This window comes from Glycine soja, chromosome 19 (assembly GCF_004193775.1).
Source record: "Glycine soja cultivar W05 chromosome 19, ASM419377v2, whole genome shotgun sequence".
NCBI classification, from domain to species: domain Eukaryota; kingdom Viridiplantae; phylum Streptophyta; class Magnoliopsida; order Fabales; family Fabaceae; genus Glycine; species Glycine soja.
The window spans coordinates 36,272,999-36,345,087 of NC_041020.1; the positions used below are offsets into that span (position 1 = coordinate 36,272,999).

The window sequence follows — 72,089 nt, forward strand, 5'->3', positions numbered from 1 at the left end:
GATGAAAATGATAACATAAAGACTTTCAGGAATTTTTTTGGAATTCTATTACTTGGGATCAAAATCGAAGATGTCGCACATTTCTATGAAAAAAGTTGGTCATCTACTTTTAAACTTCTAACATTTTATCGATTTCTAAACCATGCCTTATCATCATGTAAGAGCATGCATGTTTTGGTTTGAAGTTGCAAAATTATATTTGGGACAAAAGTAATTTTGCCAACCGATAGGAATCTTTGCTTTTGGGTTCATTTTGCTTTCATCCATTGAATTTCTTTAAAACGTGTGTTGTAACATTTCTCACTACAAACTAAACATGCATTAGGCGGTCTATATAATAATGTCACGTGAACAGTCTATGTCAAGATTTTTTCAACATCAATAATTTGTGTAGTGTCACATATATTAGAATCAACATTTAATAATAAATAATAGATAATAAACTAGTAGTATGAGAGATTAATTTTTAAAATTAGAAAATTATGTACACACAATAAAAAAGAGAATTATAAAATATTAAGAGAGTTTAACTCAATTCATTAACAAAGTGTGTGAGATGTTATACATCTTATGTTTTGTTACCTATCTTCAATGCCTATAAATAAAAAAATTAAAATATCATTGCTTTGAAATCAACAAAAAAGTTTTATTAGAGGAAAATGATTCTACTAATTTAAAGTTTGACCAATAAATAAATAAAATCTAGTTAAAAATTGTATTCCTCCAACATCCTATATTCAACTGAAAGTAAAATTGTTTTAGTAAAAATACTTTTTTTACGAAAAGTCAAAAAATACTTGTAGTTAAAGAGGAAAATTGATAAGATGCCGTTAATTTTTTTTTTAGAAAAAAAATAGCAATTAATTCCATACATCATTTATAAAATTTCGTTTGACAAATCCAAAGCAACTTAAATTCGGGCGGTGATGCTGTGTCAAACTAAATCAAGTAATTTACAAATTTAAATACAGTCAATTCACCAAAAAAATTCAAATATTTGTGAATATATGTATTGAAACTAATCAAATTAGTCCATACGATGACAATGAATCTTTTTATATTAATTATTAACGTAATTATATTATGTAAATTTTTATGTATATCTTTCTTTTATATAAACATATAAAAAATTTAATATAATCCACCTCATTTAATTTTTACAAAATAATAAAGATTAAAATGTAATTTTTATCCTCCTATTTTTTTTAAATTTTTAATTTTAGTTCCTTCAATTCTTACTTGAAATATTATGTCTCCAACTTTTAAAACATTCACAATATTAATCCTTATATGGTCAATTTCATGATCGGATCAGACTAAAAATACAAATATTTAATTTGGGCTGAAAAATTTAAACTTAAATCTTACATTTCATGGGTTGTATTTAGAGTGACCCAACTAAATCCTCATTTTGTCACCTCTGATTAAGACCAATGACAAAAGATCCATTCACCTTAAATATATTCCATGTCAGATCGTTTTATGAAAAAAGGATTAAATTAACATTTTAGTCATCTAATTTATTATTTAGGTTTAATTTCATACTTTAATTTTTTAAATTAATTTAATTTGATTTTTTGGTTTAAATTATAAAACATTGCACTTTGTGTCCGTTCAAAACGATCGCTAGGTGATTTTAAACCCCCCAAAATACATATTTTTTTAAAATATTATTTAATTTTAAAAATTAAAAAATTAAATTAAACCAAAAAAACTAAATTAAATCAATTTTAAAAATTAAATGATCAAAATATTAATTTAACCTTAAAAATAATTCCATGCTGGATGCTTATGCCGTCTCCCTCTCATTCAAATACGTAAAATTCTGGACAAAAGGAAACAACTCAAACTTTAAGAAGAAAAAAAATCTTAATTATCAATTTGCTCTCCAATTTTTTTATATAATTTAATCTGATCGTAAATTTTTTTTAAAATATAATTTAATCTTTAAAATTTTAAAAATAAATTAATTTATTCTCAAAATTATTTTAAATAGTTTAATTTAGTCTTAAGAAAAATCAAATTAATTCATTATTAAAAATTTAATAATCAAATTTAATATTTTAAAAATTTGAAGATCAAATTAGTTTATTTCAAAAAATTTAAGGATCAAATTTAATCTTTCTAAAATTTAAAAACCAAATCCAACCATTTAACATAATTTAAGCAGCAAATTGATGATTTAACCTTTTAGTTTTTTTTTTTTATCAAATCATTTAAACGACGATGATGTTTTAGGAAGAAAAAAGAAGTGGCTGAGGCCTAAGGGGCCCCTTTATCCAAAACCATTGATCAAATCACACCAAAACGCAACGCATACGTGTCGTTACAACCTGCGAACTCCACCGCACGTGCGGGTCCCACCACCTACGTTAAACGTCCCTTATCCAACTCGATTATCACGCAACCACAACTATTCGCCGCGTGTCTCCACATGATCACTCTCTCACCGTCCGATCCCACGCCGCTCCATCACAGCCGTCCACGGAACGTTTTACCTTTATCTTTTTTTTTTTCTTTTGACGTTTAATTCAACTTTATTAAATTTCTATTTATTTTTCAGTTTCCACTTCAAACCCGCAGCTTTACACGTCGATCTGGCATCACCTTGACACTTCTTGTGGATAAAGCTCTTTTTTTTCTGTACTCTAAAAAAAAAAGCGTTTCTCTCTCATTTTCTTTCTGTCGAGAAAATTTAGTGAACCCAAAAGGAGAGAACTTTCTTTGGTTTGTGTTTCATTTTGTTGTGGTTTTCTGTAAGATTAAATGGCTGAGGTTTTGACCAAGGCGAGTTTGGTTTCCTCTTCTTCTTCTTCATGGCATGGGGTTGGTCAACGGCATCATCGAAGGGTTTCAACGGTTTCCAACACTTGTAGCTTCGGTTCTGGCGTGGGAAAGTTCTCTTCTTTGAAGATGAAGTCTCAGGTTCTCAGATCTTGGTCCTCTTCTTCTGAGTTTCAGGGTAAAAAGCTTGTCTTTCATGTAAATAGAGGATTACCCAATAGGGTCAATTCGCGCTTGAGAGCTTCAACTGGGGCTCAGGTTTGTAAATATTTGTACCCCTTATGGGTTTTACCCCCAAAATTATTTTATTTTATTTTATGATTCTTGGGTTCTCTTTGTATTTTTTTTTTTATCGATTTAAGACCCCTTTTGGTTGTTGGGAGTTGTGTTAACTTTTCTGAAATTTTCCGAATTGGTATGGTTCTATATTATTGTATCTTGGGAAGATTTTGTGTGTTGCTCATGATCCTTATAATTTTTTATTTTTATGATTCTATGGTAATTAAGACCCTTTTGTTGTTGGAAATTTTGTCAATTTTCCGGAAATCCTAGTTGCTTCTATTTTATTTTATTTTAGCAAGATTTTGTGTTTCTCCCATGGGGTTTCTGGAAATCTGTTATGGAATATTGCAGATGACCCTTAGAATTTATTTATTTTATATTTTTTTAAGTAATTAAGACCTGTTTGATTGTTTGAAGTTTTGTGATTTTTCCTGAGAAATTTTCAAATTGCTTGTATTTCATTTAATTTTGGGAAGGTTTTGTGTTTTTCTCATGGGGTTTCTGGAACTTTCTTGTGGAATTTTGCAGATGAGCTTTAGACTAGGGAAAGTTCAGAAATGGTGGGAAAAGGGGCTTCAACCCAACATGAAGGAGGTGACTTCGGCACAAGACTTTGTGGATTCACTGTTAAGCGCAGGGGACAAGTTGGTGGTGGTTGATTTCTTCTCTCCCGGTTGTGGTGGCTGCAAAGCCCTTCATCCTAAGGTATCCTTCCACCCCTTGGTCTTGATCTAATTCATAGATCAAACTACATGACATTTTCGGATTTCTTATTGGCTAATTTGTGTTGTTGTTCTGATGTTTATTTGTTTATGGTATGGCAGATATGTCAATTTGCAGAGATGAATCCTGATGTTCAGTTCCTTCAGGTGAACTATGAGGAGCATAAGTCCATGTGTTATAGCCTTAATGTCCATGTTCTTCCCTTCTTCCGATTCTATAGAGGTGCTCATGGTCGATTATGTAGCTTTAGCTGCACCAATGCCACGGTTAGTGTACATCCTATGTCAATTTGATTCACATCTGGCTTAATATTATGCCTACTTTGGTTAATTTATATTATGCATGTTTGAAATCTGGGTGGCACAGCTATGTGCTTTGTTCTGTTAAGGAGATTTGACCTTCCCTTTCTCATTAATTATTAACTCTGTAGCTATCCATTATTGGCATTTAATAATTGTTCATTATTACAATATTACTTTATGCCTGTTTCAACTCTTTTGGATAAAAGTAAGATTGTTTATTTGAGGAAATCTGTCAACCTGAGATCAAAGATTAACATTTGTTGCACATACTTGAATAGTAGATGTTGAAATGCATGTTTGCTGTAGGATTGTTCATGTATTATGTTGCTTCATGGTAATATGATAGAGTCGTTATTAATAACAATATTTGGTTTGATTTAATTACAGATCAAGAAGTTTAAAGATGCATTGGCCAAACACACCCCAGATAGATGCAGCTTGGGCCCAACCAAAGGGTTAGAAGAGAAAGAGCTTCTAGCTCTTGCTGCCAACAAAGATCTTTCCTTCACCTACTCACCAGAACCTTTACAACCTGCACATGCAGATGAAGAGTTGGGAACCGAACCTGCTCCTGCTCCTGGTTCAAAATCTCTTCCTTCACCTTCAATGATTCTCAATTCTGAGGTCTCTAAAAAGAGAACCTTAACCACTTCTGGGAGATGATGTGGTCAGTTTGTAAGCAAAACCCATCTTCTGACCCCATCCCTTGTACAGTGTAGATCTGGTTTGGTGTAATATCTTCACATAATATACTTGTGAGAATGAAGATATCATTGCAGATTAACTCACATAGTATGATAGTGTGTATTCCTCAAAGGCATGTTTTTTTGAATCCATGCATTGCTGAGGTTAGGGAAATTAGAAGCTGTAGAATTACTAGTTAATAGTTACTTTTTTGCGTGTATGAGGAATCGCTTCTTATCCTATTGTTGTAAAATGAATGCCATTTTATTCACCAATGGATAATTTGTTTCTTGTTCTGAGCCAGTTATTTCTTGTAATAGTTTAATTTATTTCCCTAGTTTTGTATTTTTCTAGTTGCTGAAGTATTGCCAGGTGCATGTTAAGATATGAGGTATTGTCATATCGGAAAAAAAGATATGTAAGAGGTATTGTGGTTCTGAGATCCCGTTTTGGTTTGAGGGACTTGTGGATGAGTTTCTCTTACCTTTTGAGGGAAGGAAATGGGATGGGCTATTTCTGTTCTCATGATTGGTTGGTAGTTTTTTTGGGTGATAAATTGGTTGGTAATTGAAAAAGGGGATAATATAATTATTTTAAAGGGAATGAGGGTTCACATTATATATATATATAATTGTATTGTTAGAATATACTTTTTCATTACAAAAATTTTGGGATTCTCATTCTGTATCTCAGCCCAAACCACATTTGGTCTTTCTGTTTTAAAATTTATGGCTGTTGCTTCCTACACTTATTATTGCTTCTTGTGTCCCAATTGCATCATGGAATGCAAATTTTACATTACGGTTCTGGCTATCCAAAATATAATGGGGTGCAGGAAGCAATTATTGGAGGTGCAAGAAATTTTAGCCAAATTTGTTTGGGGTTAAGAAGTTTTTAAGTATTACGATGACCAAAAGAATTAGCTATGCCAGTTTGAGCTTGGTCGATTTCAAAATAGGCTAGCTCAAATATAATTGGAATTGAGTTAGGCCTATTATAAATATTAGAAAAATTATAGAATAATAAGTATAAGATGTACCCATAAAAAGTTCAATAAGTAAAAGATCTTATTTTTTATACTTCTAATAAATTATATCATATAAAAACCATCATTTATTTCTTTTTAGAATCCGTTTGTTTATGTTTTTATATACAAAATGTTAAACATAATTTATTTAACAAAATACAATAAAATGGGTAAATTTTATATAAAAAAATCTAAAACGTAGAAATTTTAGTTCTTTTAAATTAACAGAATAACTTAGAAAAATAAGACTATGTACATAAAATATTTAAAAAAATGTTTATCTAAATATATTTTATTATAGAGAGAGATCTAGAACCTTTTACAAAAGTAGGACCCTAGGCAGGGGCCGGCATGACTTTTCTTGTGAATTTTTAGATGATGCCATTGCCACTAAATTTTTTTTTTAATTATAGAATTTTTTATGTTAAAATATTTTTTAGATTATCGAGTCCAGAATAGGGCGTGTTTGGATTACGCTGAACAAGAAAATCAAAGTTTCCAAACCAAAATTTTTAAAATAATTATATTGTAACTTTCATATGAAAGTTTGTTGGCGTTAGATTTAACTGTTTCCTAAACACTGCATATTTAGGAAAAGTTTCAAGAGTTCTTTTTAACAAAATTTATTTAGCTTTATAAATGTAACTTATAATTTTTCAAAAAAAAGACATTTTAGTTTATCTTAATAAATTTCTTAATCAAACTTAATTTCTCAAAAAAAAAAACTTATTTTCATAATGAAATTGATTAAATCGTACTTGATAAGAAATTATAAAATAAACATTTAATTAAAATATTTATTAAAACGCACCCTTACTATATCCTAAATGTAAGTAAAGATCGCATAATATCTCCATGAGGAAAGAGACAGTTATATATGAAAATGGTAATTCAGAGGAGAAGAAAATTTTTGTGGAGTCACATTAGCAAACATCATAAAGATATGCTTGATTTCCTTCGTATAGGAACAAACTTCTCTTGTCCTATCGATCCATTACTTTATGAGAGGAAAACCTATTTGGTACAATTTCATGGGGTTAAAGACAATGGAAGCTCCGAGAAAAAAACGAGGTGTGTGTGGGTCGCTTTGGAGTGTTGTGAAATATTTAGGCAAATGGAAACAAGTTGGTGGTTGGAGATTAGGATACTTGACGTGAAAATATAACGAAGAAATTTAGGAAAAGGTGGACAACAGATTGCTTGTGCTGATTTAGGGGTGAACGTGGCCTTTCTTGCTTTTCACAAAGTGCTGTGATTAATACGCCTTTGCGTCAATTCTGTGAAAGCATGTGGTCCATTACAGATTTTTAGAAGCTCTTTTTTGTTGTGAAGTCTCACTCCATCCACATGGCTAAGTGGAAGTCCACCCCTTTTTTCACTCATTTTGTTTTATGGAATCATTTTATAATTTTAGAAATGAAAGAAGTGAGTTGGAAGAAAGGGTGAATTCGGATTCACAACACTAGGTACGTAATAACATGCATTTATGCAGTTAGTAACATGTAATTATTGGATGAAGAATGATCGATTTATAATTTATTTTCATAGATTAAATTTAAAACACAAATTTAAGATTTGAGTGTATGATCATCTAGGATTTGTATAACATTAATTTTTTTTATTTGCATAAGAATATTTTGATATTTTTCTTCATTTATTTTATCTGGTATGTACTTAGTGGGTGAGATATATATAAAAAGTATTTTAATGTTTAAGTAAGATATAATACCAATAAGGTAGGAAATGTAATAAATAAGAGAATAAACAATTGATTTTATTTAAAAAAATCTAACTTTTTTATACTTATTATTTTAATTAATTATAGGATTCATGGGCCTAATCTCGTGATTACCATTATTGTTAATATGATCTGGCCTAATAATTATTTTATTGATTGTAGTTATCTTATTTTAATGCATCAACCTTATTTGGCTTAGCAATACCCTTATGTTGTAGTTCTACTAGCCCTATTTCAAGTTTCACTCCATTTTCCTTCATATTGAAGACACTGTTCAACACCTCTCTCTTTCTTGGGGTCTCATTTTTTTCTTGTTACAACAAAATGATCAAGTCTGATATGTATGTTCCTTGCCTTACAATTATAACTAACTAATTAAATAAATCATACAAAATTTAATTAAAAGATTATAAACACATAATAATAAAAGAAGGAAAAAAAACATGCAAAATTAATTAATAATTTTTCTTTTTAAACACATTTAATTTAAATCAATTCAAAAGGATAAAGGTTCACATCCACTTAGTGAAACATAATAGAATTATTTTTTTAATAAAAGGTAAGATTATCCCGGCTCAAAACAAGGCAGTCCACTCTAAATAAATAATAAAAAGAAACTAAAGTAGAAAAGTATAACGCAATTATATCATTCAGTAAATCATAACATGTGAAAATCATAATATGCGAAGTAAAATCCTATGCCTCAATGTCACACTTATCAGAGCATATCCCTATCACAGACTAAGTTTCTCCATCTCTAGCATGTGACTCATCATATGAAGGCTCACCTGAAACAAAGTGGCAATCAGCCCAAACACAAACACACACCAGGAGTGAGTTATCACATTCGTATATAATAAAATATTAGAGCATGTGAAACATATAATACTTAAAACTGAATTTATATAAATAACATTACTGCACAAAATCGCACACATTATTCACACCCATTCAAGTTTATACACTCCATAAAATAACATCAATCACAATTGTTAACTCAATGAAATTCAAGCACAAGCGTTATGCAATAATTATACTAAGACTTAAGCCTATATGCAATGTGGTATCATGTCAGTGAAAAACAACACTGAGGCGCTTAGGAGTACATGACAAAGCACATCACACAATGGGTATACTCGGTCACTCTCACTAAGTAACATCATAAGGTGACTAGTCAGGGTTACTCTATTTTGAGAGAATGCCCCAACCACATAGGATCAACATGGGCTTAAAGGAGCACTCAAACCGAGTATCTTTACCCCCAAGGCCTAGACTCCGAAGAATCCGTTTGGGCCTCACCTTCCTGATTCAGGTCCAACCCCTAAAATATTTTTTTTTTACATGCAGACACTGTTTATGAGTTATATAATACCCACGACCTCACTCTTATATTTCAAACATATTTAACAAATTGCGCTATAGTTTAACCCTTCAGGATCCTAACTAGGAATCCTACAATTTCCTTTAACACTGCGCATAAAAGTTCTCTCAAGGTAAACACTGGTCAGGTTACTGTATAACTCATAACTCACATGACAAGTAATATCACTACATATATCAATCACACACTCATTCACAACCATATTTCATGTCTAAAGTTTAACATTTCACACTTTAACTAATTACAAAATATACTCAACAATTAAATAACAATGTATCATAATAATAATAACATACAATATTTAACTTCAAGGCTTATAAACAAATAACTATAAAATACACATAAAATATGTATATATATAAGTATATTATATTCAAAATATATATATATATAACAAAATATATATTAACGTAAACGTAAACGTACATATTATATATATATATATATACAACATATAAAAAGTATTAAATATATATTAATATAAAATAATCACAATAATATCAAATATATCATTAAGTAAATACAAATTATATATATAACAATAAAATATATATACTCATATTGATTTCTATGAACAACATGTATACCTATATTCTAAATATATTTCAACTAAGTTACCAACATCAAGAATATGCCTAATTACAATGTGAATATAACTTTAGTTAATTTCTTTAAATGATTTTAGCCAATTCAATTATCCAACAATCCCTACACATATGAATTTCATGACGAGAAATCATCCACGTGAAATAAAATATAAAGTTTGTAAAAAAAAACAGTATCAATATATATGTACACGTATACAATGCGGTGTGAAAAAATAATAATAAAAAAAATAAAAAGAACAAGATTGAAATACCAACATATCTGGTATAAACAAAATCACCACCACACAATTTTTATGCTAATTATAAGGAATTCTAATTCCTAAGATACACACCTAACACAGGAACACATCAATTCTACAACAAACTCGCAGCAGAACACCAATTGGTTCATCAAACACACTTAATCCGCGATTAAACATGAAAATATAATTAAATTCATAAACACCCCAAAATAACCCAAAATTGACCCTCTAGGGATCCCTACACATGTTCATTCTAATTTCCAAGCGTGAGTAACTCATCCCTTATCTCGAGGTAGTCGCTTAAATGTTCTCTGTTAGCAATGGTGGCGTCTCTGGTGCTCTCTAGAGCTCCTCCTTTGGTTGCTCTGTTAGGGTTCTTGTGCGTCAGAAAAGAAAAAGGGACATAAGTGTTTTGTAAAAGCTGCTCTAGGTTAACATTTGGTTTATATAGTGGAGATTTATGACCTAATTATATTATTTTTTTTACTTATTTATTTATTTATTTATTAACTTATTACTGTATTATTTATTTATTAACAGTTACGGCGGTTACAGTTTTCTGGCAAGGAAACAAATACATCCAAATTCAAGAAAGATGAGCCTAAATTCTCTGATGAATAATATCAGGAATATCTAAGGTTAAAATCCAACAACCATACTCAACCTCCTTTAGCATCTAGTGTTTCAACAACTTGCATTTGTTAGTCTATGGACAATCAAGGCCATGGGTGATCGACTCAAGTGCTTTTAATCATATTTCTGGTGATGTCTCCTTATTTACCTCTATGTCTTCCCAAAAGCTTCCTAATCTTATAACCATAACAAATGGCTCTAAGGTGGCTTTTAAAGGAGTTGGTCAAATCTCTCTATCTCCTTCCTTAAACTTAAAATTTGACTTTTTGTAACATTTTATGATGATCTTTGTTATATAGGAACGTGGTATAGGTCAAATAATTGGAGTAGGACATGAATCAAGAGGATTCTACTGTCTAGAAACAAGTTCCTTTGTGTCTTGTTTTGCAACTCCATCTCCCAAACTTATTCAAGATCACTTAGGTCATCCAAATTTGTCAAAGTTAAAGAAAATGGTTCTTGGTCTTAGTAAACTACAAAGATTAGAATGCAAATCATGTCAATTAAGAAAACATATTAGGTCTTCGTTTCCAAATCAAACTGAAAAAAGATGTAATTCTCCTTTTTCCACCATTCATTCGGACATTTGGGGTCCAAGTCGTGTTACATCCTTTGGGTTAAGATATTTTGTCACCTTTATTGATGAATATTCTTGTGTACTTGGGTAACTTAATAAAAGATAGATTTGAACTTTTATCTATTTTTGTATCATTCTTCAATGAAATTGAGAACCAATTTGGTAAAGTTTTTAAAGTCCTTTGAAGTCATAATCTCAAAGAAAATTTCTCTTCTGGCTTCTCTTCTTTTTTATCCTTATAGGGCATCTTACATCAATCTACTTGTTTCCATACACCACAATAAAATGGAATTGCAGAAAGGAAAAATAGGCATTTGGTTGAGATTGCACATACCTTGTTGCTTAATGCAAATATTCCTGATAATTATTGGGGTCATGCAATTCTCGCTACTTGTTTTCTCATAAATAGAATGTTCTCTTTAACACTTGATAATAAGATTCCTCTTTCCATTATCTCTCCAAATGAACCCTTATATCATGTATCTCCTCATGTGTTGGATTGTACTTATTTTGTCCATGATGTTTCTCCAGGTTTGGACAAGCTCTCTACAAGGGCAATTAAATGTGTTTTTTGGGTACTCTTGTCTTTAAAAAGGGTATTGGTGTTATTCTCTAGACACTAAAAGGTTTTACATGGTTGTACTTGTTTTGTGCATGATGTTTCTCTAGGTTCGGATAAACTCTCTACATAGGCAATTAAATGTGTGTTTTTTTTGTACTCCCATCTTCAAAAGGGGTATTGGTGTTATTCTCTAGATACTAAAAGGTTTTACATGTCTACTGATGTTACCTTCTTTGAAAAAACTTCTTTATTCTCATCTTCCATGCAAGATTCCAATTCTATTTAGTAGGTGTTAGTTATCTCATCCTTTAGTCCAATAATGTCTCTTACTTATGAGGCTCCCAACCAAGAAGACAATCATTATCACCCTCCAACAACTAGTCTAGTCAAGTTATCTTTACCTCCTCCTATGGTATCTCAACACGGGACACAAGGAACTACTCCAACATTACATGAAGACTCTTCTGGTTCATGTCTTTTTCCGTTAGCTTCCCTTACTACGGATCCTTCTCCATCATCGCCTCATCATGATGAAAACTTAGGTTGGCCTATTGCTCTTAGGAAATGAATTCAGTCTACTAAAAATCCTCATCCTATTTATAATTTTCTAAGTTATTACCATTATCTCCTTCATATTTTTCTTTTGTTTCCTTTTTGTCTTCCATACTATTCCAAAAAGTGTTTATGAAGCACTTGATCATCCTAGATGGCGACAAGCCATGATTTTTAAAATGCAAGCTCTTGAACACAGTGGCACATGGGAATTGGTTCATCTTCCTCAAAGGAAGAAGGTGATTGGTTGTAGATGGGTATATGCTATTAAAGTTGGTCTCAATGGTGAAGTTGATTGTCTTAAGGCCCGATTAGTGGCCAAAGGATATACCCAAATATATGGTCTTGATTATGGTGATACTTCTTCTCTTGTGGCTAAAATCACAATAGTCTATCTCTTTCTTGCCTTGGTTGTTATCCGTTATTGGCATCTTCATCAGTTAGACATTAAAAATTCCTTTCTCATGGTGGATTGGAAGATGAGATTTACATGGAGCAACCTCTTGGGTTTGTTGCTTAGGGGGAGTCTATTCTAGTTTGCAAACTTAATCTATCTCTTTATAGTCTCAAACAGTCTCCAAGGTCTTGGTTTGGAAAGTTTAGTCTTGTTGTGTAAAATTTTGGGATGAAACACTGTGAAGCAGATCATTCAGCTTGTTTGTCATACATCTCCTAGGAAATGTGTGTATCTAGTTTTCTGTGTGGATGATATTTTCATTATAAGGAATGATCTTGCTAAAACTTCTTAGCTAAAAAGACTCTTATTCAAACATTTTCAAACTAAATATCTTGGTAGTTTAAAATACTTTCTTGGTATTGAAGTTGCCTATATGGTATTGTGATCTCACAAAGGAAATATGCTCTAGAGATCCTTGAAGAAATAAGTATAACAAATTGTAGCTTGTGGGAAGTCCCATGTATCCTAATCAAAAATTAGTATTGGACCATGATGAACCTTACTCCAACCCAGAGAGATATCGAATTTTAGTTGGTAAGCTCATATATCTTACCATTACTAGACCTGACTTATCTTTTGCAGTTAGGGTAGTTAGTCAATTCATGCAAGCCCTTCAAGTTAATCATTGGAATACAGTGGTCAGCATTCTCAGGTACACTAAAAGGACTCTTGGTCAAGGATTGTTGTATGAAGATAAAGGAATTGCCTAAGTTGTTAGGTATTGTGATGCAAATTAGGCAAGATCCCTTATTGATAGACGCTCCACTTTTGGATATTGTGTATAAATTAAAGGTAATGTTGTTTCTTGGAAAAACAAGAAACAAAGTGTTGTTGCTCACTCCAATGTTGAAGCAGAACATCGATCCATGGCTTTGGCTCTTGTGAACTTGTTTGGATCAAACAACTTCTTCAAGAGTTGAAGTTTTGTGAAATTCAGCAAATAAGGCTATATTGTGACAACCAAGCTATTCTTCACATTGTCTCTAGCCCAATATTTTATGAGAGGACTAAATGTAATGCCCATGATTGTCAACTTATCGGCGACTCTCACACTATGACACTCCATACTATGACACTTCACTTAACATCCTTGTTGGTCAAAACTCTCCACTAGTCAAAACCCTCTATAGGTAGCTCTTTCCCGGACCTTGACAACCAGCTCTGACATTGTTTGACTACTCTCAAGATCATTGACTATCCCCATAAACCAACACGAGACTTTTTAACGTATTTTGTCCTCACTCACACGTATTCTGGAAAATATCCTAGAAGGTCACCCATCCCATAACTAGTCCGAGTCAAGTATGCTTAACGGTAGAGTTCTTAAGTGATAGACTACCGAAAAGTAGATACATCTTGTTGGTATAAGTAGTACCAATTAATTTATTTAAGTCATCCTCAACTGTACAATTTCATACCTGTACAACTTTAGATCCCTCTCATTCCAATGTGATTCGTTCAAGGTGTTGCATGCTTACCAGATTCTGCCTGATTCGTCCTCGAACCACACAGAAAGAGGTATGCTCTGATACCATAAATGTAATGACCTTCGTTACAATACCATCTCATAATAAAAATATACTTTAAAATGTCCATAAAATAATAATTTAGAAATTACAATGGTTTGAAATAATTAAAATATTATAAATTTCAAATGAATAGGTTCATACATAAATAAATAACTTTATTTTCAAATATGAGCCTCTACAAAGTTTAACTAATAATGAACTAAGTCTTCAATTCTCCTCTTTCTTCAAAAGCTTTTTCCTCAAACTCTAAAAGCAACACCTTTAATGAGATAATAATCTCAGTGAATAAAAAAGTTCTAAAAGAGCTCACAAATAATGTTGTTAATATAGTAAATCAACCATGATATCCGTAGTGAATTTAAAATAAGATATGCTCCAATAAAAGTCAAATTAAAACCATCACGGTTCATCCTGATAACATTCTCAATAAATAAACTATTTAAATAAACATCGACACCTCAATGCAATTAAATAAACATCACATGCACAACTCAGTGATTCTCAAAATTACTAGACTGAACTCTTTAACTCCCATACTAGTGTGGATTTCAGATTCTTCAAATGATTTGTGAACTCATATCAATGCAAGGATGACCCACTATCTTTCCATAGAGGTTTCGGGATCTTCCATCATTATAAATCTCATCCTCATCCTAGATGGAGGTATCTCATATTCAATTCATAGAATAAATTATATATTCAGGAGATGATAATTCACACATAATTACAAAATATCATCCCAAATAAATTTCCTAATTTCTCGCATACTATATCTTCCAAGATCTCACTTCAACATTACTACTTAATAATATGGAACAATATAAATTCACGTTAACTCAATATTTCATGAGAGACTAAACATATTGAGATGGATTGTCATTTCATTCGTGAAAAAGTGTTATCCAAGGAGATCATCATTGGATATGTTAACTCAAATGATCAACTTGTAGATATCCTAACAAAGTCATTGATGGGGAGTGTTAGATTCGTGCTTTTTACTTGTTTATTATTTGTCTTTAGTTTTGTTGTAGCCTTTATGACTTGTAAATGAATAGAAGATTGCTCAAATAGTACCAATAGCCCTTGATGTAGTAAAATATGAGCCCAAATAACATTTTTCTAACAAATGAAACAAAGAAAATGAGGGGTGCATGACCTCCATAACTTTCATGAACCTACTTTTTGGGAGGTACAAAACTCATGACACGCAAGACTCACATGTTTATCACTCCTGCACATTAGTTACATGTTATCCCACAAAAAGTATTACTCCAATCCCTCACCATATAGAATAACAAGATCTACACAATTATAAATAGTTAGACCATTCCTTTGCTTCTTAAGCAAACTCAATCTCTATGATCTCTAAGTTATGTCACATCTAGACATGCCTAGGGTTAATCAAACTATCGCAATAGTGAATATTTACAATCACTCACAACGATGATCCATTGCTAAGATAGAAGTCGAACCAACTGGTAAACTTGGTATTGTTGTTGAATGTTGCTGTGTGTTTTTGAAACTTAGACCAAAAAGTTATTGTATATTTAATTTTATTCTTATGTGTACTTTGAATATTAAAACTTATGAAATTATGTGTTATTTTTTAGTTTTTAGTGTAACAAAGTTATGATGTTTTATATTTTTTGGTAGATAAAAGTTTAGATAAGATCACGAAAGACTACTAAATGTGTCGATCCTTGTTGGTGATATTATATTTATTTAAAATTATAAAATTATACTAAGCTAGCAAAACAACTTATCAGTGTCTTTTTTGTCGTTATATAGCATTTTTTAGTAGCTATTTATGCATGTGATATGTTATATAGATAACACTTAAAAAAATCAATATTTATATACGAATAACACAGATCACGGAGACACTCTATATGGTTTTTTCTATATACAAATAAAAACCTAAAAAAAAACTATGCGACAACTAGCTATGTACAGATAATAAACATGAATCAAACACATCTATTCTCAAACTATTTGGAGACTTAATATATACAAAACCACAAAATATATAATAGCCCCTCAGGGTTATTAATTATTTTTATAAGCTTAGATGTGTTTCCCTCACATTTAGGTTAGGGTTGTTTTTTGTCCCTTAAATTTAAATTTGTTTTCTAGTCCCTCAATTTAAAAAAAAAACTTTGTTTAGTACTTCGTACTAAAAAACTGCCACAAATTATACACCCCTAATCGTGGAACATCATGCACTGCAAAGAACATTTTTTAACTGTGGGATTAAGAAAAACATATTTAAAGTTAGAGGGAAAAAAATTACAATACCTAAATTTGAGGGACAACAAACATATCTAAGCATACTTTATATATTAATTTATTTTAGCATGCAGTATATGCATAATCAATACACTATGTGTGGATATGCTCAACAATAACTCATGGTTCTTCCTTTTCACTTACATTTTTTATAACTAGCCATGTTTTGTTACAAAGTCCAAATAGTAACAATAGTAGTAATAAATATAAACAACAATAAATAAATTAAAAGATTATGGTTTGAAGTTGTGCAACTTAGAAAATCAAATAAGGTTCACAACTTAAAAGATACTTGTTTTTTTACCCTAATTCTATAACTATGCAACAAGAAAATGACTTTATTTTGGGTTGATCTCACATAAAAGTTCCAAGATTACACGTGTTCATACCATATGAACATCCTTAAATAATGATGCTACAACTTAATAGAAGTTAACGAGTATATCTTGATTCTTACCCTCTAGTGTATTGACTATTATCTTAATTGAGATCTCTAACTTAGGAATGATTTTTCAAGATGTCAATGTGTGCTAAGACAAAAGTGAGAAAAATCACATGAGATCTACAAGCAATATTTTCTACCACTATATTATGCATGCACGCAACCCCAAACTACTATTTAAGCATGAAAATGTTAGTAATAAAATTGGATTTTCTAGATTTATTGTATAACAAAGAAAGATCAAAGAAAAAAAGTTAAAACTCCCTAGTAACACAAAATGAAATCTCAATTTAACTTTGAAACTAGTAGGTTGGCAAAATATATATCACACCGTAATGGATTCAACTATAATGTATTATAAAGTGATTAGTTGGATAATTTTAAGTGTTTCATGTAATTATTTTATCTTTCAATTATTGCATTTTGTATGTAATGTGATGTCTGACATAATGTAGAATACTTCATTTGCTGCTTATTGAACACCTCGAGATCACTACATTTAAATCATTGTGTATAAGTCTAGATATTAAATGCTTCAATGTCATTTGAGAAGGTTCTAAATGGAAGATTTTGAGACAACACTGGCACTGTTGTTGTTATGATCGCATTACTTCCTATATTAACCTTATGTTATGACAAATAAATTGGTTTGCATGATTTAGATATTATAGAATCCAGATACAAGGGAATTCTTGATAAATCCAAAAGTTTGTTCACAGATTTTAGTATTTTCTCCAACGTCAATTGGAACATTCCCGTCTACCATGAGAGATGTTATCTCATACTCGATTGATAGTAGTTAGCATGCATCATCGTCATATCCTCAATAGAAAAGTCCATAAGATGTAATCTTGATATAGAATGTTTGAGTTAAACAAGCACCTTTATCTCTTTTGTCCTACAAATCAGCCCAAGATATGTGATATGTTGATGTGCTCAAACTTCCTAAGGAAAACATGTGTGTAAGTGCAGCTTCCCTTCTCTACCAATTTTGGTGGTACGATTTATTGTCATCATTAATGTAAAACACAAATTTTTCACAGGTCATCCCGTAATACCCCTCACACAAAAAACATGACGACAATAGAATGTTTGTTAAACGTTATATTCCCTTTAGAAGAAGCAACCATGAGATATAATTGCATCCATAATCTATAAGACTAACCCATCATGCGTACAATAACATTAACCATAGAAATCAATCAACACTCATGTGAAACACAAATTCTAATTGAATAAAGCAACTTACTAAAAGTTTATTGTCATATGTACCTTGCATTTTTCTACTTTGGTGGGTGGTAGGAATCTTGGGGGAGTGAAGAAAGGCATCTTTGAATCATAAAATTCAAATTTAGGAAGTTGCACGTAATATTGTATGACATATTGGATATATTACTATGTTTTCCTTATGAATGAACACTTATTCCACAATAAAATAACTTTTTCTCAATCCTGTTATCAAGTACTATGTTATTATTAACAAAGGCCCTAATGAATAAACAATTAAGGCTTCTAAATTATGAAGGAATGCCAAATTCTCCAACAATATGTGAAACCTTTTCTAATCAAAATGCAAATGCATAACTATCCAAATGGGTTGAGGGCAAAACTAGTTACCTAGGTTGACTGCTAGAAATATGACAATAGGGACTTAGGTATTAGGAGTGGCTACATCCCACCTCAAGTAGTATGGGATGCTAGGTGAAGTACTTAAGAGTTAAGAGAGTTAGTTATCCCTCCTTGATTGCTAGATTTTCAGAGAAATTATAGGATAACTAAACAAACTTGTTATGTCAGGACAAGAGTTGCATCAAAGAAGGACTTTATAATTCTAATATCTTTCAGTAGTTATTGAACAAATACTTGAGAATGCAACTAGAAGGAGAAACATACATGGGGTTAGTTACTGCGTAACAAAAAGGGAGTTATTTTTATTAGCATTCAAAAGTTAAGAAAAAAAACACAACTAAGAAATATTCCCTTTCACCTAGACATTGTGCTCATTCATAGCATTTGGGATAATTTCAAATCTAAAGTCATAACATCAAGAACATTTCCATCTTAATACTTGCAACAAGGTTTTAGTTCTAAACACGTAGACACCTCTAAATGCAATATGAGGATATTTTTTTGCTTCTTGTGGTGATAACCCAAGAAGAGTGTTATCAACATCCTGTGGTCATTGACAATGCATTAACTAGAAAAAATTTAGATTAAACATCCAATTTTTAAGGCCCTGTTTGGGGTGATTTTTAGTTTTGAGTTTAGATATTTTCAAAAATAAAAATTAGTTTTTAGTTTTAGTTTCGAAGACATTTTAAACTAGCTTTTATAATATGACTAATTTCAAATAAATTCATTTGAAAAGTTCCATGTCGTATTAAAATTAGTTTAAAAGTGTTTTTGTGTGGTGGTGATGACAATGGCGATGGTGGTGATGCTAGTACCAGCAACAACAACAGTAGAGATACCAGTGGTAGTTGAGATGGTAGTGGCGATGCCGATGGTGGTAGCTAGTGGTGGCAGCAGTGATAGTGATAGTAATGTCGGTGGTGATGGCAGTAGCAATGCTGGTGGTGGCAGCAACAAGTGGTGGCGGTGTGGTGTTGTTGGTGGTGGTGGTTGCGACGACACTGGTGGTGGTTATGGTTGAAGTGATTAAAACATCACAAGAATGAGGGGTTATTGTGACTTTGTTAACCTTTCTTGAAACTTTACCTTTTTTGAACTTTTACTCAAGATTATTTTGGTATGCAAAAAGTCTTAACATAGAGGTTCAAACACTTAGATAACTAAACTCTCTACTTGGTTAGTCACAAAACTCATTATGAAATGTTTGATATGATTATGAGAACCTAATGTCAATGCACATTTTCTTATGTTTAGATGTTAATTATTTAAATAAAAAAATTTATCAGAATATTGTTATTATGAAAATCTCAGTTTATGTTATGCAAATGCAATACTAAGAATGTTTTTTGTCATAATGTTGTACTCAGAATGTTATTTCCAGCTTTTCATCCACAAAACCATTTTTTTGTTTTATGAAAGTTTTTATACTTTGATGCATATGATTGAACTGGTTTAAGACAAATCTTGTTATCACAAAAATGATTTAGTTTAGATATGTCATTTAACAAAACAGTTAAGCTTGCTATGAAAATCTTCTTATGTATGCATTTTGATATTTGTTATTCTGATGCTCATAAAATTTTGATGTAAATGCAGTATTTATGACAACAAAAAACATAATGTAAGGAGGAATGGAAGAAAGGATTTAACACAGATTTTTTATATTGGTTTACCCCGACCTTAGGTTATGTCCAGTTCTCACCCAAATTCATGAGATTTTCACTAACACAACCAACATGTTGGATTTTTACAACGGTCAACCCCTTGATGGACTTCACAACATCTCCATAACCACAACACAACACCACACCTGATCTTGGCATAGAGATAACCCGTCTCAACCACAACGCCATGGGAGAGACAATCCAAGTATTTTTCACCTCTTCATATGGGCTTAACCCACATAATGATTCTCCTAACTTTTAGGAAGTAAAACCCACCCAACCACGACACCTACTTGGTCATGGGAGAGACAATACAAATATTTCTTTCACCTCTCCAGGCTATCCAAGTATTATTTCACTTTAGCCTCTTCAAGCTACCATCTTAGAGAATCTCTCTAAGCTACCCACCTTCCATGGGTTCTCCCTATCACTTCTCTCACATCCAAACATAGCCCACATGGTTAATTTGGGATACTTACAAATTACATACAAGGAGACAGTGTTTAAGAGGTTTTTACAACACTCATTGGGGTGAATCTTCTTTGAAGCTATAAGCTATATGGACTCTTACTGCAACCATTATGAGCTTCAGAATGCATCTGGAGTAGGGAGAGGAGATGAATCTGGTTTTTGCATAGTGTACATTGTCTTCTACCTTATTTCTCATGTTTTGCAATTGTCTTCTATCCTTTTATAGGCCCCACATGTCAAACTAGTCATTATCTAGTTGTTATGACATTTGGGTAACTTCTTCTTGAAGTAGACAAACTACTTTTAACTTTACAACTAACAACTCCTTTATGATAGTATTATTCTAATGTTCTCATTCTTAGACTTCTCAAGTACACCATTCTGATGTTGATTCTGAAACAACTTTATTCTAACATAATCTGTTTAATGTAGTCTTTGATAGATCTTCTAAGTAAGACCTTCTTGATGTCTTTGCAACATGATAAGATTGAGATCTTCAGAGGAAAGCACTAACTTCATCAAAAGATGAGATTTTTTCAAATCTTTTGAAGCTTTTCACTTGAAAGCATAGTTGAGACATCCATTTTGAGCTTGCTCTGAACTCATCATAACATTTGTTATGTTCTGCTCTCTATATATGTATCATTTACAGATATGTTGGCTTGTATAGGTTTCCTGCATATGATGTTATGCTTTGAGACAGTTCTCTGATGTGGAAAGCCACTAAATGTTCTCTTAAAGGAATACTTTGATGAGATGGCATGACAAACTTGTATTCCAAACATTCTAGTGTGAGCTTGTTGTATGCTTAGTACTGTTTTTTATTTCTTTGACCTTTTGAACGGCCAAACTAGTTTTTGATGCCTTCATGAAAGTTGTATAGAATTTTATCCTTGACATTCAGGCGCTAGTCTCATGTCATTTGGATCACTACAGTATAAGAAATCTTCAAAGCATTGCAGTTGTGATATATAGTGAGGACAAAATGACATATTTATCTTCATGATCAGTTTCTTCCAAGATCTAAGCCTTGTTAGCCCATGACTTCTGCATGAAAGATGTAGATCTTTCTCTTAGCTTTCCACAACCACTAAGATCATCTCAAATGCATTTCTGTAGCTCAAGTCTTCAAATTAATGCTCATATATCAAGTTTTCCAAGCAAACTAGCATTTGCAACTTCAGGCTCAATTTTATGCATGATCCAGGTTGTATCAGACCACAAGTTGTTTATGAAGTTTGAATAAATTTCTTCAAGATTTCCATAGCCACTAATAACAACTCAATTTCATTTCTAGAACTCCAAATACAATGTCTAGAATGAACTCATTCTAGTGATGAAATTCCATTTTGAGTGTGTTGCACCAATGTTATTCTTCATGCCATGTTCATTGTGCAGGTATATATGTCTGCAATACTTTTCTTGTCCTTTAGTTGTTGATTACTTCTCATGTCTTGAAGTTTTTCTCTTTATCAAGTGAGCACGTTGACTTCTTCATTATAGTACACAATCAAGGACACTTTGAGTCTTCTTTTAACCTTTCAAGCTTACCATCCTTTTTGAGTGACTCGTGATAGCCTTGAGTTTACTTCAATTTTTGTTGTTTACAAAACTTTTTTTCCCCTAATACACTTAAGCAAACTCATCGGTATAAATAAACTCAAAACACTTATGATTTATGCTAGAAAATTCCTCATAATTAAAACACCATGGGTGTTGAACTCAATAGTAGTGATGTCGATGGAGGTGGTATTGTTGTTGTTGGTGGTGGTAGCAATGTCAATGGCGGCGGTGATGTTGATGGAAATGATGGTGGCAACGAAAATGGTGGTTTTTGTAGTGGCGATTATGAAGGTAGTGGTGTTGGTGGTGAAAATGATGGCGGTAGTGGCATTGGCATTGGTGGTGGTGGTAACAATGTTGATGGTGATCTTGTTAGCGATGGTGGTGGTGGTAGAAGTGGTGGTGGTGATAATGACGATAACATTGATGGTGGTGATGGTAGCAATGTCGATGGTGATGACAATCTTGTGGGCGATGGTGGTGGTGGTAACAGTACTGGTGGTGAACGATAACATTGATGGTGGAGGTGGTGATGATGGTAGCAATGTTGGTGGCAATGGTGGTGGTGGTAGAAACAACTAATTATGATGGTGGCAACAACAATGGTGATGGTGATGGTGGTGTAGTGGTGGCGATGACGGAGGTGGTGGTGGTGGTGGTAGCAAAAAGTGTCATTATCAAATATGGAAAATGTGTTTTTTTAACTAAAAACCAAATTCACAAAACATTTTTTCTTGGTTTTGAAAACGAGTGTAAAATTGTTTCAAAAATGATTTAAAATCATTTCAGCTCCAATTTTTCTAAGCATGTTTGTTTTGAAAATTGCACTTGAAAACCAAAAACTTGTAACAACCTTAAATGGGACCTAAGGTAAAAGGGATGTAATTCAAATTTTAGATACTATCAATATATCATCCCGTTTTATTAATTTTCATGAGTCTATAGTTTGATGCTGACTACAAGAATTTTGACATTGGCCAAATCCAAATACAATTAAAGATAAAACAAAAGAAATATATCATTGTTAATGAAAGTGCTAACTTTTGCAAACGAGGTGTATTGCCTTTATTGTACGAAATCAAACCATGCAGATTTTTCATGTAAACATACCTGTCATCCATGAGTCAACATGAAACTGTGATATCAATGTTTGTGTCAACACAACTCTACAATTATGGGCCCTATCAAAATCAAAATTAGTTTTAGAAAACTAAAAATTCTATTAGTAGTAATGTAAGGTGAAAATGATATCATTTGTACCTCTATAAAGTTCATATAGTCCTTTTGTTAAAGATGATCATAATAAAATATCATTATATGCTCAACATTCTTGTTCTTAGCCGTCTGCAAGATGATACATACCCACATTCACCACTCCATATATCAAACTAGTATTTTCAACAAATAGACAACACCATAAGTTTTTACCACCAAAACCTATATATATTGTCTTACAACATCAACTATCCCTTGGAACCACTTCTTCCCTGCCTCTTCAGGTGTTTGAGTAACCGCCAAGACCTATTAACATATAAATTAGAATTCAATTATTGATAAAAACTTGTTAGCAAAAAACACTTTTCAAAATATAATAAGAGTATGTTTGATTTCTTTCTTGCTTATGAATTTTGGTTTTAAAAACTATTTTCTAACATAATTTCAAACTGTCTTTGTTGAAATTGTATTCCCCTACTCACCTCACCTCACAAACAATTTTTTTTGCCCATAAATATCATGCCACAAATCCTTTATCAAGTCCAATAGAATCAGTGCCTCATTCACCCTTATTAACTTCCACAAAACCACCTCATATAATCCCTACAATTCAAACTTCAATTCACGCCCCAACCAATGTAACTATCAACACCAAAACACCTTATCACACTTCCTTAATTCAAAATCAAAATCTCACTCTCACACCCTTTAATATCTCCAATCCCACCGCACTATTGTAGCTAAGTTTTTTCTTTCTTTTTCGAACATGCAATTCAAAGATATAAAATTAATTTTAGAACATGCAATCCAAAAATATAAATTTATTCTAGAATAATTGCCCCACAATTATGTGATTACCATTCTAGAATCATAAATTTGTAACATCATTTTTTCATGTGTTGTGATCCATATTTGGTTTTTCGAGATTGTGCATTCATTGTCCTAGATTCATGATTCTGAAAGCTTATAAAACTCCTTTGGATTATGGTTTTTGGAATTGAATGATATTGATGTAAAAACTAGCAAGGCATCACTTAGCATCGAAGAAGTCAAGGTAGTTTTTATGCACTCCTCACTTGCTACTCCCTTGTTGCTTTCTCAACCTATGCCTACACTCTTTTTCCAACAAATTTCTTAAGTATACACACAAACTCAATTCTCATGAATGCAACATTATTTACTCATCACCTTAACTTGCATTGTCTCACTATTAATTCCTTCAAAGTTCCAAACCTTATCTTCTCGCAACACACATGAGGCAAAGAGGTGCTAAGGTTGCCATTTATGGGGTGTGTGTTGAATTAAAAAGACACTTGGTAATAATGTCCACTTTTGTGTTTTTACTTTTTTATGGGGTGCAATAAGCAAATATATAGATCTAGGAAGCAACAACCTTGGAAACGACTGTTGAGGTATTTGGGCTAGGTGTATATCAAGTCAACATTCAAAACCCTGACACAATCCCTAATACATTGGATATCAATTAAGTATGAGATATGGGATAGGTAGATATGTGTCAAGTATGGTGATGGAACATTTACACCTATTAAGGTCAATTTTAAGGATGTTTTTGATCGAATTGAGTTGATTGTTTATGACACTTATCTTCTTCTGCCTTGATGAAGTATCTTCCCTTTTTTTTTATTGAAATTGGTTATTGTAAAAACTTTTATAAAATTTGTATATGTTTTATGCTACATGTTGCTTTTGATTCTCAAAGTAATTTTGTCATGTTTCATTGCTTTGTACACACTTTTTCTTGTAGGGTTAAACTTGAACGATATAAACTTTATTTCATAAGTGATGAGTGTTGTATAGGTAATCATTGTTGTGATCAACTCATAGAGTAACTTGAATATACTTTTTGTAAAGTTATTTATTTAGAAACTTATTGTACATTATTCACACAAAGTTTTTAGCTATAAATAACTTAAATGCCAATTATGTAGAGATTTTTAATTTAAAACAACTTATATAATCTTCATTGTCTTAATCACTACTCATATTCACCTGTAATTTTTTATACTTGTGGTTATCAACAAATATTTCCTAGCAAATAAAAATTAAGGGAGCATTTGTTTCGTGAAATGTTTTTGGATTCACAAGAATGTATACATGGGGATGTAAGGGGACATTTGTTTCATAGAATCTTTTAGGATTCGAAGAAGAAAATGTATATTCCCACATTTGTTTGAAGGTAATCAAAACATATTCTTAGTATCTTTTATTCCCTGGAAAGTGAAATGTCCATGCTTATGTTGATTTTGTATTGAGTTGATTTCCATAAAAAAGAGTAGGAATATGGATTCCTATATAATGAGAATCATATTAATTATGTAAAAATTCTACCATACCCTCAATATCAATACCTATTATCTCATTATTTGTCTATGATTTTTTTAAGATAGAAGACAAGTATGTTTCAATTATTTTTGAAAGACAGAAGACAAGTATGTTGCAGTTGTTTTTGAAATTTAATTATTGATATCAAGGCAGTTTACTTATTTTGTTTTTTGTTTACTTGGGGTGTGGTTAAAGTTTTGTTGTACATGTCATTTTGTGTTTCTTGCTCTTTATAAGGCTAAAGGGAATATTATGGTGTTGGATTTATTTAATAGTAAGATATGGTTAAGGAATTTATTGAAATTTTTTAAGATTTTTCACTACTATTTGCAAACTGTAGTGTCTAGCCTCATGTCTTGTTATGTAGGTGCATATAATAAGTTCTTTAATATAAAAAATGACACTTTTTAATAATATAACATACATTTCTAAGAAAAAATAACATGAACCAAACACATTTTTTAAATTTTCTTGGGAATATAAAAAAGATTCTCAAACAATTTTAATAGTTAAACAAATGTATTTTTATTGAAATACTCAGGAATGTTATTCTCATTTAATACTCTTGGGAATAACATTCCCGAGAATGAAAGAGATTATGTGAAACAAGAATTCCCTAATATTTATGTTTGTTACGAGGTTTTAAAAAGTATTTTTGTGTGTTATTGATGCCTTGGAATGATAGAATTTCCTTTTTTTTTTTACTATATTGGCTTACATTTCTATTCCAATGAAGAGGGAGTGGAAAACTGATATTCCTACGAGAATGTGAGAATTCATTATCTAATACACATGTAAGTTCCATTTTTATTTTTTTAAAATTATTTTAAAATTTCAAAACTATTCCCATGAATATTAAAATATAATCAAAGATATTTTTAAGAAAAATACTTGGGAATAATATTCCCATGTTATATTCATGGGAATAAAATTTTGAGGAATAACAATCCTGGGAATAAAATTCCTAGGAATAACATTCATGAGAATGTAAAAAGATTCCATGAAACAAATATATCCTTAGATTTAGATTCTTTGAACTTGTGCTTTAGACTGAAGGATTATGTACCCTTTAGGTCATATGTCGACCAACCTCGTCAAGGTAACAAGGATCGATGCTTTGGCTTTACCAAAATCCACGTCAATGGTATGATGTAATTGCCTAGGGTGCACGTTGAGGATTTCGAGACAACAATTATGTTAATTACGGAGAACCATCCCTAAAATATTGTGACCCAATTGAATGCCATCGAAGGTATATAATCGTACACTTGACGTACATGCCAAACAAATTACACTTTACACTTGAATGCTCTTGGACTAGGTCTCCTTACCCTGAGGCACGATCTAGCACAAGAACATTTTGGCGCGCATAGTGGGGCATGGTGAAATGTGTTTTGTCGCCCTTTCTTTTGTTTTGTTCTTCTTCCACCGATGATGATGAGGCATAACTCAAACAACTAGTCCATATTGAGGAACCCAAACAGTGACCTTTCGACACTAGAAGGTATAATGGTAGAAATAGCGGAGGCCATGAGGGAGAGTGTAGAGGCCAAGAGGGTGGTGGATGAGGCTTTAGAGGCCCAAGATGCCTTGCGCCAATAAAACGAGGAGATCAAGAAGAAGGTTGATGATACTTATGTCATGTTGTAGAATCAGGTCGCGAATTTGAGGCGATTAGAAAGGGAGACCACAAACAAACTGCCACACGATTTCCAACCATCCTCGAAGGCCATAGAGGTTGAGCCTTTTCAACCATACTTTTTGGTGCCTAAGATAGAGGATTTCCATGGCTCCAAAGATCAACGCCGACGTCTAACCAACTTCCAAGGTTAGATGCTTATAAGCAGGGGGAGCAATGCTCTATGTTGCAAAATGTCTCTAGGAACCTTATTAGAGGCTTCTTTGATGTGGTTTGCTAGTTTCTCATATCAATCTATAATCAACTTCCATGACTTCTCAAAGAAATTCATGTGCTACTTTGTGGCAAACAAAAGCCGACTGACTATACTAGCCGACCTCTTTGACATTTAACAACAACCTGGTGTGACTTTGAAGGAGTACCTAGACCCTTTCAACAATGCCATAATACAAGTTGAGGATCTGAACAACTACATGTTTGTAGCAACCTTCACAAAAGGTCTACGTCCAGGGGAGTTCAACGAGTCATTGATATACAAGAAAATTACCAACATGGACAAAATCCAATCATGAACATCATGCCACATGGAGGCTAAGGAAGTTATATTGATGAAGTGGTACTGAGAAGGTAAAGAAACTTACGACCTAGGAAGAAAATCGAGGCTCCCAAATCAGGTTAGCTGAGGAGGGAAACAAGTTGAATCATCAACAAGATAAAAGAGAGAAGTTGGCCAACCTCAAACCTTTACTCCTCTAAACACTAGCAGGAGTAAGACTTTGAAAGATATTTATCACTCAAAGCTACTACGTCTCCCTCTAAACAGTCCACTGAAAAAAAGAAGTGATGTGGTGAAATAGTGTGAATGTCACCAATCTATTGGGCATGACACAAAGAGTTGCTTGATGTTGATGACACAAATTGAACTGTAGGTTAAGGATGACTATTTAGGAAAATATGTCAACTGGCGTTAGACTTATAAAGCTCACTACGGTCGATCAGTCTCAAGGAATAAAGTAAGTCTAAACGCCATTTATAGGTAATTTTTATTTCAATTAATTTATTCTATTTTCACTAGTCAAATTTTGTTTTGTTCAATATTATGAAAAAAATCTCTTATTTATAAATATTAAAGTTTAGTTAAAGGTTGAATCCACTAGGCACATTAAAACCTAGGCATGGTCCTCACTCCAATATGAGGTCAACCAGTTAAGACCTGGGCAATTAGCCAAGCATATTAAGACCTAGGCATGGTCGTTACTCCAATATGAGGTCAGCCACTTAAGACCTAGGCAATTAGTCGAGCACATTAAAACCTAGGCATGGTTCTCACTCCAATATGAGGTTAACCGGTTAAGACTTGGACAATTAACTGAGCATATTAAAACCTAGGTGTGGTTCTTACTCCAGTATGAGGTTGGCCACTTAAGACCCAAGCATGGTCCTCACTCCAATATGAGGTTAACTAGTTAAGACCTAGGCAATTAACCAAGCATATTAAAACTTAGGCATGGTCCTCACTCCAATATGAGGTTGACCACTTAAGACCTAGTCAATTAGCCAAGCATATTAAGACCCAGACATGGTCTTCACTCCAATATGAGGTTGACTAGTTAAGACCTAGGCAATTAGCCGAGCATATTATAAGCTAGATGTGGTCCTCACTATTAAGGGGTCAACCAGCTAAGACCTGGGCAATCTATTGAGCATAAGCAAGTACAAAGAGGATCAATTTTTAGTCAAGATGTCAAGTCGAGTACATATTATTATGATCTACAAATGGACTATATATTATTCTTATTTGAAAATGAGTTATATTATGAATTATCATATTACGATTTCCTAAGATATTCTAATACAGGCTATATGCTTGGTCGATATACAAGTATGACACATTTCCTATTGCTATGATCTACAAATGGATAACCATTGTCTTCATTTTTAACAAGTATTATAACACTTTACTTTTGGACAAGCATTTTACATTTCGTTATGATCTACAAATGGATGACCATTGTCTTCATTTTCAAACAAGTTTTTATAACACTTTACTTTTGGACGAGCATGTTAAACATTGTTACATTTTGTTATGATCTACGATTGAATGACCATTATGTTCATTTCCAAACAAGTTTTATGTCATTCTACTATTGGATGAGCATGTTAGACATCATTATGATCTACAAATGGACGACTATTGTCTTCATTTTCAAACAAGTTTTATAACGCTCTACTTTTGGACGAGCATGATAAACATTGTTACATTTTGTTATGATCTACAATTAAACAACCACTATCTTTATTTTCAAACAAGTTTTATGATGTTCTACTTTTGGCGAGCATGTTACACTTCGTTGCAATTCCTTATGATTTACAAGTAGACAACCACTATCATCATTTTCAACAAGTATCATAATGCTCAACTTTTGGATGAACATATTACTATCTAATTATGGAAGATAATAAACTAGCCTAGTTCTATCTACTTTTATATGAGTGTAACATGCTTAGACCCCAAGTTATTTCCTTTGTCATAATATGCAATGTTTGAAGTGTTGTGTTCAACTTACAAAGTTATCTACAAAGGGATGAACATATGTAGCTAAACTAAGAAACTTTTAATCTTATGAAGTGATCTACGAATTAATGAGCATGTGGTGTACCCTCCAACCTCTATTGCATACTTTCCTAGGTTTGAGGCCAACCTTACCAAGGCCGACCAAGTTAGTCTAGTACTCTCCTGGGCACGTATGTCAACCAAGTGATGATTCTCTTCTAGCCTCTTTGCGCTATTGCTCTTGAGGCTGAGGGGTTGTGTACCTTGCATGTTATATGCGATCGAGTGATGATATTCTTTTATAGCCTCTTTGAGCTATTGCGCTTGAGGCTGATGGGCTGTGTACCTTCTAGGTCATATGTCGATCATGTAATGATTCTCTTCTAGCTTCTTCGCACTATCACGTTTGAGGCTGAGGGTTTGTGTACCCTCCAGGTCATATGTCGATTTATCCCCTTTTCCATATGTTGTGTACCCTTTAGGTCGTATGCCGACTGACCCCTTTTCTATATGTCAACCGACCCCGTTGAGGTAGGAAGGGTCGACGCTTTGGCTTTACCCCAAATCCACATCAACATTACAATGTAACTGCTTAGGGTGCACACCAAGGATCTCGGTATAACAGTTACGTTAATTATAGAGAACCATCCCTGAAATACCGCAATCCAATTGAATGCCATCAAAGATATATAACCTTACACTTGACTTAGACACCAAATAGATTACACTTTACACTTAAATGCTCTTGGATTAGGTCTCGTTACCTTAAGGCACAATCTAGCACAAGAACAAAACCCAAGCACCCAAATAATACCCAAAACAAGACAAACTTGACAATTCAAATAATAGAATGTTGATATCATGGAATCAAGTCATGATAAAACCATACAATAAACAACTAAAATGTAAAATGCTTAAATAACAATAAAAAACTTATAAGAATTAAGGATTTTCATGAGAACAACAATAAACTACTTCAATCCTCATAAAATATAAATGAAATGAGACCGAGATCAAAAAATTATTAAGAAACTCTATTCTTAGTGGGTAACGAGTATCCCATAGCACTAATAGTGGGACATGCATCCTATTTCCGCTAACGGGTATCCAATATAATAAGTAAAAATCTCATGTAGTTAATTATTTTTTATTTATGATTTTATAATTTTTAATAAATTTAAAACATTATTAATTTTGTTTCTAACATTCTTCTTTGTCTAAAATCAAATTCTAAAAGTTTGAGTCCTGGACCAATAGACTAGTAGGGATCATTAAATACATACTTTTAGTGGTAGAACAATATTTATAAACTAAATAAAATATATAAAAATTAAAAAATAAACATATGAATCGTGTGATGGTCTAATCTACTAAACTTTTCTTACCGAAACAGTATCCTTTACTACCGATCCAAAAAAAAAAGAGGATAAAACGACAAAGAGAGTTGTCGTGGTAGAATCTCCGCGTCCTCTGAGCAAGCAAGCGAGTGCATAAACAAACCCTAAAACCCGAATCAAAGAGCAATTGATTGCTTACAATTGGATCTCCACTAGTCTGGCATTGGGCACTGAAGTGAGAATCGTAATCAATGGGTGCGAGTCGAAAACTCCAGGGGGAGATAGATCGCGTTCTCAAGAAGGTCCAGGAAGGCGTTGAAGTCTTCGATAGCATCTGGAACAAGGTACCTCATTTGTTTCTCTCAGTTTTTTTTTTATTTTGTTTTCAGTGTTGTTTTATTGTTTTTCGATTTCCATTGTTTCGGAACAAAATGACGGGTTTGGTTTGGTGGTAGGTTTACGACACTGACAATGCTAACCAGAAGGAGAAATTTGAAGCGGACCTCAAGAAGGAGATTAAGAAGCTGCAGAGGTACAGAGACCAAATTAAGACTTGGATTCAGTCCAGTGAGATCAAGGACAAGAAGGTATTGCTTAACTCCATGCTTGTTCCAGAAAGCAACCAAAGTGCCAATTTTCTAGTTTGATCTCAGCAATGTGATTGTGTGTGTATATTTGAATTGTTTTATAGATATATTTTAGTTAGGAGATGATAATGTTAATGCATATGTGGTTTTCTTTGATTTTTAGGAAAAATCACGGAAAGAAGCTCTCTGATTATCATGTTTGGGACTGCCGAAATTTCACAATTTTGGCTGTTTTTGTAGAAAATAAGCTGTTTGATAGTAAATGTGATTCTAGGAAAGTTACAATCTTGTGTGTATGTTTTGCTGGCAAAGATCAATGTTGTTAAATGGACGTTATAGTGCCGCCATAACTGTTATAGCACTACTGTAACTGTTATAGAGCTGCCATAACGCTATAATGTGGCGTTTTTCAATCCCTCCACCATAGGCAATTTGTGAAGGGAGGCCCACAATGGTGGTGCCTTAGGCTGTAGGCCGCAATGGCGTGTTTATATGGTGGAGTTGTGGCCTTACGCCATCTGGCATTGATAACCTTAGCAAGGATTCAGTAATCACGTTGCATCATGTTAGTATGAAATTTGAATATGAGCTGAGTGGATTGTGTTAACCAATTCATTGCTGGTTAGATGGTAGTGCTCCTTGGGTTGACTTGTGTGGTGGTGTGTATAATGTTTTAAATATTGAATGATAAAATTTAACTCCTTGGCTTTGAGTTTGACAATGCTTTCTCTTGTGACATCTTGACATAGGTTAGTGCCTCATATGAGCAGGCTTTGGTGGATGCACGCAAGATAATTGAGCGAGAAATGGAAAGATTTAAGATATGTGAGAAGGAAACTAAGACCAAAGCATTCTCCAAAGAAGGCTTGGGTCAACAGCCTAAGACTGTGAGTCTTTGACCAGGGGAATAAAACCTTTTTGTTTGTAGTAGTTTTACCACTTTTTTGGGCTTTTTTTGGTTCTATGATCGTGTTTATGTCAATTTTGGGCTGAGGAATTTGTTATCTCACTTTCTAATAGGATCCAAAAGAGAAGGCTAAATCAGAGACAAGGGATTGGTTAAACAATGTGGTATGAAATCAAATTCCTTTGAATTACTGTCAACTTTGCTTTATTGTGTTCAATATGGCTAATACATATGTTTGTAGCTCATGTGCAAAGTGATTTCTCAGGCAAATGGCTAGCCTCATTTGCTTTGTATCTAATGTTTGTTTTTATTGGCAAGATAATATGCACAGTGCTGGTTGACTGTTGAGATCTTTCCACCATTGGCAATATCTAAGTTTGTGTTTGTTCTTCAGATTTTCTTCTCTTAGAATGCTGTTTATACTAGTCTAGTGCCTGCCTTCCTGGTGATTCTCATTGGAATATCTCTTTGATCTTATATTATTTAGATGAGTTCATATTAATTTGACTTGCATAATTTGAGTAGGTTGGAGAGTTAGAATCCCAAATTGATAACTTTGAAGCGGAGCTTGAAGGGCTTTCCGTTAAGAAAGGAAAGAGCAGGCCACCCAGATTGGTATGAATTATAGGATCTATATTTTGTGGAAATGATGGCTTACCTTTCTCATGGTCATTGACATGTTTCTTTTGTTTCCAGACACATTTAGAGACATCAATTACTCGGCACAAGGCTCATATAAAAAAATGTGAATTCATTTTGAGGCTACTAGATAATGATGAATTAAGTCCTGAGGAGGTTAATGATGTCAAAGATTTCTTAGATGACTATGTTGAGCGTAATCAGGTTTGTCTTTTAGAAATCGTTATGCTTTAAAAATTGGACACCTGAGTAAATGTTGATGTTTCAGACCTATGTATAGCATGGAAGAATGAGAAACACAAATTTTATGAATATGCTTAACTGTATTTTCCACCGAGCCGAATGGTCTATTTATATTCAAGAATAAAATCAATTTACAAGTGTAATACATGTATGGCACTTATGTATTGTCTCCAGCAGTACCTCTGGTGCTGCTGTAGCTCTGATTAATAATATTCTATATTTTCTGCCTTCCAAAAAAAAAAAATTAAAGCAATTAAGATACTACTTCCCAAGATGCATTGAACCTAGGCTATACCTAGTATCTAGGCTACTTGAAAAAACAACCATTAAAGAAGCTCTTTTTTCCTAGAATATTCCTATTTTTAACACTCTCCCTCAAGCTGGAGAATAGATGTTTTCCATTCCCAACTTCATACAATTCTTTCAAAATCTGAACTGCATAATACTTTGGTAAGAGTATCTGCAAGTTGACTTTGTGAAGGCACATATGGAGTAAAGATCAAGTCGCATTTGAGCTTTTTCTTGATAAAATGCCTATCCACTTCAACATGCTTTGTTTGATCATGCTGAACAGGATTATGAGCAAAATGCTGATAGCTGATTTATTATCACGGTTGAGTTTATAGGTCCATCCCATTAATCTTCAAGTCTTATAAAATATTTTCCAGCCAAAGTAGTTTACAAATACCTTTTGCCATAGCTCGAAACTCAGCTTCAGCACTATATCATGCCACAGCTTCAGTTACTAAGTTTCCTCCCATAAAAGGTGCAATATCCAGTGGCAGACCTCCAGTCAGTCACTGATCCTGCATAGTCAGCATCATGTAAGGCTCAAGAATTGCATTCCCATTCCTTTTATATAAAATTCCTCATCCTAGGGTTCTTTTAAGGTACTGCATAATTCTATGAGGGGCCTATAAGTGGACTTCTCTCAAGCAGTGCATAAATTGACTAACCAAACTTACAATTTGAAAGCAATATCTGGCCTTGTGTGAGACAGACAGATTAATTTTCCAACCTAACGCTGATATATCTCCTTATCCATTGCTACACTATCATCTGCATTGCCCAATTTAAGATTTGAATCTATGGGGTTACTTAAAGGTTTACAAGCTGTCTTACCTGTCTCTTGGAGCAAATATGTGACATATTTATGTTGAGATATGAAAATAAGTTTCTTGGAGTGAGACACTTTCAATTCCTAGAAAATACTTTAGCCTCCTAAGAGTTTTGATCTCATATCCTTTGCTAGAGTTTGTCTCAAGACTTGTTCCTTCCAATTATCATTGACTATACTAGAGTATTGTAATAGAGTTGCAGTTATTCAACTGCACTCTTGGGTAGTTTACTCTAGTTAATACAAGTATGTTAGTTGGCTGAGTTAGGAGTTAGTTAATGACAGCTGCTGACAGTTGTCATAACTAACTGTTTATAGTTTATATAATCTAAACTGTAACATTCAGTTCAGTGGTCAATAATATTTTCATCTTCTCGTTTCTAACAAAGCTTTTCCTTTCTCTCAAATATTCTCTCTTTAGAATTCTGTTATGGTATCTAGAGCTCGGTAAGATCAACGATGGCTGCTCAAAACAACTCGTTTCTCACTTCTTCATTTCCTAGTTCGATTTCTCATAAACTAGATGATTTGACCCTTCTACTATGGCGCCAACAGGTTGAACCTGTTATCAAATCTTATCAATTGCAACGATTTGTTGCAAATCCTTTAATTCTAGTGTGTTTTCTCTCTGAAGCTGATTGAGCAGCTGGAATTGAGAATCCATCATACGAAGTTTGGGAGCAACAAGATCAGGTGCTCCTCACATGGCTTCAATCGACACTTTCAATGTCGATTTTGTCGAGTTATAGGATGTGTTCACTCTTATGAAGTTTGGGAGAGAATTCATGATTACTTTCACAAGCAAACACGAGCTCCAGCGCGACAATTGCTCAGTGAATTGCGAGCGACGACGCTCGGAGGAAGATCGATGCGAGAGTTTTTGATGCAAATCAAAATAATTTTTGACTCTCGCCTCGATTGGAAGTCCAATCATGCTTCAAGAGCATGTTGACTCAATTTTCAAAGGTCTTCCATCGAATTCTCACTCGGTTATTTCAATCATTGAAAGTTAGTTCGAAACCCTACCAATTGCGGAGGTTGAAGCCTTCTTTTGGCTCATGAAGCTTGCCTGAACAAGTTCAACAAGCAATCACTCTCTTATTCTCCTTCGATTAACTATATGCAAGCGCACAACAAATCCTTCTCATCGCATGGATCTGATGGTTATATGGTGCCAAACAAGTCCTTTTTGCATTCAGATCCTGAGAGTTTTTCTAATTCTCGTGGTGGTGGTTTTAACAACCGCGGTGGTGGCTGGTGCGACGGCACCGGCGGAGGAGGCCGGGGTCGTGGTTGGTTTGCTAACTTTCAGTGCCAAGTCTGCCTGAAGTATGGTCACACTACCTCAGTCTGTCATTATCGACACGAGCAACATTATCAACCAAATTCAACTTTGGTGCTTCAGGATCCTACTACTATGCGAGTCTGTCTCAGAATTCTGGTTATCGGCAAATTAATTCTAATTCTGGGTAGCAGAATGGTGATAATCGTCTTGCTAATGTTCGAGTAAACAATAACTAAGAATATGCAAGCACTAGCAATCAGTCTACTCCTAGTGCTATTTTAACTAATGCTTCTTTTCAACCAAACTCAAATTCTGCTTATTGGATTCCTGATTCAAGGGCTTCTTTTCATGTTACTGGAGAATCTCAGAACATTCAGCAGATAGAACCTTTTGAAGGTCTTGATCAGATCTTCATTGGCAATGGTCAAGGTCTGAAGATTACTTCCTCAAATTCTTCTTCCTTCATTTCCCCTTACACAAGTCCAAAGTGTCTGTCTTTTAATCGTCTTTTACATATGCCTTGCACCACTAAAATTCTCATTAATGTTAGTCAATTTTCTAGGGACAATGCAGTTTTCTTTGAGTTTTACTCTAATTATTGTGTTGTGAAATCTCAGTTTACCAATGAGGTCTTACTACAAGGCACTGTTGGTCCTGATGGTCTCTACAGTTTCTCCAACATTCAGTTTTAGCATATCCTTCATCTGTTTTTGCTTCTTGTTGTTTTTCTAGTTCTGCAAACTCCATTGTAAATCCATGTAATAAGACTGAAAAAGTCCATTGTAAATCCATGTAATAGGATCAGTTCTCTTTGGCATGATCATCCAAATTATCATGTTTTACAAATTGTTTTACAGCATCGTAAAATACCCATTTCTAATAAAACCATGGTTGATTTTTGCTCTGCTTGTGCTGTAGGAAAGTCTCACGGACTTTCTTCATCTCCATCTGAATTTGTTTATTCTTTTCCCTTAAGAGTTAGTCTATAGTGATCTTTGGGGAGCAGCTCATGTTACTTCCACTAATGGTTTTCTCTATTATATCACTTTTGTTGATGCCTTTTCCAGGTTTACTTGGATTTATCTACTTAAAAGTAAAGCTGAAACTTTTACTGTCTTTCAAAAGTTTAAAGCAATGGCAGAGTTTCAATTCAATTCTAAAATCAAAAACCTTCAAATTGATCGGGGAGGGGAATTTAGACCCTTAGCACCTTTTTTGGCCGGCTGTGGCATTAAACACAGACTTATTTGTCCTCACACCCATCATCAAAATGGTGTTGTTGAGAGAAAACATAGACATATTGTGGAACTTGGTCTCATCTTGTTACATCATGCTTCCTTACCACTAAAATTTTGGGTTTTTGCATTCACTACTGTTTATTTAATAAACAAACTTCCTACATCATCCTTAAGTTTTTCAGTTCCCTACCATATGCTTTTCAAACAATTTCCTGACGATACCTTTCTCAAAACTTTTGGCTGTGCTTGTTTTCCTTTACTTAGACCTTACAACAATCATGAATTGGATTTTAGATCTCATCAGTGTCTTTTCCTGGGATATTCTACCTCTCATAAGGGATATAAATGTTTGTCTCCTTCTGGCAGAATTTATATTTCTAAAGGTGTTCTTTTTAATGAGTCTTAAGTTTCCATGTGCTGACTTATTTGAGTCATCTCCTTCTCTTAGTCAGTCTTCTTCATCCCCTACTAATTTTAATTTCTCCTCAATTCCTATCATTGCTACTAATCAGCCCCCTGTGTCTCCTTTGCACACAAAAACATCTGTTGGCAGTTCTTCCTCCTCATTTCAATCTGCTACCCTTGTTCAGTCTCCTATTCCTCCGATTCAGTCTCCTATTCCTTCTGTTCAGTCAGATTCTGACCTACCTCAATCTGATCCTGTTCAGCTCTCAAATTCTGTTCAGTCAGACTTACCTCAGTCTGTTTCTGTTCCGTCCTCTAATTCTGAACAGACAAATCAACCTATTGTCTCAAATACAGAATCCTCATCCTCAACCACTAACTCCTCTCCTCCTCCTAGATCATATCCAATATTTACCCTATGCAAACCAGATCTAAATCTGGTATTCACTTACCCAGGATTAATCCTTCACTTCTGCTGGCAGCTGTCATAACTAACTGTCTAGTCTATATATCTAAACTGTAACCTTCAGTTCTAAAAGAGTTCTCACAGATCATAATAGAAGATATTTTGAGAGGGAAAAACTCTAGAAAGAAGTGAAAATGATTATTAGCCACTGAACTTTGAGTTACAACTTAGTATTTATAGGCATCAATCTCCATGTGCTTGGTCCAAGCATGAAGAACAGGATTATGAGCTATAGCAACTGCACTTTGATTGTCACAGAAGACAATGGGAGTGCTGAAAGGAACTTTTAACTCAGTTAAAAGTGTCTGAATCCAAGATATTTCAGCAGTAGTCTGAGCCAAACTTCGATATTGTCTCTGTACTAGACCTTGCAAGAACTTGCTGCTTTCAGGACCACCAAGAAATGAGATTAGGACCAAAGTAGATAGCTGAACCAGAAGTGGATCTTCTGTCTTCAATATCAGAAGCCTAATCTGCATCACAGAGGGCACGAAAAGGATATAGTTTCCACAAAACAGCAGGTTGAAGATGAAGACCATGCGGCACTATACCTTTCAAGTATCTTAGGATTCTTTTCACTGCAGTCCAATGAGAATCTAAAGGATTGGCCATAAACTGACAAACTTTGTTCACTGAGTAGCTGATCTCAGGTCTAGTGATTGTCAGGTATTGTAAGGCACCCACTACAGACCGTTATAAAGTAGGATCAGAAAAGAGTTCTGAGCCTGTTTTAGTAAGTTTGCAGCTGGAAGCCATAGGAGAGGAAATAGGTTGAGCCTCTGCCATATTAGTTTTCTGCAACAAATCTCTGATATATTTACTCTGAGTGAGGAGTAATGATTTGTCAGGAAGAGTCTTAACTTCAATTCTCAGAAAGTAGTCTAGCAGACCAAGTTATTTAAGGGAAAACTTGGAATTAAGTTGAGAAGTCAGGTGTTGAATCAACTAAGTGGAACTGCCAGTTAGGATTATATCATCCACATAAACTAAAGGATACAGTGTGAGATGAAGTCTAGTAAACAGAGAGAGGGATCACACTTGCTAGCCACAAATCCAAACTGAATTAGAGCAGACTGCAGCCTCTCAAACCACTGTCTTGGGGCTTGTTTGAGCCCATACAAGGCTTTATTTAGTTTACAGACCAGAGAAGGATTGGATTGTTGGAAACTAGGGGGTTGAGACATGTAGACAGTCTCATTAAGCAAGCCATTAAGAAAAGCATTATTTACATCTAGCTGAGCAAGCATCCATTGATTTGTGATTGCTAGAGTTAAAATAAGCCTAATAGTAACAGGCTTCACAAATGGAGAAAAGGTTTTTGAAAAATCAAAGCCTTGAACTTGATTAAAACCTTTGGCAACCAGTCCAACCTTAAATTTATTGATAGAGCCATCTGCATTTTCCTTGATCCTAAAAACCCATTTACAACCAATAGCTTTTCTGTCTGATGGAAGAGGCACTAAATCCCAAGTGTGGTTCTTCATCAAAGCTTCATATTCTAGTTGCATGGCTGAAAGCCAATTTGGATCAGTCAAGGCCCGTTTCACACTTTGATTCACAGTAAGTTAAAAGAAGGGAAGGATTGATGCTGGGTAAGTGAATACCAGATTTAGATCTAGCCTGCATAGGGTGAGTGAAGAAGGAGGGGTGCTTGGAGATGAAGATTCTGTTGTATTAGTATTTAGTGCTGAAGAAATGGAAGGAGAAAGTATGGCAGCATTATCAGCTACTGGTGAAGCTGTTTGTTCAGTATTAGAAGACTGAAGAGGAACATTAGCAGTTTCTGATTGACAGAAATAGCACTAGGTACAGACTGAAGAGGAACATTAGCAGGTTCTGAATGTTCAGACTGAGTAGGCTGAGTGGAAGAAGAAGGCTGAGAAGAAGATATAGGGGAATTCAGATTAGGAACAATGATAGGTATGGAAGGAAACTGAAAACTAGTAGAAGAGGACTTACTAGAAGAAGCTGTGGACTCAAATAAGGCAACATTAGGATATTTGGATTCATTAAACAAGACATCTTTAGAATTAAAGATTTTGCCAGAAGGAGAAAGGCATTTGTATCCTTTATGGGAAGTAGAATAACCCAAGAAAAGACACTCATGCGACCTATAGTCCAATATGTGATTGTTGTAAGGTCTAAGTAAAGGGAAACAAGAACAACCAAAGGTTTTTACAAAGTTGTAATCTGGCAATTTGTTGAAAAGCACATGATAAGGCACTGAAAAATTCAGTGAGGCTGTGGGAAGTCTGTTTATAAGATAAACAGCAGTTGTGAAAGCAAAGTCCCAAAACTTAAGAGGTAAAGAAGCATGGTGCAACTAGGTAAGACCAAGTTCTACCACATGCCCATGTTTTCTTTCAACAACCCCATTTTGATGAAGGGTGTGAGGACAAATGAATCTATTATTGATACTGCACTCTGACACTCACCTAAAAAGGGTGCCAATGGGCAAAATACCCCATTTTGGTATTGAATTGCAATTCTGCCATGGCTTTAAATTTCTTAAAAACAGTGAAAGTTTCAGCTTTGCTTTTAAGTAGATAAATCCAAGTAAATCTAAAGAAAGCATCAAGAAAGGTAATATAGTATAGAAAGCCATTAGTGGAATTAACATGAGATGGACCCCAAAGATCACTATAAACCAATTCCAAAGAGTAGAATAAACAGAGGTAGTGGGACAAGAGGGAAGTCTGTGAGATTTTCCAGCAGCACAAGGAGAGCAAAAACTAATCAAGTTTTTATTAACAGTGGGTATATTAAAGTGTTGTAACACAAGCTGTAAAACATGATGATTTGGATGGCCAAGTCTGTCATGCCAAAGACTACTATACCTATTACATGGATTAACGACGAAATCTGCATTCTTATTACATGAATTTACAGAGGAATTGACAGAACTGGACAAACAATAGGAAGCAACGCCTATTGAAGGTTGAAACTGAATGTGAGGAAAACTGTAAAGACCATCAGAACCAACAATGCCTTGAAGTAAAGACTTCATTGATAACCTGAGATTTCACCGCACAATAATTAGAGTGGAATTCAAAATAAATGTCATTGTCTTTGGCAAATTTGCTGTCTGAAATAAGGTTTTAGTGATTTTAGGCACATGTAATAGATGATTAAGAGATAAAGAGACAGAGGAATTATATGGAGAAGTGAAATAGGAAGAACCAGAGGAGTGAGTTTGCGGACCTTGACCATTGCCTATGAAGATCTGATCAGGACCTTCAAAAGGCTCTAGTTGCTGGATGTTTTGAGATTCTCCAGTAACAAGAAATGAAGCACCAGAATCTGGAATCCAATTAGTGGAATTGGAATGAGGTTGAGCATTTGTGAGCTTAGCACTAGGATTGGACTGAGGATTGTTACTCGCAGATTTGTACTTGTTATTAGTCCAAACATTAGAAGGTCGATTTGGTCAGAATTTTGGTCAGGATTGTTGCTATTCTGTGAATAGTTGTTGTAATTATTCTGAGATTGAGTGGAAGTAGCCTGGGAATAACTTGGACTCAGAGGATCATGAAGACCAAAGGTCGATTTGGTTGATAATACTGATCATAGCGATAGTGACAAACAGAAGAAGAGTGACCAAATTTTAGACACGCTTGACACTCGAAGTTAGCAAAACGGCCACCACTGCAGCTTGTACCACTGCCACCACCACGACAGCCAGCAGCACCACCGCCACAGTGAGAACTACCACCATCATGGCCAGATCCACCATGGAAAGTCGAGGAACTCTTTGGATTTGTCTTTTGGATTTGTCTTGTTTGGCACAGAATAGCCATCGGAGCTAGTCGTTGAAGACTTGTGATGTGCTTGTGAATAGTTGATGGAAGGTGAATCAGACAGAGTTTGTTTGGTGAATTTATTTAGACGCACTTCATGAGCAAGAAAAAGAGCTTCGACTTGCTCGAGCAGAAGAGGTTCAAACTTGCTCTCAATAATCACAATGATGGAGTGATGTCTGATGGATGGCCTTCAAAAATGGAGTCAATGTGTTCCTGAAGCATAATCAGACTTCCGATGGAGGCAAGAGCATCAGAAAGAGCTTTGATCTGCGACAAGAACTCGCCCATCGATTTTCCGACAAGATTCGTAGCTCGTAGCTGAGTTTGCAGTTGACGTGCTTGGAGCCAAGTAAGCAGCACTTGATCTAGCTGTTCCCATGCTTTATATGCAGGGTTCTCTATTCCAGCTTCACGATCTTCTTTAGAAAGGAAATGGAGAGGAATTTGAGGATTGACAACGAAACGTTGAAGGCGATGTGATTTGGTAACTGGCTCAGCTTGTTGACACCATAAAAGGAAAGTCAAATCATCAAGCTTATGAGCAATTGAATGAGGAAAAGGAGTAAGAGACGCGTTGCTTTGTGCCACCATGGACGACCTTAACAAGGTCTTGATACCATAAAAGAGTTCTAACAGATCATAATAGAAGATATTTGGAGAGGGAAAAACTCTAGAAAGAAGTGAAAATGATTATTAGCCACTGAACTAACTCCTAACTAACTAACTTAACTGAGAGTGCAGTTGAATACTACAACTCTGTACAATACTCTAATAAGTTCAGTGGTTAATAATATTTTCATTGTCTCTTTTCTAAAGCTTTTCTTTTCTCTCAAATATTCTCTTTAGAATTCTGTTAGACTACAATATGCTTTAGTGTGTTTTCCACCCAGCATAATAGTCTACTTATATTCAAGAGCAGTATAAAGATAAGTAATGCTATATCAATTTTACAAGAGAGCAAACTATTTCCTAAGACGCATTGAACTTAGCTATACCAAGTTTGGAAAAACAAACCTTCAAGAAGCTCTTATTTCCTAACATACTCCTATTTCTGACGTATAGTCTTCTTGGGAACTTGGGAAGCTGTTCAGCCTTTGTTTGGTTGTGAAAAGAAATTGGGAAGAATGAGGTAGGATAGAAAGAAGTGGATGAGAAAAGAAAATGAACAGAAAATGAGTAGGTTTTTAGGTTGTTTGGATTAAGAGAAATAAGGAAACAAAATGCAGAAAGAAAAGCTGAGTTCTCTCTTCACTTTTTTGGTTGGATAAAAAATGAAAGAAGAAAGGAAATATAATTATGCTGAATGAACTTTTTAAAAAATAAAACTAAAGTAAGCATATTTTGGTTATTATAACAAAATACCTTCTCTCCCATTTTCTTGTCAAAATGGAGAGAAACCAAATTAGAGGTCTGCCCCATGCAAGTTTTTTTCTCTCTCCATCTCTACAGTTCCAAACAAGGGACATTTTCTAAGGAAGTGTGTTTTCTGTCTCACCCAGTTCTTTCCTTTCAAAACTATTGGTTTCAAACAAGTATATGGGTGTGTTTGGTGGGGGTGGTATATATATATACCCCTTATTTGAAAAATCAAAATGAGATTAACAAAATGAGAGATTGTCACATAACCTTCCATTAGTTCCATATTCATTTAATATATATTCAATATAAACATTTTATAATTTTCACAATTTTGAAATGAAAAATTCCCTACGTTCCTCTCCATTCAAACATTCCCTAATGCTTGATTCTCTACAAAATTCATGATTTCTTTCTAGTTTTCTGTTTTTTCCCCTTCTAATTTTGATTTTCTTCTGCAGGATGATTTTGATGAATTTGATGATGTTGACGAACTATACAGTTCATTACCTTTAGATAAGGTGGAGACTCTAGAAGATCTTGTTACAATTCCCCCTGGTCTTTCTAAGGTATCTGTTTATCATTATTGCCTTGTTGCAAACATCATAGCTCACACACATATAATTGGATGTGTATGTTTTAGATTTGTGTTATGGGATTAACATATCTCAATTAATTTTGGCCTGTTAGCATTTCCCCCCCTAAATTATATATTGAATTGTCTATTTTTTGATGCTACTATATTGTCTGTGTGAAATTAATTTTATGCATGTTGTGGGTTCTACACATGGAAATAACTCCTACAGGGGTAAGACACATCATACCTTCCTGAAACCCAACATTATTGGGAGCCTCAGGCACTAATGACCATTCTTTTATTTTATATATTTATTTATTGTTGTTATGTTGGGCATTTTGGCTCTAGGCTCCCCATATTTGAAATTCATTTTTTATAAGAACATTTCCTTCATGCTAACATATTAGAATTATTCTCTGTGGATTACTAATTTATGATATATTTTTTCAGGTGGCACCTAGTCTTAGCTTGAAGAATACTTTGACAGTATCAGCATCACAATCAGCATCTGCATCGCAAACATCTGTATGTATTTTTTGTTTCTATGACCTGAAAATATTTCTTAAGACTTAGGAGTCTATTGAAAATTGAAATGATAGGATGTTGTTTCAGAATTCTTCTGTGGGGTTCTTGCTTTTATTTAGTTTATTTTATTCTGCTTGGATGCTCCTGTTAGATATTTCTTTGTGTAAATGAGGTTGATTTTACCCCCCTCCAATTGTATTTGGATGGTTTGCAGTGATGATAAATAGTGAATTCAGCTGTGCTGATATGAAAATTCATTTTTTGTTACAATTAGTTGGTAATTAAGATTAAATTCACAGGCTTATTGGGAGTGGTACTGGATTGTAATATAGTGTAGCAAAAGGATAAATAACTTAAGGAACATGATATAAAGGATTTATATACTTACAACATGAAGAAAGCACTCAAAGTTATTTTAATCCAATTTTACGATATCAACCTTACATTTAGCACTTGATAACCCAAATTAAGCAATTTTTGATGATGCATCTAATAGCACTTCGTTAAGAATAACTATTGTTAGCAATGGGATCATGAGACTGGATTTTCAGCAAGTACATGTGGCTGATTACCATTTTACCTGATTAGTAGTTTAAGGGAAGAAAAGATGCATTCTTATTGGATGTCATTTAAATAGATAAACATTGTTGTTAATTCCCAATCCTGGAAACTGATTTCTAATCATCAGGATACTTCTGTCCAGGAGCAAGCTGATGACACAACGTCCCAGGATAGCAATTCTGACATTGTTGCCAAAACTCCACCTTCTAAAAGTGGGGGAATTAGTTCTGCTACTTCAACTCCTGTTGACCATGCTACTCCTGTTTCTGTGAATGTTTCTGGTCATAACTTGTCTAGTGCACCTGTTGCAGTCCTACCTGGTTCAAATTCTGTGCGGAATGTCTTAGAGAATACTAATGTTATCAATTCATCATCTGTAAATCAGTCTACCTCTACAAATGAAGAAGAGATTAATAGCTTCCCTAGCCGGAGACCATCTCCATCGCTTTCTGATGCAACACTTTTGAGGGGCAGAAGCAGCCTGTCAAATCAAGCAACAGCCAGCATTCCTCTTGGTTCTGGAAACATGGTTTCTAGCAATGGTGCCCTTGGATCAGTCTCTTCAGCCTCTGAAATAGCTAAAAGGAACATATTGGGAGCTGATGATAGGCTTGGAAGTAGTGGGATGGTGCAGCCTCTTGTATCCCCGCTAAGTAATAGATTGATCTTGCCTCAGGCTGCAAAGGCTAATGATGGAACTGTTTTAGTTGACTCTAGTACTGTTAATGAAGCAGCAGCTGGGAGAGTTTTCTCCCCTTCTGGGGTTCCTGGCATGCAATGGAGACCTGGAAGTCCCTTTCAGAATCAGAATGATGCAGTAAGTTTTCTGCCCTAAGTTTTCTTTTGCTTTGCTATTACTTTTCCGCTATGTTCATTTTGGTGATTTTTGGAACCTGAAGTGTGAACTGTTAGTTAGTTACACCCTCCAAAAATTATGCATTATCAGTTACTATTTTTAGTTGTATTTTATTTGAAGAAATCTGTACTGGTTGCAAGTTGTTTGGTTTCAAAGTGTATGGAGTTTGTTTATGTTTATCAGAAGAGAAATGCTAGCGGTACTCTCTCTAACACTCTCTTTCTAAGACTCTCTCTATGATTGGTTAGAATTTATTGGAAATCACCATTTTTGGGTAGGTTTTGCTTCTCATTTAATGATTTTCTCTCCTGATTTATACTAAATGAGAAGTTAAACCTACCAAAATTGATGATTTCCACTAAAACCTAACCAATATTGTTATTGCTAGGTTGAATGAAAGTATCATCCTTATCCTGTGTATTTTGTTGTATGTAAAATTATTATAATTGAAGGGACTTGTTTATTACCAATACTTTAGGGCCAGCTTCGTGGAAGAACTGAAATAGCACCTGATCAAAGGGAAAAGTTTTTGCAGAAGTATCAGCAAGTGCAACAAGGGAATAGTACCCTCCTTAATATGAATAGTACCCTCCTTAATATGCCTTCTCTAGTTGGGGGAAACCATAAGCAGTTTTCTGCCCAGCAGCAAAATCCCCTTTTGCAGCAGGTACTTCTTGTATATCAAATTTGTCTTCTCTTTGCTTATTGGTTCTTTATTGGAAGATTCATTATGGTCTAACAAAATTGAGTTGTCTAGCCTAAACATGCATTTCATGCATGTTCTTCTAATATTAAGCTTTGGCCCTCTTGATAATATTCCAAGCTAAATTTGAATTCAATTTTTAGTTTTCTTTGTTCTCTACCTTAAATGATGGAGAAAGTTGAAGGGGGGGAAGGAAGAAAATTCATATTTTTCCTTTTCTGTTGGTTTTAGTTTACTGCCTGGTAACTTGTCTGATTATAAGTGTTACTGAATTATGAATCCTACTTATAGAAATGGAAAAGTTAAGACCTTTTCTTTGGCAAAAATAGAAATCAAAGGAAAGAATTTTGTGTGCTCATGGTAGAATATGAATTCATGGATCATCCCAAATCACCTGACATTTCATCTTGTAGTGTCAAGTACAATTTAAATTTTTCATAGTGGTGTGTGATTGAGTTGCAGACAGTATCAGTAAATATGGCATTACTGTTAATTCACCTATTTTAAATTTTTTTAATGGTATTTTTCTTGAAGCTTTTGTTTTCATTTTCAGTTTTCCTTTCATATGTACTCTTCTCTGCGAATTAACTTAATCTGATTAATTGCTTATTTTTGTGTTGAATGATAATATACAAGTTATAACTCCTTGTATGATCTCATTTCTTCTGCATCAGAAAAATCTATTTTGTATGACATAGTGCAATCTGTGCAGTTTAACTCTCATGGCTCATCTGTTTCTTCTCAGTCTGGTATTGGACTTGGGGTCCAGTCCACAAGTCTCGTTGGTATTTCTTCTGCTTCACTACAGCAGCCACCCAATCCTGTCCATTCCCCCTCTAGTCAACAGCCATTGATGCCAGGTGTTTCTATAGATGCAGGTATGTTTTGTGTCTCATATACTAGTTGTGTTTTGCTGAATAACTTCTCCCCTTTTCAAATTGGACTACTTTCTTCCTTTTCTTTGGCTCAATATTGGAGTGATTAGATAGTATGATTTTATCTAGGGGGTTCCCAATTTCCTACACATATTATTCAGCTACAGTTATTGTGCAATCAATACTGAAAACATTTTAATGTTTTCTGAATTTCCCGTAATCTAAAATAGCAAAGAATTGAAAAAGTAATGCTTGATAAAAAGTTTTTATCATGAATGATGAAGGTTAAAAAGGTGATGATTCTCCTGTAAAAAATGTGGTTATTTTTTCCTTTGTGGTAAATATTGTTTTAGGAAACTATTTTGTCAGTCCCCTACCCCCCACTAAATAAATATCGAAGAGGTGTTAGTTTTAAGGTCTAGCAAGTCAACCGGGAATAACAATTATAACATATCTGTATAGTTGGGTTGTGGATTAAAATATTACTAGAATGACTGAATCAATATCTAGTTCAATATATCGACACGTCTATTATGAGAATATAATTATTTAAGATAAAAAGAATTCAAAATACAAATGTTGGTGTTATTATGGTTCATCAACAGATGTTGGCAATTCTAAGATTGAAGAACAGCAGCAGCATCAGAATTTCCCTGATGATTCAACAACAGAATCTACTGCTAGCACTGGGATTGGCAAGAATCTCATAAATGAAGATGATTCAAAATCAGCATTTGCTTTAGATTCTCCTGTATGCTAACTAATTCCTTTTTTTTTAATTCTTGAATATATATCTTTCTCCCGTATAACTTGCAGAGGCATATATCCATGTTTTTTTTAATATGGCCTACTTTTGCTGTGCTTGTAATACATTGTATATTGCATAAATAAATCCTGGGATCATAAGCTGGGGAAAACCAGTGGGTTGACCTTCCTAGTCTTTCAATTACGTAGGCCAATGAAATGGACTACAATAAATTGCACTTGTAGTCATGATCAATTTCTTTCTTAGACAGTAGTAAAATATAAAATCTGTGAATATATTTGAAGGGAACAGAGAGAGCAAATGCATATATGGAGATTTTTTATTCTTTTCCCATTTAGTTGTTAGACGTGAACAAATTTATTACTTAGATAGCATCTGATTTGATAACCAGTTGACCAGCTCTATTGTTGTCCTTTAATGAGTTATTCTGATTAGAGGTATTAGCTGAGTTGAAATGACTATAACTTCCATGATTTGCAGATAGCAAAATATGCATTTTGATTGACATTACACACACACACACACACTGACACACGCATGCATGCATGCACACACTCTCACATGTAATTTAAGGATGATCTGGGTTGACTATTTGTTGTTAATGCTGCAGGCAGGAGTGTCTGCCTCTCTTCCAGAATCTGCTCAAACTTCCAGGGATATCGATTTGTCTCCTGGCCAACCATTACAACCTAATCAACCTACTGGCAACCTTGGTGTCATTGGAAGAAGAAATGGTGCTGAACATGGAGCCATTGGTGATAATTTTAGTGGATCAAGTGTTAGTTCTGGTGGAGTGCGTGATCAATTATATAATTTGCAAATGCTTGAGGCAGCCCACTTCAAAATTCCACTACCCAAAGACTCAGAACGACCCAGGACTTATACTCCTGTATGCATTGCTAGTTATAATCACCCTCATGCTCATTGAAAAATCTATTACATGCTTTGATGGATTTTTTCTCCTCTTTTCTTTGGTTATGCAGAAGCATCCGACAATTACACCTCCTAGTTATCCTCAAGTACAGGCACCTATTGTTAATAATCCTGCTTTTTGGGAGAGAGTCGGTCTTGAACCATTTGGCACTGATACTCTGTTCTTTGCATTTTATTATCAACAGGTACCTGAACTTTCTGTGATTAATATTATTGTGTTTTTCTGTCATGTGGGCTTATATCCATTTTTTTCTGCAGAATACTTACCAACAATATTTGGCTGCAAAGGAGTTAAAGAAGCAGTCTTGGAGATACCACCGAAAGTATAACACTTGGTTTCAGCGGCATGAAGAGCCCAAAATTGCAACCGATGAATATGAGCAGGGAACTTATGTGTACTTTGATTTCCATATTGCAAATGATGACATGCAACATGGATGGTATGCTGAATAAACTTATAATTCCTGATATTTGCTGTCATAATTTATTAATTTTAGCATATGTGGACAATAATACCATACATTGTTTGATTTTGCACTTCTGTTTCTGCTGACTTGTGTGTATCTTGATGTGGTTATTCAGGTGTCAAAGAATCAAGACTGAATTCACTTTTGAGTATAATTATCTTGAAGATGATCTTCTTGTATAGAAGATGCCATCTGGTAACTACGTGTCTTCTTGGTTCTTATATTTCTTTGTGCTTCTTAATTTATTGGAACATTTTCCTATTAGACTGATAAGCTAGTTTTACCTTTGAAGTCTTGTCTAATCAAATCAAATACAAACCTAATGGAAGAAAAATGTGATTAAATTTAGTAAACTTTTTTATGATTAGTTAATTAGAATAAATTTCAAATACTAACAATGTTGTTTTTCCAGAATTCACATGATTCGGTCAAGTTTATAATCTTTATTGTCCTGGGGCAGCTATTCTGCCTATACTTTTAAAAATCTTTATAATCTTCATTATCCTTCAATTTTTAAAATGGCACTTACCGCTAAAAAAGAGAAATATTGAAGAAAGAAAAATCAATGCTATTATTTGTGCAGTTAAAGGCCTGACCATTCAGCTTGATGTGTTAAGTTGAAGCATATTTAACTTTTTTTTTGCTGTTTGCTATCTACATTTGTATTATTTGGATATTGACCAATGCTTGCTACAGTCTAGTTCTTATTTAAAGATATGTACAGTTTGATTCGTGCTGTGTTTTTGAGAGCATTAGTGATTCTTTGGATCTGAATGTCTTCTATTATTGACCCTTCCAAATTTCTTTGTTAGTGTGTCGCATCTCATTTTGGCTAATAGGCCCAATGTCCTTTGCAGGTATTGCAAATATGTTTGGAATTGTTGACAGAGAAGTTATTTATTCAATGCACATCGTGACTAGCAGGTTATTAGGCTGCCTTTCTTTGTCACAGCAGTGCCTCTGTATTTAGTTTTTTTATGCTAATTGTCCTTGGTTGATACTTTCTTGTAGGATTTTGTTTGCAAGGATTAAAATATAACATTTTTCCTTTTAATCTTCTCTGTATTTGAGCTCTGATTTCTCATTCAGCTTGTTTAGGGACAAATTCAAGGAAAAAAAATATGATTAAAGTGTTGAAGATAAAATAAGGGAAGATTGATGAGGTATCTATGAACTTATTTTTTAAATGTGACTGTCAAATAGAGAAAAAGCTTGGACATACAATCAAATTACAATTGAAGATAAGATTGCACAAGCCGAATTCATGAGGGTTGATGTTTTTTTTTTGTTAAGAATTGAACTTTGATCTATTAAGTTTATAACGACTTGCACATTGCCCAACCGAGTTAGACATCTTTGATGGGTAATGACCACCAACGAAAATTGTTTCTTCATAACAAATTTCTCAGTTTAATATGATCTTGTCGTTTTGCTTTTGTTAAGAAACGAATCAGGGCCTATACTGAAATTGCATTGACGGGTTACCAAATTATAAATTGAGCTTAGCTTTATTTTAATTCAAAAACTTGAGTTGATTGCATAATAATCAAAATCTTAATCAGGTCCGAGTTGAATTTTGCCTTACCATCTAAAACATTCCAAACAACGAAAACATGAGTAGAATGTTTCTTTTTAATATTTTAATAAAAAAAGATTGATTACATGCCAGTGTGAACATTTATTCTATAATTTTTCTTGTGCGTAGCTTTGGACCCGTTTTCGAGGAAAATATATTCTTGCTCGTGTTTGCTGTTTTAAATATAAGTGTTCATATTGGAGTTGTTCGTCCTTTGTTTGACCAACTGGTAGCGGGTTGTTGGCATGTTAAGACTTCAAAATTCAGGGGATGGACCGAAATCCCACACCCCCACTAAAATAAAAAGTAGCCTCTACATTATCCTTTGAATATTTATGTTATATAAATTAATACTTTTATGGTGCAGCGGTAAAGTTGTGCCTTGGTGACTTGTTGGTCATGGGTTCGAATCCGGAAACAGCCTCTTTGCATATGCAAGGATAAGGCTGCGTACGATATCCCTCCCTCATACCTTCGCATAGCGAAGAACCTCTGGATAATGGGGTACGAAGTTTTTTATATTATTTTGAGGCATATTAATTATTTATTTCCTTTTTGGGCTACCACAGATTGTTCCCTAGTTCTTTACTCCTTCCGCTTGCTCGAGTATTAAAATAAGATCATAATCACAAAGTACCAAACCCATAATCATTTCATGCAGTTGGTAATAGTTGGTCTCAAGTTGTTTCTGTTGATCTGTAAAAGTGAAACGTTATTATTTCTAGGTGTAGGAGTGGTAGTTGAATGCTGCTGTTTATTGTTGTCTGGGAATGTCTAATATGGGGAAGTTAATAACTTCCCTAACAACGGGCAAACTACTCAAGTTTTCTTTCTACTAAATTAACTTCCCTCTCATGATCAAAAATTAACTTCCCTCTCTTAAAACAACTTTTATTTCTCCATTCATACACTAACATTTATCATGCTTGGTTGGTTAAAAATCTCACAGTTCAACGGTTGGAAAAGTCTATGCAATGATTAGGATTCATACTTGTGGTAACTTTTGTGATTGTGAGAGGAACACACTCAACTTCTCAAGTCAAAATTAGTTTTACACCTAAAGGGTGTGAAAAAATATCTTGTATGAGGGAAAAAAGCGTCTAACAAAAAGACCTAAGTTTTTGAAGGTTAGAGTGTAAATAATGATAATCATTTTATGATAAGAAAGTGTTCAATAAAGTAATCTACTGCACTAATAATAGCATAAATCATTTTGACGAGTTATTGAATCACAAGTGATTACTAAACTTTCTAGGTTCCTATCATTTACCTGTGTCAAACTAATTCCATGAAATTACATTGTCCACAAGTGTCACTTTTTTCAAAATTGTCGGTTGATTGTTGGACACTTGTACCACCCGCATCAATTGATTTCTTGTTTTTCTCTTTTAACACCTCTAGGTTGCTTTTCAAAGGGACGCTCCTTCCTTTTCAAAATCTTTGAAAATTCAATCTACATGTCTTGAACATTTTATTATCTACAGAACTTGAAACTAAATCCTCACTAGGCTAGTTCATTAATTTTGAATTACTATTCCTCATTAGATTGTTGATTCATACAATAAAAATAAAAGATTGGAACGATAATCTGGCTATATTGAAATTGAGATATTAATTAATACTAGCTTTCTTCTAGTTTAACCCTTTTGACTCCATGTGGGTAAACGCGTTTTGGTTATCGCAATGAAGAAATGTCGTAAACCCGTAAAGCTATAACATAATACTTATTAGAATATGCAATTTTCGTATTCGATATATGTGGATGTGATACAGCAGCCAGCAAGGCGACTATCCATGGATGTTGTTAGATATTGGAATTGAACTTATCCATTTGTCAAGTTATGTTATGTGCCCCATGCCCTAAGCTAATCTTATCCTCCCATTCTCTCTCTCTCTCTCTCTCTCTCTCTCTCTCTCTCTCTCTCTCTCTCTCTCTCTTTTTCCTCAATTTTTCTAATATTTGTTTATACTTTCAATTTTGTTATAAGGCTCTCATTTAAAGAACAGAGGCTAGTAATTGGTAGGGATCCGATTCTTCCCACTTGGTATTTTAAGTGTAAAAAAGAATTTGTGATTCTCAATTAAATAAGCCAATTGTTGTAAGAGATTTTTTTTCTCTGAAAAAAATAAATCTCAACAGGCTCATAAAATTGGTCTTTTCATAATTGCAATAACCTAGAACTATTAATTTTCATGACACATGATTATCTTTAAATACATGTAATCTACTACTATAATAACATAATCTGGAGTGGCTATTACCTATCACAAACTTATATTTATATATTTATATATCTAATACATTTCAAAGATACTATTTCCTCCATAATTCACATTACCAGATAAAATAAAAAGAAAGTATGTTAATGGTTATCTATATGACGACTATTTGATTGTGCTGTACCTTCGTCACTTGCATCTCAAAGCCCTTCCCATAACACACTCCAAGGGGAGATTTGTTTTATGGAATGTTGATGGATTTCCGTAAATATAAAATTTTATTGTCTAATATACATGCAATTTTTTTTATTTAAATTATTTTAAATTTTAAAAATTATTTTCAGAAATATTAAAATGTAACCAAACATTTTTTTAAAAATACTCAAAAATAATATTCCCATGTTATATTCCTAGAAATGTAAGAATATTCCGTAAAACAAACGACCCCTAATATTTTAGATGAAAATAATATACATGCATCAAATGATTTCTCTCAACTGATAGTTAGTTGAAAATTATTTCCTTTTGAAGTAAAGAGTTTATTTGAGTGTGTACAATATCTTTTTAACAAAATCTTTTATAGATATGATAAAAAAAATTGAATCACTGTAAATATGTTTAATAATAGAGAAAAAAATCATGCATTGTAAAATAATTTTACAATATTATTAAATTATAAATTATTATATATGATAAATTTGTTAATATTTTAATAATTTATTATAAATCATACTAACAATAAAAATTATTGAAAGTATAAAACTATTTTACACTATCACTATATAATCTTTAAACTCTTAATAATATGTAATAACTGTTATATTTTATTAATATTAATTATCTTTTGATATTTTAGAGTTGAAAGAGAATAAATTTAAGCATGCATAGAGATGACCTTCTTTTAGTGTGACAGCATGACCTTTTAGAGTAGTAACTTATAAGTTGGTAAAGTTCAAGTAGAGGCATCCATGACTTGGATTTCATCCCATGCCCACTCTTGATAATAGTAGTTTAAGTAAAAGGAAGCAGTTTTAATCGAATTTACTTGTTTTGGAATAGGTGGGTGAGTCTTGCGTATCAGCATATCTATATTCCATAAAGAAGATAAGGATGAATTAAATCGATAAGCCAACTAAAGCATATTCTCATAACAACAAAAATAAACATAAATTCAGATTGCAAAAATATACAACTTTATACACAAATGGGTGTGTTGCTTTAAGAGATTAAAATAAATTTAGGTTTCAAATTTTTCTTTTTTTAGACTGTATTATATATTTTTTTACATAAATGTTTGGTTTTGAATCCAACACAAATTTTTGAATTGCAATTGTGTTTATTCTAGGTAATTACTTGACTAAGTTGGCCTCTGTTAATTGATTATTTGACGGAAGTTACCGACTACTTGAAAAGTAATCAAATACACCTATCAAGTAGTCAATTATATTTCAAATCATGGCATGAAAAGTTGCACCCTTTTGTTGTATTTGGCTACATAATCAACTCTTCACACTCCATTTTAGAACTTCTTTGTTTTCCATCTACTAAATTCTTGTTCTATACACAAAAGCACCAAAATGTGGTAAGATCTTATCCTTTGTGGGAATCAATTCTTTAATCCTTCCATTCACAAGTTACTTCTACTTTCTTGTGCTTCTACCTAGCATTCGATTCTCTTCTACCAATATATCCATCAAACATCTTTGTACTTGTGGTGGGGGCTCAACCTGCTTGTCTTTCATGCTAGAAAAATGGCTGACTTATAACTTATTGCATCTTTTTAATCTTGTTAGGGGAGCAAGTAAAATTTTTTAAGTATAAAAATTAGAAAGTTTATTGACGTTGAAGTTGAATAGAGTTAAAGAACATGATACTGATGTTATGTTGGATTACTGATCGAAAAGAGCTTAATTTATTAATGTTTGACGATATCATCAAGATAGGAAAGCTTGAAAGATAAAGACAAATTTTGAAGACAAGTTGTTAAAGTTGCATGCTCCTCGAAGAAGGTAAATGAAAAATCATCAAAGACACATAATTTCGATCAAGTGTACAAAGATAGTTATTAATGGTTTTCCTACAAGAAGCGTGAAGATACTGGTGTTAACATATTAAATAATTGTTTCAAATAAGTTGTACACTTATACAAATCTTGTAAATCGACCATTGAATCAAATTAGGATATAAATAGATACAAAAGTAGTCATTTTCCTTTGTTACAAAGATAACACAAACACCTTCACACTAACACGTCACACACGAAAAATGATTACCGATTATGAGAAAAAAGTGTATATTCCAACCCATACTTTAATGCAGTTTACAATTTTTGCACTTTCATTTACTTGATCAAATTACGTTCATGCAAATCTTTTTTTTCCACATTTCTTCTTCGAACTCTTAACTCCTTCCAATCATTATTTCTTCTCTAAACTCTAAAACTTATATACTTATTGTTCTTTACTTTCCTACAACTTTTACATTATTTTGCATTTAATTTCAATTTGATTTACAGTTTACTTTGCAATTCATTTACTTTCTTTACATTGTAACCTTGTTTACCAATCAAATTTATATAATTTTTACTTATTCTGAAAACTATTACAAAAAAACTATAAACTCATTCAAAAATTACTTTTATAATTATACTCGAAATAAGTATATTTCTGACTTATGATATAAGTATTTATTAATTATTAAAAGACAACTTTAGTTACAAAGACTAATCATCAAAATAACTATTTTTAAACAAGATCATAATGTATGATTATGTTAAAATCTCATACATATTTGAATGATCTCATAATTCCTTTAATTGATACTTATAATAACTGCTAATTTGAATAAAAAAATTTTATAATTATGATTCTGTTACACTAAATAAAATAAGTTATTTATGATTTTGTTACACTAAATAAAATAAGTTATTTATAATTGATAAGAATCAAGTATAGAAACAATTATAAATTACATTTCAATTACTTAAACAAATTTTCATAATAAACAAACTCATGGCTTAAGAGAGAAGAACGAAGAGAAGAGAGGATCCCATACACATTGAGAAAACTCCTAAACCTTTATATGCTAAAATTTGTGGAGTTTTCGTAGAATGACTCTCAGTATACTAAGAGAGAGCTTTGGATATCTCTCATTGCTTCTACACAAAACATGAGTTTTTTTTTTTTTTTTTTATCTTCATGGAGGAATACTATGGAATGAATTGGAGTGGATTAGAGAGTCACAAGAAGGTGAAATTAAATTATTTCCCTTCATTATTTTTTGTTCAACTTGAAATAATTTAGATCTTTAATAAATTAAAACTTGGCTATCAAGATGAAGATTTCACTAATGAAATAATAAATATTTGTGCAGAACACTACCAAAAAAAAGAAGTAAAAGTTAGGCTTATTTGTAATTTTGGTCACTAGATATCATAATATTTTGAAATTTAAGTTCTTTAAGTTTTGGTTGTGTCATATAGATCCTCCCTGTATCTCAAATGTGTGGTTTTAATTAGCTCCCTAGGTTTCAATTGCACCAATTAGATCCCTCAAATATCACAATTGCGTAATTTGAATTTATTTTCTAAATATTGCAATTGTACAATTTGAGCCCCAAAAATTTCATAATTGTATTATTGAAACCAATTTTTTTTTTGGACAAAAATCACACAATTGCAATGCCTAGGAGACTAAAATTGCTAAAAATTGCTATACTTGGGAGCCCAATTAGTGAAATCGAAACTTTGAGGACTAACATAACATCGGGCATTTGCGTGATCTTAGGGCCCCATTTGGTACAATTAGAACTTAAAGGGGACTAAAGTCGCACAATTATAATACCTTAGAGGACAAAAAAAATGTAATTTAACCTAAAATGTAATTATTCGGGATTGCTTTTTACGAATTTCATTGTCAGATAAAAAAAAGTACTTATATAATTATATGGTATATAATTATTATTATTAATATAAAAACGTTATGAAACGGTACGTTTATTATGTTGTGGAGGAATGCGCGTGAAAGTTGATCTGCAGGGTGCAGGTTGCAGGTTGCATCAACAATGCAATCAAATCTTATGAGTTCCTCTTTAGTCTTTTGTGGTCGTGGGAACCATGCTGTTTTTAATTTCGGTGAAAGTACTTCCAAACTAGATCTATACGCTTAAAACATCACTTTCAAAACAGGTTCGGTTGGACCGCAACATATTATGGTGACGTTAATTTTTGTTTAACACAATCTTTTCTTATTAAAAATCATAAATTTATGTGGGTTTTATGACTCTTATTTCCTAGTATAGTATTTAATGAACCTTTACTTCAATTTTATAATTTTTTAATAAGTTTTAATTAATAATAAAAAACAGTATATTGCTAATATTCTTCTTAAATCTACTTGTATTTTTCTTATGAATGACAATTTTTATTTTAATCTAAACATTTAAAATAGTCTTATACTTAAAATTTAATCTCAAAGTTATTATTTAAACTGAAAAAACCTTACATTAATTTTGATCCACGCATTTTATTTGATTTATAAATTATATTTTTTAATCAATTACATTTTATTTGAAATATACAAATAAGGTTTCTTGACTTTATATAAGATGAGAAATTCTATTAATAATGCATTACCTTATTAAAAAATATTCAAAATTATAAAATTGTATGAATTTCACTCCTTATTCATATTTTTTAATTTTTAATAATTTTTAAATAATAAAAAATAACATATTAAAAAATTTGTTGTGATTACTCTTACGAAATATAAATTCTTTTCTTAAATTAAAATATGAAAATGAATCTATTTTAGTGTGGATAAATGTTTTATAAATCTTTTTGTTGTGAGTCTTGAGTTTTATATACTTATTGTTAATTAATTAATAACTTTTATGACGTTAAAAATAAATATTTCTTTGATAAAATTTCAAAATTAATAATAGAATCATTTAAAACTTCATTATATTCTTTAAAGTACTAAAATTGATATTTAAAGGTTTATAAATATTTGTTAGTAATACTAAAGATGTATAAAATATCAAATATTATTTTTTATTATAAAATACAAAATATTATTGAAAAGACATATTTATAATTATTCATAATTTTTCAGAAATTCGTTTATATTGGAATTAAAGCATAACTTATATTGATGTCTGTGAGTGTATACTTTTATTTAGAATAAAAGGAGAGAATTTTAAGTTAAGCATCTTTCAAAAAAAATATTATATTTTAATCTTATATTTTTGTATTACTGTTTATCCTGGCTAACAAAATTATTGGGCTGTTTTCCATTTGTCAGGATTCAAACTCTTTTTGGCATTAGCTTGTATTTGAGGAACTCTCGTATGCTAATTTTATCAAGGATAAATAGTCATTTTTGTTCTTAAATGTGTAAAGCGTTGATAAATTCATCTTCGAAAGATAAAAATTTAAATTTTAGTCTCCGAAAGTGAAAAAAGTACGACAAATTTATTCATCCGTTAACTTTTGTCGGTTACCGTTAATGAAAGAGTCTACGTAACACATTCAGGAACGAATTTGTTAGCACTCTACATATCCAGGGACGAAAATGATTATTTATCCAAAATATAATTTAATATTCTTCTTCCCCTCTTTTTTAATTATTGCAATCATAACATTACAATAAACACTTAAAAAAAATAGGAAAGTAAGCATAAGATAGAACAAACATAATGATAAGCATAATATTGATTCATGAGCATAATCTATCTAGTAATCTAAAATTTAAAATTGAGATATTTAAAACTTTCATTAAAGTAGTAAAAAAATAATTTTCATTAAAGTAGTAAATTTAAAACTTTCATAATCTTGCGGTAAAGGTCATCACATAGATAACTCAAATAATTCAAACTCAAATAAATACTCAAATGGTCAATAAAATATATTGGCTCACATTTGACCTTACAAGTCCTTAAACATAATCGACCTTAAGAAATAAAATTACTAATTTAATTTTAGAAAACATACATTAAACAATAAAAAATAATTCCTGATGTCATAACCCATAAGAACTTTACAATCCCAAAATAAAACTAAAGATAAAAGAAATAAATAGAGGCCTTGAGCCTCTCCTCTCCTCCAACATCATTATCATGACCATGTAGAATCTCACCTGCAAGGGTGACTGTCTATCCAAACACAAACAAGACAAACAAATAGGGAGTAAGATATATCTCACAATACATTTAAAGTTCAAAGAAGACAAAAAGAGATAAGATACACTATAAATAATTGTATCACACAAACACAACATCCACTTCAAATGTCTCATACAAATAGACATACATGCACGATGATGCATATTTAACCTATGGATTCGTATGCATGTGGTACAATTTCAAAAACACTTCGTGAATGTAGGCCAAGAGTCTGTGACAGTCGACAAATTTCCACACTGTGGACAATCCGACACTATCACTCTAACTAAGATGACACCGTTGACGGTGCATTAGGATGTTCTGACCTTGCAAGGATACTCAAACTCATGTGATCAACATGAGCTTAAAAGAGATTGCAAACTGTTGCACCCCAATGTCAGAGTCATCTGCCAACTCATTCATGACCTCCCTGATTAGGTTCACAAACTTCTTTTACTTCAAAAATACATATGTACAACATGATACATGATTCACAAACAATATGCACATGGTTTATTTTCAAAGTCCCTTGCAAATTCCTATCATGCGGAGACTAGATTATCGTAACACATACGCATATCATGTTATATTTCATCCACACATGTGCATTGGCATCATGCATTCAAAGCGAAACATCAAGCATAGACACATTCAATTGCATCAAGCTTCATATGTTATAACATTCATACAAATGTTCACAGAGCACAAACATACACATATGCATCAAGATCAAACCATGACACTCAGTTCCAACGTAATGATAATTTTTTGGATCATGCCATAATAATATTATAACATTATAGATATTAGTTATCAATATAAAATATGACATATACGCACACGCATGTTAACAAAAACATGCATCCATATGTATGTATGTGTATAATCATATTTTATGTATACCAATATAAGAATATAACTAATTCATAAATATATAAATAAATACTATACGCAACATGGTGGAAGCATAATTACTAAGTGAATTCATTCTGAAGGTACATGTACGTAGCTACGCATATATAATACATAAATTTGAAATGTCAAAAATGAATATCTAAGTAGTATATATGTAACCACGAGTGAGAGATGCAAACCAGGAAGTCGCAAAACTAAAAAAAACCCAAGTATATAATAGCTCACGTGAATCATGACCACAACATCATAAAAGATAGAAAAAAAGGTTTTGTAGGCTCAAATGTCAAAATAAATCCAATTGAGAAAAAAAAAAAACTATTCAGTTATAAGAAACTACCACTGCCATCTACACCAAAAGTTCAAATAGCATCCACTGGAAATTTAAATAGCATGCACTTGATCGTATATGCGAAATGCATATATAAAAAAATAAAAAGCTTTATAATCAGGCAAATTAACTATCACTATCGATTACTTCCTTTACTTACTTTATGAGAACTAGCACACAGGCGCTGTTGCAACATTCATGAACATCCAAACGTAGAGCGAGTTGTCTAAACATATCCACAAAAGGATTGCATTGATGAAGTATTTGTTGTAACTTGCAAACTATGGTTTCATGAAGTTCAGGGTTTTCAAACATTCTATTTTATAACTCGTGCTATGTGTCATAGATGTATTGTTGCAAGTAATGTGGTTTGTGTTAACTCATTGACAAACACACCAATTCGTCCAAATAGTATTTTAAAACGATAAGATCGAGTATCGCTTCCACATAAATTTTGTCTGTACTCAAGATGATATATATCCAATTTTTGTACAATTAATGAATAGATTTAAGAAGTGAAATTTGAATCATTTTTGTAAATTGAATAATTATACGATTCTAAGCTATGATTGAGCAAGAAAAACTAACACTGGGAATGGCGAAGGATTGTGAACGTAGAAGTTGAATATGTTGGGGGCTTCCTACCAAAACTCATCTTGGTACGATATAATTAATTTTTCTCTATTTAATATTACTCTAGTTATCACCTACATTTATTAATGTACTCTAACTGTTATTTCTCACATGAGAAAGCCTAATTTCCCTAATTTCTTTCTTAATCCCTCAAGAATTAAATTAGTTGAACCGCATGACTAATGGAGATGCATAAACATGTTAAACAACCTCACACTATCCCTAGCAATGAGGCATTTAGATGCTCTTTCCGATTCTAAGGATTAAAAATATTTCCCAATGCCTAAACTATAAACATAGCATATATATGGGTGATAAAACCAACTACATGTGAATAAGCACAAAAAGAGACAATGAAAACTAGTAATAACATTAAATAGATAGTAAGAGTCATTACATCAAGAGAGTTTGGTGGAAAGCTCTGCAATAATGAGTGGTTTAACCTCTCATTGTCAGGAGAGACTTAACTACAAAAGGGATAAAATGAGGGGGAATGGAAGGAAGATGAGTGTAGAGGTAATGAATGTCAAAATTTCAATAATTCACACAAAAAGAAGCAATAAAAGAGAAGAATATTGATAATTCCTATATGTCTTAATTACAAAATATGTTTATGCACATCAGTTATCAACCCTTATTTTGATAGAATCCTACTATGTTGTGATATATTGAAACCTTGACAACGAAAACTATATATACCATGTCCAGTTAAGACAATATTTTGATCTAGATGAAAATCAAGTAAAGTAAATGAAAGTATGTGGTTGTAACTTCTAATATGATGCCTAAAATGTCTTCCTTCATACATGGAGTCTGAAAATATTTCAAACAACTCTTGAGGAGCATTAATTTGTGGCAATGAACCCTTCCCACGGTGCAACACATATCATTTGATTCATGATAAAACAAACGTGCATGGCAACGTCTACATGTAGTTGGAGAAGGTAACAGAAAATTGATCATTGTTGCAATATTTTGAAAATTATGAGCACTATTATGTGTTTGTGAGAATTGGTGTGACAATTTTGTGTTAATAAAAAATGTTAGAATTCAAATAATTGTGACTACTCTTAATTGAGTTTGATATTATTTTATAAATGACAAAATATTTTCACTCACTCTTGTAGCAGTATGCACTAATATATTTATTTACCAACTTTGACTTAATTAGTAAAAAAATACCAAAAAAAATTGAGACAAATAAGGACGTGTGAAATTTAATGAAATGAACAAAAAAAAAAGGTAACTAATATAGGGGAGGCTGAAAGTTAATAAGTTTAACTTCATTGTTTGTGTCTTGGGTATGCACATTGGACATTTATGCTTCCATAAAAGTTGTATTGTTTTGAGTATCGATTTTTGATTGAAAAATGATTCGCAATTATAATATGACAATATATAATGTAATTATAATTTTATGATAGATTGTCATAAAAATTGTACAAACCATGAACAGGGTCATTAATATGCCTATTACTTGATCTTGCTTCATTGTCATTCGTTCCTTTAAACCTTGTTGAATCCAAATTACGATCTACATTATTAATTAAACAAATGAAATAATAAAGTGTTTTATGTAGAGATAATAATAAATATTAATAAATAGGAAAAGATAATCAATAAACTAAAAAATAAAGTGTTTATTGAATATAAAAGTTAAATACATATTTCATGAATTTTCCAGCAATTAAAATTTATAATCATAGAAAACACATAAAAGTAACAAACATATATAATTTTTTTTACCTGAATTAAATTGTTGATAATTTGTTCATCGAGCTAATTGTTGTAATGATGTCAATCTCATAGTATTTGGCAAATATGCATTACTTGGTCCTGCTTCATTTTGAAACCATGTGGAAGATTTAAATGGTAAAATTAGTATAGTATTTGACATCGGAGTACTACATGATGGATCCACTTATTTTCCTCTATCTCTCATTTGTTGGTAATTTGCTCGCCCTCTAGATAATTCATGTTGTCCTTGCTCCATGCTCATTCTATTCCTTCCATTTCTATAGTTTTGTCTCCATCTTTCTCGTTGTTGTTATGTTGATTGTTCACTTGAATTTTTCATATTGTTAAATAAACTGCTAAAGTAACAAATGTTAAAAGGAAGACGATGTTAATCCTCTAGATTTGATGTTATCAGAAGTCTTGTGTATTTTTTGTGCTATACAAAAAAATTAAATTTTTCTTGTGAATAAAAACCTAGTTATATATTTATGCCTTAGGTATTTGAAAATATTTTTTTATAGGAAATTTCCAAATCTCACTGAAATCTTGATATTATAGAATTAAAAAAAAACCACAAACAAAATAATTTAACAATGTTTTGAATACATTGGGTTTTTAGTTTTTTTCCTTGTATTTGTTAACAAATTAAAGTTATTAAAAATATTGTTTTATTTGGTATTTTTAATCATAAAATGATTATTAATAAAAATTACGTAGAACATCATTATTTAAAGCAAGTATAGTATTTTAAAGAAATGAATGGGTATATAAAAGGAGCTTAAAATTTAAACTAATTTTGACTCAAATTAATTTTGTAAATATTTTTAGCCTTAAATTTTTATTTTTTTAAAGTAATTGAAAATCATATTTTCATTATTACTTTGTACAGATAAATCTATGCTACGAAGATGAGGCTTAAGTGTAATTTATGTACAACCAACATTTTAAATTATCGATATCTATTATTTAATTTCGTGAGATCACATTATATTTAATCTTGTGAGATCATCGTTAAAAAAGAGATTTGATTAAATTGAAGAAGTATGTGTAGAAAAAAAAAAGATAATTCATTTGCATCGACTGCGATTTTTATTTTTTTTCTGTGCATCATATGTTGTTAAGTAATATATGTCTTTTTTTAGGAAAGTATATGTTATGATGTTTCTAATAGTTGTTTTAATTGTTTTTTTTTTTGTATGATAATAGTAATTCTAATAATTTTACACAGGATAAAGATGGTCTACAAAAATAATCACAAATGAATTATCTAAAAAAAGGGAGGAATGAACATTAGAATCATACTAAAGACAATCAACATTTAATCTGTATAGCATAAAGTTTAGACAAAAATTAAAAAAAAAGAAAGATTAATGTGATATACAATTGAAAAAAAGTTTTGTAGGCTTAAATGTCAAAATAAATTCAATTGAAAAAAAATCAGTTATAAGAAACTATCACTGCCATCTACACCAAAAATTCAAATAGCATCTACTGGAAATTCAAATAGCATCTACTGGAAATTCAAATAGCATGCAGTCGATCATATATGCGAAATGCATATATAAAAAAAAATAAAAAGCTTTATAATCAGGCAAATTAACTACCGCCACTGGTTACTTCCTTTACTTACTTTATGCGTATGCAATTTAGGTGCAGAGCACAATTATCATATTAGAACAATTCTTAGCATTCCAGAAAGGAAAAAAAATCATCAAGTGCATACACGACATAAACCAAACATATATATCAATATCAATTAAGTATAATTCATCAAAATCCTTAATTGAGACACAAAGGGAAAAAAATCCTAAATCACTTATAAATACTCATGTAATTAATCGTACCCACAAGATAATCTCACTCTCCCCCTTACCTCGATTATGTGTTCCTCAAAGCAAAGCGGCAGAGACGACGATCCTTTATGTTTTGTCTCCCTCCTTCGTTCGTGATTCTGATGGCACAATCCTCAAAGAGAACAAAATGAGATGGTGTAAGGAACAAACTAGATTTTTAGAGAACCTATCAGCATATAGAGTTGAATTGGGCTTCCCAAGACTAAAGACCCAAAAACATATAATCCAACATATTTTTTTATTATTTTAAAAAAACAAAATATTTAATAAAAACTAATATATTTTTATAATTATATATAAAAATGGGATGCTACAAGTAGTCTAATTATAGATACAAAAGGTACATGAAGAGTTACAAAAGATAAATACAAATGAAGATAAATAACAAATATAAAGGAAGATATGGACATCCACAACAGATTATTCATAACACTCTCCCTTGGATGTCCATTATCTGAGATGTGTCTCGTTGAAACATTACTAGGAAAATCTTGTGTGATAAAAATCTAGTGAAGGAAAAAGAGTGTATCATTCTTTAATACGTTATCACATATCTCATTAAAAACCTTATCAGGAAAACCCAATAAGGAAAAAAGAGTGCAAAACTTATTATTTCTCCCCCCCCAATGTAGATAATTATCTTTAAGAAGTCAAAGTCCAATCTTATTAACTAGTTGCTCAAAAGTCTTCTTGGGCAATGACTTTGTAAAGAGATTTGCTAGATTCTCACAAGAACGAACTTGTTGAACATTTATATCATAATTCTTTTGAAGATCATAAGTAAAAAAGAATTTTGGTAGAATATGTTTTCTATCTCCTTTAATGTATCATTCTTTCAACTAAACGATACATTTAACATTATCTTCATATATGATTGTCAGTGTTATTTTTCCTGAAGATAAACCACATGTTTCTCACACATGTTGAATTACAGATCTCAACCAAACACATTCGTGACATGCCTTATGTAAAGCTAAAATTCCTACATGATTAGATGATGTTGTGGTTATGGTTGGTTTCATAAACTGCCATGAAATGGCTGTGCCACCACATGTAAAAAAAACATCTTGTCTATGATCTACCATGATGAGAATCTAACAAATAACCTGCATCTGCATAACCAATTACATCTAACTTTGAAACATTTGAATAAAACAAGCACATGTCCATTGTGCCCCTAAGATAACGAAGTATGTTCTTCACTTCATTCCAATGTCTTCGTATAGGTGAAGAACTATATCTTGCTAATAAATCAACAATAAATGATATATCAGGTCATGTATAATTAGTAAGATACATTAATACTCCTATAGCACTAAGATATAATATTTTAGGACGAAGTAGTTCTTCATCTTTTTCTTGAGGTATGTAAGGATCATTATTCACATCTAAAGACCTTACAACTATTGGAGTGCACAATGAGTGAGATTTGTCCATGTAGAACCTTTTAAGCACCTTAGTTATGTAAGCTTTTTTATGCACAAAAATTCTTCCTTTTAAATATTCTATTTGTAATCCCAAACAGAGTTTTTTCCTTCCTAGGTCTTTCATCTCAAACTCTTTCTTTAAAAAATCTATGGCGTTTTCAAATTCTTCAGGAGTTTCAATAATATTTATGTCATCTACATAAACAACAATTATGACAAATCTATTTTTGTATCTTTTCATAAAAATACATGGACAAATGGGATCATTCTTATATCCTTCCTTTAACAAATACTCACTAAGATGATTGTACCACATGCATCTTGATTGCTTTAGTACATAAAGAAACTTATTCAATTTGATTGAGTATTCTTTCTAGAAAATGATTTATTGGGCAAATTGATTCCTTTTGGGAGTTTCATATAAATGCCATTATCAAGAGACTCATACAAGTTGGTTGCAACGACATCCATTAGATGTAAATTGAGTCCTTCTTATGCAACCAGACTTATTAAGTATCGAAAAATACTTGCATTTACTACAGGTGAATATGTTTCTTCAAAATCAATGTTAGGTCTTGTGAAAATCTTTGAGCAACAAGTTGTGCTATGTATCTCACAATTTTACCATTCTCATTTAGTTTTTGCACAAAAACCCATTTATATCCAACTAGTTTTACACCTTCAGGTGTACAGACTACAAGTCCAAAAACTTTTTGCTTAGAAAGCGAGTCTAATTCTACCTCAATTGCATCTTTCCATTTTGGCCAATCATTTCTTTGTTGACAATTCTTGATTGACTTTGATTCTTGATCTGTGTATCATTTAATACATTTAGTGCTATGTTATATGAAAATAGATCATCAATGTTGACTTCATTTCAGTTCCACCATACTCCATTCATGACATAATTTATTGAGATCTTTTCATTTTCAATAATTTCAAGTACCTGAGTTTCTTTTGGATCTGAAAAAATTAATTATGTCTAAGGAATATTTTGGAGTTTCCGTATCCTCAATCTAACCATCTTGCTTTTTAGCTCCTTTTTTTGTTCTAGAATTTTAATCTTTAGAATGTTAAATTGTCCAACTAGGATGTCAATTCTTATTGGAGCACTACCAACTGGAACATGTGACTTAGTCACCTTTTTTTGGTTAAGGAACGCATTTGGTAATTGGTTGGCTAAGTTTTGTGAATGAATTATGTTTTGAACTTCTAGTTCACATTCTTTTGTGCAATAATCAAGATGTGATAATTATAATTCTTTCCAACTAATATCCTTTTCCAACTGCTTAGTCTCCCCCCTAATGTTGGAAAAACTTATTCATCAAAATGGCAATTAACAAATCGAGCCATAAATAAATCTCTTATTGATGGTTCAAGATATTTTAGCCTGATGTGAATCAATAAAGTTGCATGCAAGATTTCGTGTCCCCAAATAAAAATTGGAAGTTTTGATCTTATGAGCAATAGTCTTGCAATTAGTTTTATATGTTTAATGAGTGATTCAGCAAGTCTGTTTTATGCATGAACATGTGCTACAAGATGTCAACATCAATTCCAAAAGACATACAATACTCATTAAAAGCATGAGATGTAAACTCTCCAGCATTATCAAGACAGATTTTCTTAATTGGATTATCAGGAAAATGAGCTCTTAGTCAAATTAATTAGGCTAACAATCTCGCAAATGTTTGGTTACAAGTTGACCATAAACAATCAGTGACCATCTAGTTGGTACATCAATGAAAATCATAAAATATCTAAATGGTCCACATGGTGGGTATATTTTTCCACAAATATCACCCCATATTCATTCTAAAAATGTGAAAGATTTGTTTCCAATTTTTGTCAGTGATGGTCGAATTATTAACTTCCTTTAGGAACAAGTAGTACATATGAAGTTATTTGATTGAAGAATCTCTTGGTTCTTCAATGGGTGTCCACATTAATTTTCAATTATTAACTTCTGAGATGGCCTAACCAGTCATGCCAAACAATAAGTTTATCTTGATTTTAAACTTTTGCTTTACATTTTGTGTTTTTATTGTACTAATATACATGAAGTACAAACCATAGGAAAAGACACGTAACTTTCCAATAAATATTTTTTTATCTAAGTTAAGTCCCGTGATATAAAGATATTTCATATTTCCTTCATTGTTTGTTTCAGTATGGTATCCATTCAAACAGATGTCTTTGAAACTTAACAAGTTTCTAGGATACTTTGAATAATATAGTGCATTATCAATGCATAACTTAGTTCCTCTAGGTAACAACAATATATTGGCTCTTTCAGAGCCTTCAATAATATTTGCAATACCAAATATAGTACCAACATTGACTTATTGCATTACAAGATGGGAGAGAAATTTATTATTCTTGATAATCGTATGAGTTGTTGCATTATCAGCAAGGCACATATCTTCATTATTGATGCTATTGCCAATATTCAATTCTTCACAAAATAAGGAGTATAAATAAATAAATAAAATGAAAGATAACCAAACTTATAAGTTAATTATTTATTTTTTTGAAAAGAAAGATAATCAAGCATATAAAGTCCAATAAAATAGTTCAATAAAGTTCAATAACATCAAAGTATAAAAATTTCAAAACATAAAAAAAAAAAATTAAACCACTATGCTAAAACATAAAGTTCAATGACATAAAATGATAAAATTATTTCTTAACACTCCCATCACCAATAAAGTGATCAATTTTCACATTTGGATCAATAAAGAAATAAACAACATCAAGGTGAGTAGTCTCCATATGACCATAATCACCATTTTCATAAGCAAAATGGATCTGTATCATTTTCTCCTTATTTTTCAATGACTCTCAGTAAAGGTCAATGCTTTGGTGTACCACGGGTATGTGACCAATGGTTTTTGCCACCACAATGATAATAGTATTCTCCATGTGTTTGCTACTTGGTCCACCTTTTTCCTTCTCATTCTTCACATTATTTTTCCACTTCTGGTGATAAGAAGTTTTCTGGAAAGTTCCTTCGTGACCATGTTCTCTACGAAAACCACAACTAGAACCATGGCCACGATCATGAGTTTGCCCATAATTGTAATGATCATTAGTTGTCGCATTCACTTCAAGAAATGAAGCAGAACCAGTTGGGCGAGACTTGTGATTTTTCATCAAAAGCTCATTATTTTGTTCATCCACAAGGAGACAAGAGATTAATTGAAAATATTTCTTGAACCCTTTTCTCTATATTGTTGTTGCAGAAGCACATTGGATGCATGAGAAATGGAGAGTGTTTTTTCTAACATGTCTTCATCAATAATTTTTTCTCCTCCACATAAGGCCAATTTATAGGTAATTCTAAATATTGCAGAATTACATACTCACTAACTGATTTAAAATCCTATAAGCATAAATGCATCCATTCATAAGGAGCTTTTGGAAGTATCATAGTTTTCTAGTGGTCATATCTTTCTTTCAACTTGTTCCAAAGGACAAATGGATCTTTCACAAAGATATTAAGCTTTTAACCCTTCATGGAGGAGGTGGAGGTGATGAAGAAAAATCATAGATTTGGCCTCATCTTGATTGGACACTTTATTTTCATCTTTAATGGAGTCTTCAAGACCCAATGGAGTCTTCCAGACCCATTGCAGCTAAATGTATTTTTCACATCTAATAACTAAAAATAGAGCCACAAATTTGAGTCACCGGGATCTTTTACAATTTTCTTTTTTTTTTTAGAATTTCTTTGTTCAACTTCAGGACACATTTTACATATACATGAATAATATAATAATGTCAAATTAAAATCATAGTATGAATAATAATATCATTAGAGAGAGAAGAGAATCTGACCTTGAAATGTAAATTCGAAAAATATGATCTTCTTCAATAAAATTCTCTACAAGACTTTTTCTTACGGGTTGAGATGCCAATAGAAAACATGCTTAATGGAAGAAAGATAATAGTACTAATAAGGGGTTAAATATAATATGACTCATGAGGAGAATTAATAATAGAGAGAAAATAGAGAATAAAAGAGTTTAAAGAGAATTATAATTATGTGTATTTATTACAAGATGAGTAATATATTTATAGATGTAAAAAGTAACTTGAGAATTACAAAAGATAAATACAAATAACAAAGATAAAGGAAGACACAACATTCAAAAAAGATTATTCATAACAATAAATAACTTTTCATGAAATAACAACTATTTTTTTTAACAAATTTATAAAATAATAAAACTATACAACACAATTTTAACAATTATTCTTTAACTAATATTTGCAACTTCACATTTAATTTTTAAAAATACCTTTTAAAAATATCTCTCTTATAAGTACTATTCTTTCTTTCGCAAAATTTAATGGCTCATGGAGAGAAACAAACATGTTTAGTAGAATACTAGCAGAAACACAAGTATTGTCGTGCGTGTATCCATATTTATATTACATCATATTTTATTATGCTAATTAATTTAATATGTTTATAATGTTTTAATAAAAAAATTATTAATACTAACTATACTATTTACTTCTTTTAACAATTATGGCATATTTTAGTTCCTATTTATTATCATATATAATTGTAGATTCTAAAATATTTTTAAGAAAAAACTTATTTTATATATAATCTTTTTTTGTGAATATTTTATATAAATTTTAATTAATCATCAAATGCATAAAAAGTATGTATTTAATTCCTTAATTAAGTTTGATTATGCTAATGAACATGATAATGTAACATGTTTAAGTTGCTAATGTATCCATGATATAATAAGTTAGTTTAAACTAACTTTTTATGAAATAAAAGAAAAATTATTGTAAAATATATAAAAAAAATTACAACAGTCATGAGTGAATTGCTAACCAAAAAAAGGTATTCTTGTTCTCAAATTTCCATAATGGTTTGTTTGAGTTACTACAATGACCCAAGGTATAAAAAAATAATAAAAAGAGACATACATTGATATATATTAAATTAAATTTGAAGTAGCATATATTTGCAAAACTGTGTAACGATGAAAGGTGATTTGGTTGTGTCTAATCCACAATATGCATAAATCATATTTCAAAATTAAAAAAATTATACAAAATGAAAAATTTATACATGATTGAATAAACTAAACTAAGATTATAGAGAACTAAAAAAAGACGATGTTTATGTCATTAAGTATCTTTAAATTCCATTAACTAATAAGATATTACAATGGACATATAATTCTTGCTTTCTTTGCATATTCAAAATTTTTCACACAAACAATGTTTACTTCAAATAATAGTGTAACTTTGCAGGTGATCACTTAGACAAAGTCTGCATCACTAGTCTCATCTTCATAATTCTTGTGGCGACAATTAAATCGAGAAGTTAAAAGGGTTGTTTGTTAATAGCTCTTTCCTTACAAAGACAATAACAATGGTAAGGTAAACATAAATTCATGTGATGGATAAAATATGTGATGGTAAGAAAAGTAGAAAATAGCAATCCACCTTTACTGCAAATATAATGAGGAATTTACATTTCCGGTCAACTAAAAGCATTTATAGATTGACACCACACTTTAAGAAATAGTGTGCAATCTAGTTTGAGTAGACATTGACACAAAAGATTAAAATTAAAAGATAGCAAAAAAGAAAAAAAAAATAGTCTTGGAAACTTAACAAACGCATTGGCAGATTTTTAAATTTTAAAAAAAGAACCCTTTAACTAACAAATTGATAGA

At 32.3% G+C, this 72,089-nt stretch overlaps 3 protein-coding genes and 1 long non-coding RNA gene across 8 annotated transcripts; 3 read left to right on the forward strand and 1 right to left on the reverse strand.

Annotated features, from left to right (window-relative positions):
• Window positions 1–2,575: 2,575 nt before the first annotated feature.
• On the forward strand, window positions 2,576–5,100 carry LOC114400429 (thioredoxin-like 1-1, chloroplastic). Its single transcript, XM_028362870.1, has 4 exons — window positions 2,576–3,042; window positions 3,595–3,771; window positions 3,891–4,055; window positions 4,479–5,100. The coding sequence occupies exons 1-4, from the start codon at window positions 2,767–2,769 to the stop codon at window positions 4,752–4,754; spliced, it is 894 nt and encodes a 297-aa protein (XP_028218671.1). The 5' UTR covers window positions 2,576–2,766; the 3' UTR covers window positions 4,755–5,100.
• Window positions 5,101–22,285: 17,185 nt separating this feature from the next.
• LOC114398798 (ctenidin-3-like) lies at window positions 22,286–22,651 on the forward strand. Its single transcript, XM_028360941.1, has one exon. The coding sequence runs from the start codon at window positions 22,286–22,288 to the stop codon at window positions 22,649–22,651; it is 366 nt and encodes a 121-aa protein (XP_028216742.1).
• An 8,647-nt stretch (window positions 22,652–31,298) lies between these two features.
• On the forward strand, window positions 31,299–50,699 carry LOC114399984 (general negative regulator of transcription subunit 3-like). Of its 4 annotated transcripts, none has more exons than XM_028362222.1 (17): window positions 31,299–31,571; window positions 31,683–31,814; window positions 32,564–32,701; window positions 32,835–32,885; window positions 33,247–33,336; window positions 33,418–33,564; window positions 43,732–43,839; window positions 44,298–44,372; window positions 45,061–45,750; window positions 46,268–46,456; window positions 47,205–47,352; window positions 47,973–48,118; window positions 48,744–49,022; window positions 49,117–49,251; window positions 49,325–49,506; window positions 49,649–49,728; window positions 50,391–50,699. In XM_028362222.1, exons 1-16 carry the CDS (start codon window positions 31,479–31,481, stop codon window positions 49,713–49,715), a joined length of 2,670 nt encoding a protein of 889 aa, XP_028218023.1. In that variant the 5' UTR covers window positions 31,299–31,478; the 3' UTR covers window positions 49,716–49,728; window positions 50,391–50,699. The 4 variants fall into 4 exon arrangements, with proteins under 4 accessions (XP_028218023.1, XP_028218024.1, XP_028218021.1 ...); XM_028362223.1 differs by having other exon boundaries at window positions 47,238–47,370; XM_028362220.1 differs by having other exon boundaries at window positions 31,300–31,571; window positions 47,205–47,370.
• An 8,510-nt stretch (window positions 50,700–59,209) lies between these two features.
• Window positions 59,210–65,128, reverse strand: LOC114398331. Of its 2 annotated transcripts, XR_003663579.1 has the most exons (4): window positions 64,975–65,128; window positions 63,111–63,200; window positions 62,812–62,898; window positions 59,210–59,479 (listed from the first exon to the last, which is right to left on the reverse strand). It is a non-coding gene; the product is annotated as an uncharacterized LOC114398331 (long non-coding RNA). The 2 variants fall into 2 exon arrangements; XR_003663578.1 differs by lacking the exons at window positions 62,812–62,898; window positions 63,111–63,200.
• Window positions 65,129–72,089: the final 6,961 nt, after the last annotated feature.

Coding starts and splice junctions, on each gene's coding strand:
- LOC114399984 (XM_028362220.1), top strand. CDS start 31,479: ATGGGTGCGAGTCGAAAACTCCAGGGGGAGATAGATCGCGTTCTCAAG. Junction 31,815..32,563: donor GTGAGATCAAGGACAAGAAG/GTATTGCTTAAC, acceptor ATCTTGACATAG/GTTAGTGCCTCATATGAGCA. Junction 49,023..49,116: donor GACCCAGGACTTATACTCCT/GTATGCATTGCT, acceptor TTGGTTATGCAG/AAGCATCCGACAATTACACC.
- LOC114400429 (XM_028362870.1), top strand. CDS start 2,767: ATGGCTGAGGTTTTGACCAAGGCGAGTTTGGTTTCCTCTTCTTCTTCT. Junction 3,043..3,594: donor GAGCTTCAACTGGGGCTCAG/GTTTGTAAATAT, acceptor GGAATTTTGCAG/ATGAGCTTTAGACTAGGGAA. Junction 4,056..4,478: donor TTAGCTGCACCAATGCCACG/GTTAGTGTACAT, acceptor ATTTAATTACAG/ATCAAGAAGTTTAAAGATGC.
- LOC114398798 (XM_028360941.1), top strand. CDS start 22,286: ATGGGTGTTGAACTCAATAGTAGTGATGTCGATGGAGGTGGTATTGTT.